Source organism: Panthera pardus, unplaced genomic scaffold, assembly GCF_024362965.1.
Source record: "Panthera pardus isolate Hobbes unplaced genomic scaffold, ASM2436296v1 HiC_scaffold_10, whole genome shotgun sequence".
Taxonomy (NCBI): domain Eukaryota; kingdom Metazoa; phylum Chordata; class Mammalia; order Carnivora; family Felidae; genus Panthera; species Panthera pardus.
The window spans coordinates 31957410-32029498 of NW_026526655.1; the positions used below are offsets into that span (position 1 = coordinate 31957410).

Here is a 72089-nt window from a genome sequence, read left to right on the forward strand (position 1 = left end):
GCGTTACATTGATAGATTTTTGTATGTTGAACCAACTTTGTATTCTTGGTACAAATCCCATTTCATTCTGGTGTATAACCCTTCTTACATGCTGGTGGATTCTCTTTGCCAGTATTTTGTTGATCTCCTGTATTTATAGGACAAATTGGTCTGTAGTTTTCTGTAATATCTTTATCTGGTTTTGGTATTAGGGTAATACTGGCATCATAAAATGAATTAAGAAGTGTTATTTAGAAAGATACTGATGTAGGAAACAATGGACAGAAGTAACAGAAAGATCTCAAGATACTATAGAAAAATAGAGAAGTCCTGCCTTATTAAATAACTATCAGCAGGAATTTTGTAGACTATACTCTAAACAAATGTATTTTCAGAAACTAAGAATTTTATATAATAGGTAGATACACAATGCAAGCTAAACCCAAGGAATAACTGTCGTAGCACAGAAAATGAGCATCATGACTTGATGGCTAATTCCTAATGGAGAAAACTTGAAGTTTAATATTAAAACCCCACTGTTGACTATTCATTGTTTGTTGAATATAATTATGCTGAAGTTAACTATACAGGAAAAAAGTGTTTAAAGTTTTCATTCCTAGTCACAGTTCGGTTGTTTTTCAATCAATCTTTCCCACCCAACCCCCGCTCCCACCCCCCACCCCGCCCCGGCACACACCCCTTCTTTCTTTTTCTTTTTTAGTAATAGGAAGATTTATCTAGGCACAAAACTGCACAGCTAAAGCCTACACTTCTCAGCCATCCTTGCACGTAGGCATGGCATATGACTAGATTCTGGCCAATAGGAAATTAGAAAAGGTGACGTGCAACTTACAGGTCATACCTTTAAAAAGATAGCAGTATACTCTTCTCTCTTCCCTATTCCTGCTTGTTGGAATGTGGAAATCATGGTGGAAGTTACAGCAGCCATCACAGACCACAAGATGGAAGCCACGTGTCCAGCATGGCAGAAAAAAGGGACCCCAGGTCCCTGACATCATTGAATCTTTTCACTCAGACCATTAAGTAATAGAGAAATAGGTTTCTATCTTGTTCCACTGCTATTTTGGGCTTTATTATAGCAGCCAAACTAGTATCCTAATTAATACAATCTTTGTCTACAATTCCAAGTTAAAAAACAAAAACTTTGAAATTGTTGGAGGCTAATATTTTTATCAGTTTACAGCTTTCATTTCTATCCACGATTTGGGTATTGAAAAGCAAATGAACAAAAAGACCAGATAAGAAATATCCCTTACAGAACACTGCTTTTAGAGGGCTTTCCACCTACATCCCCACCCTGGCCATTTATTTTTCTTCTCACTCTTTCTTGAACACACTCCAGTCAAGTCCCTTCTCCCCACCCTTGCACCAAAATTGCTTTTGCCAGGATCAGCAATAACCTCCATGATGAAATTCTCTGGTTATTTCTCAGCCCTCATTGTACTCAACCTGTCAGCATCTGATGCATCTGTATATTTTCTCCTCTTTGAAACATTCCACTTAGTTTGCATAATAGCTCACTCTCCTGGCTTTCCTCCATCCCACAGGCTGCTCTTTCTCAGTGTCTTCTTCATCTATCCTACCATGTGTTGCTACTATGCCTCTGTCCCTACAAATCTCTTTTCTATCTACATTCACTCCTTGGTGATCTTATCCAGTCTCATGTTTTAAATATTATACAGATACTACAACTCCCAAATTGTACTTCCAGACTACTAGAATGTAAACTCTATGAGGGTAGGAATCCTTCCCTGCTTCTTTCCTACGACATTGACAGAGCCTAGAACTGGATCTGCCCTATAGCAGTGCAGGAAAAAAATATTGAATGAATGAACAAATAACTAAAGGTGCTTTGCTTTATAAATAATCTCTTTAAAGTGCTTTACTATTTACTTTCCCCTTGAAAGTCTTAACAGAGGGCAAGGAAAACCATATCCTTGCTCGGCATGCTGAGCGCATGCAGAATAAATTTCAGCTATGAATTTCTGGTGGCACAGACAGGCTGTATTTCACTCTCACTATTCTTGGCCAGCTATGCAGAGGCTGTGAGGACGGTGTCCTCAGTTGGTTTTAAGAATTTATAGACCTGCAGAATACAGAATGCTATGCCAAAGTCAATAACGGGCTTAAAGAAAATGAACGCTTATTAGTATTCAGCTCTTCGTGTCTGTGAATTCTAATTCCCAATACAAGCTCTGTTAGGGTCATAAACAATGCTCAAAGACCAGCACTTGCAAAGGGTGTTTACAGGGTCTTCTTTGCTTCTGGGTGTATTTAACAACCTGTGCTTACCCAAAACTTAACCAGGAACTGCAATTAGCCTTTCCCTGTACAAATCACGTGCACAAGTTTAATTTCTTAAATGTTCATTTAGTGCTATCTGAGTGAGTGACTCAGGACGGGTATCTCTTCGTATGTGCATGTTTCAGTGTGTGTACATGTGTGAGTGAGTGTGTGAGAATGTATCTGGGTCTAGGTTCTTTTTTTTTTTTTTTTTTATTCTGAGGGGGAAGGGGCACAGAGAAGAGGAGAGAAAGAATCGCAAACGGGCTCTGCTCTGACAGCACAGAGGCTGATGGAGGGCTCAATCCCACAAACCGCAAGATCACCATCTGAGCCAAGACCAAGAGCCAGACGCTTAACCAGCTGAGCCACCCAGGCACCCCGTGTCTAGGTCCTGAAAATACTCTGTTCAGATCTCCACCAAGAAAAACAAGAGCTGACCATTACCTGAAAATGTGTTTATACAGAGAAAGCAGAACATGCAGGAGAGAAAATACTTCTTCCCACTTGGGAACTTAATTCTCAGAAATGGCATCTCCTGAGTTTGTATTTGACAGATCGTTGCCAGTGCTTCAGTTTGACAGTGTATACCTACCTCCCACATCTGAGAGAAGTGGAGCTGAGAAGAGGGAATATTGTGGACCCAGTTGACTGCCCACACAACCGACATCCATTTCTCCCTTCTTCTAACAGGACTCAATTTTGTTCAGATATCCAACCTCCTACTCATGCAACTCAGGGGACAACTGACCCCATTTGCAGCTCTAGAGGTAGATCTTGATTCATCTAAGCTAGGGGTTAGCAAACATGCACTTTAAATGGCCAGATAGTAAATAATTTAGGGTTTTCAGCTACATAAATCCCTCTCACACATTCTTCTTTGTTTTTGTTTTTTGTAACCCTTTTAAAATGTACAAACTCCCTTTTTTAATTTACATCCAAATTAGCATATAAAAAAAATAAAAAATAAAAAAAAATAAAATGTACAAACCCCTTTTAGACCATGGGTCATATAAAAATAGGCCACAGGCTGGATTTAACTCATAAGCTGTAGTTTGCCAATCCCTTGTCTAGCCTGTCAAATAATTTCATTCCCCTTCAGTAGCTGCTTTCGAAGACAGCATGGCCAATTCTAACCAATGAGATACAGGGGAAAATCTGTTGAGGGTTCTTGAGAGAAGTCTCATCTCTACCACCGCCAAGAAACAATTGCAGCTATCTTGCCATATGAATCAACACAGAGAAGGGAGAACCGGGGGCCAAGGGAAGTGAAATCAGATCCTAACTGCACTGTGCCTAGAGTCCATCCTGCCTCTGAACTTACTGCCATGTAGGATGATAACTTTTGTCACTGTTTAAACCAATCCAAATCATTATTTTCAATTACCTATAGCCCAAAGCCTAAATTCTAATGGATCCAGGTGGTAATGACTTCAGAGCGGATGAGAGGAGCAACAAAGAGAATACTTGACGAGGTAAGATGGAAGACGTTTCCCCAGCTCCCTAGATGTCCTGTCTTTCCCTTTATTCTCTTCAACCCTCTCTCAGATTTCAATTTATGAAGATGATCTGAATGAGTATTAATTACTTTAGTTTTGAAAACCATAGGATTTTAGAGGCGAAACAGACAGTAGGGATAATATGCTTTAATTCCTTCCTACAGTAGATGAGAAAATGGAACCCAGAGAGACTAATTTGTCCCTAATCACACGACTACTTGGTGGCAGAGATGCGATTAGAAACCAGGTCTCAAATCCAAGTCTACACACAAAAATATATGATCCAAGGTCTATATACTAGGAGATAAAGTCTCCTAACAGTGCTTATTATGAAAACCTAGAAATCAAGATTTTCTCTTTTGAACAACAAGAGATTTTGTTATACCCAGACATAAAATCACTACATCTGTGTATTGGTCAGTGTTCTACAGAGAAATACAACCAATAGGATGAGAAATTGTTGGAGGGAGGAAGATTGAGAGCGAGATTGAGAAAAAGAGAGGTTGAAAGAGAAATATTGAGATTATAATGAATTGGCTTATCCCATTACGGAGGCTGACAAGTAGTCAGGAACCTGAAGACCCAAAAAAGTCAATGTACAGTTCCAGTCCAAATGCTTGCAGGCTTGAAACCAAGGAAGAGTCAATGTTTCAGTTCAATCTGAAGGCTGGGAAAAAACCAACATTCCAGTTTGGAGGCAATCAGGCAGGAAAAGTTCCTTCTTACTGGCAGGAGGGTCAGTCTTTTTGTTCTATTCAGGTCTTAAACGGATTGAAAAGGTCTCACCTTAGGGAGGGCAATTTTCTTTTCTCAGTTTACCAATTTAAATGTTAATCGAATCTAGAAACACCCTCACATTCACACCTGGATGTTTGAGCAAATTTTCTGGGCACGCTATGGCCCAATCAATGTAACATAAAATAAACCATCACAATCTGTCGTCGCTGACTTTCTGAGATTTCTGGGTCTGGGTAAAAGGGAGGCAAAGGTGCCCATATAGCTCTCAACACATCTATATTTGACAACTGTCCCTGGCCCAGAAGCTATGGAGGATTGTGGTGCCAGGGGAAGAGGACGTACCAAGGCCTCCTTTCTGAGCCCATTCATTTGGAGCTGGGTAAGACGGTGGATAAACTAGAGCTAAAATAATAACCTCATTTACAGCAGAATTTGAAATGTAAATCCTGACATTTAAGAATGAAATGGAGAAAAAGAATAAAAAGGTAAGATATGGCTTAGAGAAATTTACTCTTAAATCATAAGGAGGATTTTAGAAAGACAGAGAGTTTTATGAGAATAGCATTATATCTTTGTGGTCTTTCTTGAAAGCAAGAGCCGCCAAGTTTTGATGAAAAGGAGCCATTTTCATTCCCCCAAAGTCCTGTGCTCACAAGTGTAGTGGAATGAGGAGGGAAAAAAGCCATAATAGAAAATACAATGGAAGAGGAGCTTTTACTTACTGATTGGAATTTTGGCAAACCACAGAGCTCTCTGTTAATGGCTATAAAGATCTCAGAGTCCCACTATGAAAAGACTAAAGGCCTCTAGTTGGTGGTAATGGGTGTTCACACCAAATACCTTGTAAATGTTCAAAAATCAAAATAATAGGAAGAAAAAAATGAGGAGCCCTACATAAGTCACACAGAGTAATAAGTTTGCAAAAGAGTAGAAGCAATGTCAGCACTTTCTAATGGGAAGTGAAAGACCGATGAGGAACTCACTATTTAAAGAAATCAAGAGTGGCCCCCTGAAAATGAAGGTTCTACTTCACGACCTTAAGTACAATTTCCTCTGAAACTTTTGGGTGATGAACAGGGATTATTTTTAGGAAAAGTACATTTTGCAGTTCCACTGCGTGGACTGCATCTTTACTGAATTTTTAGGCCATCAAATGGCTTACATAGCCTAGAGTCCAACCAGAGGCAGGAAGGAGGTTTAGCCATTATTTCTATGGCTTGTGCCAGTACTGATACTAGGGAGAACGCCCAATAAGACCACAAATGTAACACACCTGAGCAACAATATCCTGTTTTTAAAAAATTAAAGAGAGGTTGGTTAATTACCACACTTTGGAGATCAAATCTGGTTACACCCTTCCAGGCTGAAAACCTTCCTACCAAATAATGTACCTGGAAACCTCCCCAAAGGGTGCATGTGATCCCCCACCCCACACCTAAGAATTCATCTCTCTACCTTCTGACAGATCCGGAAAAGGGAGAAAGGGTATTTGATTCTTGAGGCCCCAGAAATGGCATGTTGTTTTCCTGACCTCCTTCAGAATTGTGGCAAGGGGTAAAAGACTAGAAGCAACATATTTAGAACTGGGCTATAAATTAAATGAAAGAGACAGAAGTAGAAATGCCCAGTATTTGTTTACTGTCTAGGCCGTTGTCCAGGAACTGAATTATTCTCAGCAGAGTTAGCCTCTCTAGGTTCACCCTTCTGGAGCAGTCTCTCCACCACTGTAACTGTCACACAGCTTGGGGACCAGCAGGAGCAAACTGCAGGCCCTAAGCAAGGGAAATAGTAAGGCAGGGTGGGGGTGGGGTTAGGAATTTTGGCTAATGGCTTTCCAGACAATATTACTGATATATATATATAGTATATCTATTTTAACCTCAGGGAATAAGGGTTTTGTAGGGTTTTTAAATAAGAATTAAATGCTCTGATATTTGGAGACATGATTGCTCAAATTATATATGAGAAAAAAATCGCTTGTATTGTGATTGCTTAAAACTCTTAGAACTACTGATGAGGCCAAAGATATTACTACATTGAAACCTCACAATAACATTGGTTGGTAGGCATAATTATCTTCTCTTTTATATAAGAAAAGCAAATGAGACTCATAATTAAATCAAAATGTCTTTAACTTACAAGCCTGGCTGGGAGATAAGGCTGTCTGAGTTTAGAGGCTTTGTCCCTTCCAGGTACCATCATACGTTTCTTCAAAATTGGGAAAGGGGAGAGGAGAGGATGCAAAATACAGGAAACTTAAAAAGACATTTGTTTCATTTTTTTCCTATAATTTTTTAAATCTCCTGGAGAGTAGGAAAGTGCCAGACACTAGGAAAGTATTGTAAGTATTATTAGCAGTTGCTATGAACATATGTAAGCAATCTAATGCTAATGATATTCTACATTTTAAAACAATCCTCAAAATAGCTGCTAATCTATTAATTTTTTTTTCTTTTTTCCAAGTAAAAGGTACAGAGAAGAATTAAGCTATAGCTCTCTTTTGCTCCATTAAGGACAACTTTGAAAGAAATGTCTCTCCCAAATCCCATTGGTTTTCATGATATCCAGTGACTGATATTCCCATAAGAAAAGATTTGTGAGAGAGGCTAAATTAATAACCCTTAGCAGGAAAGGATGTATGTCCTGCCTCTGTTTTGGATGGTCTAAGTCTAGTATGTTTGGTGCCGTGAGCCAGCACCAGCTGTTAAAGGGACAAGATGAAGTATGTGATTCTTGGTCAGCAAGTTTCAGATGATGGGTGAAGGGATGAGGTCCTCACCAGAAAGACAAGCTAATGGTAATTGACAAAGGATGGCCAAGTAGGTCACGGCCTCAGTAGGCATTTGGAGGGGTAGGCAAAGGCTGTTCAGGAAAAGGAGACTGAAGTAAATCTCTCTGTACACATGAGACAGGTAATGGCGCTTCATAAAGCCAATGTCACCATGTCTCATGCTTCAGAAGACAATGAAATTTAGGTGTTAGAGAGTATCTAACCATTGTACTCTGGTTCATCCTCTTAGCAAACCACTTCCATCTTAAGGAACTGGCTTATACTAAAAAGATGGTCTTTCTGACCACATTCCTTGGGAATGGTGTCAGAAAGGCCAGTCACATCCTCAGCTAAGCTAAGCTCTACTCAGAAAAGAGGTGGTCCCTGGAGTGAAGAAACACGAATGATGTACTGAGAGTCTATGTCCTCAGTGACCCAGAGCAGAGACACAAGGCCTCAGAAGGTTTACATGGCTCCAAAGTAACTTATGGTGGCCATCCCATATAATGCTGGGTAATCTTTAAGCAGGTCTTCCTTCCTAGTTCACAGTCCTCAGTCTTTTCCTAACCACATTTTCTTTTTTGCTGGGCTTCCTCTGGTCTAAGTGCCCATTCCTTAGTTCTCAGCATCCTTCTTTATCAGTGATAAAGCCTAGTAACCCAGAACTGTGATGCCCAACTTGACCACATCACATCATAACAGACAACCCAAAGAATGTCTTATATTCAGTTTCTGGTGCTGTAAAATGAGATTAGCTTCTTCCTCAGTTCTCCAAGTTCACATTTTAAAATGAATTCCTTTACAAGAAGTCTGGAAACAGGAAGAAATACAGAACTATTTCCCTGTCCTAGTTTTATTCCACAGTTAGCCATGACAAGAAATGTTCAATTTCACAGAGCAACTTGTTCTAATGAACACTTTATCTATGGTTCTGAACCCTGGCTACACATCAGAATCACCTGGGAAGCTTTTAAAACATAATGCCTGCATCCCAGCCCTGGTGTTTCTGATTCAATTGGTCTGAGTTGGAACCCAAGCAACAATAGTTTTTTTACAAGATCTCCCAAGTGGTTGTAGTGAACACCTTGGGTCCAAGAACCACTGCTAACTTCATAAACAGTGCCTTACTGTATCCATTTTTATGAGTCAGAACTCTATGTTCATCTGAGGAAAGTGGCTCAGAGGAGATGTTTCCTTGATTCATGGGCTGCTCTTGCTGGTCACATATGTTTTCATCATAATTGACTTAAATGTCCTATGACTCATTTCAAAAGTCAAAAGAGCCCAAATTCTATTTTAGCTGTATCTGAGCAAGTACAACAATTTTCATCCTCTTGCACTTGAAAAGTGCATCCTACTTTACAGATCATTTTCTTGGTGTAGTATCTCATTTCATCCTTACCACAATCCTCAGGTAAACAAATCAGATGTTATTCTTCCATTTTAAAGAAAAGGAAATCAATGCCTACAGAAAGGGAGTGATTTCCCCCAGGATCACACTAAGGGAAAGTGGCAGAATAGGGTCTAGAACCAGGTCTCATCTTTCAATCTGGTCTTCTTTACATCCCTCAATGCTGTCCACAGCCAGATTTGCAACCCAATCCTATTGACCCAGTCCTACAACTTGACTCTGTCTGCCTTCAGTGCTCTTAACCTTAAGGTGCATGCAAATCTCCAGGGGATCTTGTTGAAAATGTAGAATCTGAGTCACTGGGTTTGGAGTGGAGCCCAACATTCTACATTTCTAATGCCAAGTGACACCAATGCTGCTGGTCCGTGAACTATACTTTGGGTAGCAAACTCACAAAATCACAAAATATATCCCTTAGAATAACACTGAAGAAAAAAATCCAACTGAGTTTCACTCATCTTCTGGGTACTCGTGACACAAGACATTTATTGAAGCAAATCATCAGATCCTTGGCAGTTGTCTTTCTGACCAGAACACGTGTTATTCTTTTGGCAACCAGATCATCATTGTGCTCATGTCTGGAGTCACATCAACAGCTGGAGTTGCAGCAGCCACTGACTATAATTTCTCTTTCTCTCCATCTCTCTCTCTCTCTCTCTCTCTCTCTCTCTCTCTCTCTGTTCTGCTTCTAGTTCTCAGGCCAGAAGGATAGGCCCACTGGGACCGGTGAGCCATCTGGCCATGCAGCTGGCCTGGACTTCCGAGCCTGAGAATATAATGGTGATTCACTGTGTGCACGCCAAGTCCTTAGATGACATCTTCAGTTCCTGGAAATAAACTGCCAGGAATGGTTATATTGGCAAAGGGTTTTGTCTTGAAACCCACTAAAATAGTGTTGCATTGGCATTGATGAAAATGTGCTTTTTCAGTTTGTTCTTATCCTTAGAATAACCTAATTGTTGAATAGCTTTGTAATATAGAAGAATGTTCTAGAGAACACAAAGGACCCAATGGCTTGAGTTTAGTTCCATTCTTGCCATGGAACTAAATATGGACTAGACAATTGGGGGCAAATTTTATGAGTTTTCCATCCTTTAGAGAATTAAATGATACAACTATATGATCTCCAACAATCTTTCTATGAACCACTGACTCAGAGTATTAGTGCTATCTTCACAAAGTAGGAGGAAATATGACTTCAGAGAAATGTTACCTCCCCTCTTTCTATTTGTCCATTTCCCCTCAAAAAGTATCCTACATTCCAGTTGCCCCACAGGCCATTTAATCATTGCTCACTATTCTATTGGAGCCATCCAATCCTAAACAATTAGAATGTGTCAGAGAAAAAGGCAGAACTATTCCCATTAGTGTCTCTCCCTTTTTCCAACGAAAGTCCCCAGGGAAAGAGAAGCTATCAAAGGAGCCTGAACAGAGGATTTTCCTCCCTCCCAAAGAGACTCCCCCAGGGATCTGGGGGAGAAAGAGGTAGAGCAGAAAGCAGAGAGTACCTATATTTCACTCTCTTTTGCCAGTACCTGGAAAACAGCAAGACCTCAGAGAAGGAAGGGATGGCTATAGGATGCACACATGCCAAAGGGACTGGAGACAGCCTCATCCAAGGCACCCCTGCCCCCAAGCTGAGCCTGAGAGTGGCTTAGAGCCACTATCCCTAAAGGTTCAAGAAGACAGAAATAATGGAATTGGAGAGGTGTGGGAGGATCTGACGACAGCTTAACCCCATGTCTTAACACTGCAAGATACAAAAGTATGACACAATCCTGGGGAGAGATGGGGAAACCCCAGAAAGGGCTGAGGTTAATAGTTCTTTCCACTAGCCTAGCAGAATGAAGCTTGCAGTCAAAAATCAAAATCTGAAATTGAGTTACTAAAATGAATAAAATGAACTGAAATATACATTATCTTGGCTCTACATCCATAGAATGTTACATTACATTGCCTTGTATGAGTACCTCCAGTAGGAATTAACCAAAATATTGGGGAGTCCAATTATTATTAATTATTTCTTGCAAACTAGGCATCCTTTAAAGCACCTGGAGCAGTTCATGTCATACAGGAGCCTCTATGAATATTTCTTGCTGGCTATCTGGTTATCTAAATAACCAGCATACATAATGAAGCACTAATACATCTCCTTTCCTTTATTTTCTTGTGCTAGTTTGAATACAGAAAGGAGACTATTCAAATTAGTAAAATGTGACCTAAGATTAGGCCCTGAATAATAGCTTTTTCCAGATCCATTTCCTCTGATTACTCCAAAGATCTAGCCTGCAAGAATTCAATCATTTTCACCAGGGAACTGACCTGGGAAGCAATAGTTGCTATGTGGGGTCTTACAGGAACTAAAGGCATTAACAGCTTTGAAGCTCTAGGACCACTGTGAAATCTGAGATGCTGTGTTTTGAAGTGAGAAGTTCACCCTTGGCAGCTGTGCTATAACCGAGCATGGCCAGGTGCTAACTGAAATTGAAAATAGCCTTTCAAGAGCCTTAGGTCTTCATTATTTTTAACATTATAGTTCACATTGCCAAAAGTATTCTTCAACCTCTCCCTTCTGATAATGTGGAAGGGGAGTTATGTATTTTGAGAAATAAATAGCTGAATAATAACCACCTCCCTACTGGAAGTTCAGGATAAAATCTAGCAAAGGCATCAGACATCTTCTGAATGGCAGCCATATTGGATTCTGTCTTGCTGCAGAAGATTCTCCCCCCCTGGCTAAGACATACTTCCAAACAACAGCTTCTACATCTCTTCTTGTATGAAAGTGAAATGGTTTCACATTTCAAATCTCTAAAAGTCACTACTTAAAAGTACCAACTCACCACCCATGAATCCTGTTTTGTTGCTTTCTTTGTTTTAAAAAACATGTTTTTAATGGGACTTGGAATCTGAAGTATAACGCAAGAAAACAGGGGAGAGATATGATTTTAACACTCAATCAAATGGCAAGGTTGTGATACTGGGTCTTATTTCAACATCAACACTGATGTGAATGCCTTCCTTACTGAAGTTTTAAGTCCTAGCTACGTTTAGCCCCCTGCACAGATGATTTTAGTGGTATACATTAAACCCAGAGCAAAAAGAATGAGTGAGATGAACTTTGACTGTTCACTCCACTCCTAGTAGAATCCAAAGGGTGTGCAGAAACTAATGTCTAACAAGAACCTCCTGTCTCTAAGTTTCAAACCCCAACTTGAATAGGAGAAGTTATGGACCCAAGATTTTCCAACAAGTCAGAAATCTGAAAATAGGTTATGGGGCAAGGATAGGAATGCCCTCAGCCTACCTAGCCTAGATTCTCTTCCACAAGCTTAGTTAGGTCATTTGAAATTAGTTGTCCTGTCTTTGAAATACTCCCCTTTCCCTAAATGCCCACACAATCACTCAGATCTTAGCTGTCTACGTGATGCCACCTCCCCAATTCTGATTTTCCAAGTGAAAGTAATAACAGTTCCTACCTCATCTTATGAAAATAAATTAATTCAATGTTGAAGTTTCAGAACAGTTTTGGTGCATAGCCAGCACTAAATATTTGTAAATTATTATCCCGGAAGACTCTCATGGTTTTTCTTAAACATATGCAAACACAAAAATACCACTTGCCAATATTGTAGAAATGTCATTTTCAATGGCTATAATCATGATTATTCTAGAACCTGTAGGTTAATTACGTGTTCTTGGTCAGGGTCTTCTCTTAGTTTTATGAGTTCACTATCATTTTCCCTGAAGTTTCTTGGACAGGGCAGCCTTTGTAATCACCCACCTCGCTCACTGTTTCTTCATCCACCAACAGGAAATTCATAGCTATAACAATTGAATCTAAGCATACCCCATTGATCCAGAAGCCATCCCTCCATTCTCAGTCTGTGAAAGTCCTCTCTGCCAACCTACCAGCAATGGGAGAAAATGCTGACTCTGCAGGTGGACATAGACAGCTTGGGGCTCTTCAACTAGATGATTATCAGTGAGGAGGTGGCTAAAGAAGATTTTTCGGGTATAGCTTTGCTGACAGAAGCTGTTCCAGGGGGCCTGAAAGTATAGCTAAATCTCAACAGAACTGACCCCATGGTCGTCTCCTCTCTTCTGTCTATGCCCTCTTCCCTTCTACTAGGACTTGAGGCCAAACAGACAACCAAGGGTTATGACTGCAGTAGATTTCTATAGCAAGAATGCCGTAATTCCCAGTTAGAAATTATTTTTAGGGCAGACTCCCACTATACTACGTTGTAAGAAAAAAATGACTAGTAAATTCCATGTGTGGAGAATGATATTATGGCATAATATGGTGACAACAAGAGGTACTAAACAAATTCCTCATTTTCCCACCCCCAGCCTAGCAAAAGCATTAGGTATCTCCAATTATACATGGGTCTCTGAATGAGAAAAGCCATAAAATCATATGATGGGATCATCAAAAGCATGTGTATACACAAATGAATTCATGGCTCTTCTCTGAATCACAAATCTGAAGTCTTTTCATTAATTCTTAACAAATGTGCCAAGTTCAGGCTATGCATCCCTGTAAGAAAAAAAAAAAAAAAAAACAGCTCACATCTGTTTCTTGTAATTCATTAAGTGGCAAAATGCCACTCTACTGGTTCTGTGCACCTATTGTTTAACTTGGCTCTGTTTTCAGCAGTCTGAATGGTGTTCTCTTAGATGGACAATGTGTTTATTCATTTAGCTGTAGCTGTTCTGTTATTAGAAGTGTGTCTTTGAAACAGACTTATAATGTCTGGAAGGAAGGAAAACACCCAGACGAAAAAAAAGTAAGCATATAACATTTTTTTCTGAATGCTCTTTGCCCCTTACACAAATATTAAACACATCATACTCCTCAGAACATCTTTAGGAAAGGTGTAGTTACCAAAAGAGTAGAAGATCATTACCCCAAGGCTGGGGCAAAGGGGATGAGCTCCTATTCTTTATTCCTCAAACATTGATAGACCTTCACACGATGCCTCACCTTTTATAGAAGTCAGAATCATGCTTCTGTTCATCTCCATTATGCTAAAAATGATAAGCAAAATCCTCCTGTTCAGAGGAAATGAATATTTTTGTTATCATAGTTTTAAGTACACCTTCTCATTTAAGTTAAGGCATCATTTTGTGGTGCTGGAGGGCTAAGATTTGGAATGGTACTATGGAAAGACTTCGAAGAGCACTTCCTGATGGGGTCTTTCAACATAAACAGAGGATTGTTGGGTTCACCTGATAAGAGTTCAACATGGGAAAACAGAATGAGAGAAGGGACTTTAGCTAAATGATTTGAGTCTCTTCAAGCACTGGTGTTGAATGATTCCATAATAGTAATGTGACTGTATTTTTAAAAATCTACCGGTGACTAGATTTGCTAAGGAGATAACATGAAGGAAAATCTGAGTAATGAGTAAAGCTGCCTGTCAATCATAAAGGAATTCAATAGGGTGAAACAGAAAGAGGTCTCTTGAGAAATGGTTGGCCACACGGTACAACACCTCATCAAATTTCTTGCTGGCGAAACCCTCTTGCTTTGCTGAGAAGGGCTCATTTGCTGAGCTTTCACAGATGTAGAAATATAAACTCAGCAGGTTGCAAAGCCAATTGGCAGTTTCAATGGTGTCACTTACAAGAAGAATTTGATAACCAATTCAGAAATGAATTGTGCTTCTTTCCTCTCTTGATGAGCACACCTCACCAAACCCATTCTTACTGTTCTAAGTGTGTGGTCTAATTTGTTGAGAGTCTAATGGGTTGTGGAGCTTATGTATTGAGTTCTTTCCAAAAAGCAGAGCTCTGAGGTTTAGGGGCAGGGAAGGAGGAGGAGAGAAGGGCATTATTTTAAAAATCACATGACTTTCCTTTCGTTCAATAATAAAAATTAACATTCTAGTAAGAAGGTGCTAGGAAAACAGCCTGTGTTGAATACGTTTTACTTGCTTGTTTTCAATCGTACAGGACAATAATTATATTAACATTTATGTTCTTTTACTAATATATCCAGAAGTAGTGCCATAATAAAATAAAGCTGAAAAGAGACTGAACAGTAAAAACATTCTGTAAGAAGTTCTGGGCCTAATATGACTCTGTCGCTAAACTAAGCTAATTAACATCTCTAAGCCTTGACTTTCTCATCTAAATAAGTCAAGCAGCCTGGCACCACCTACTTAGGGCAGTAATGATGGTCCAAAGAACTGCCATTTCCTCTCACTGCTACATTTCAGCAATGTACATGAAAATGCTTTTAAAACAGAAATGTATTCCTCAAATGGAAGGTATTGAGAAAATTCACACTCAGAGAAGTTAAATGACTTGCATGAAACGGCAACCAAATAGTACTGTCTCTGGGACTCAGGGCTAGTCATCTTTATTGTCTAGCAGTATTTCCTCCCTAGACCCTGTTACCTTTTCAATTTCTCCTTGTGAACCCATCGTGAAACCAAGATGACAATTTTTATTTTTTTTAATTTATTTTTTTAATAGGAAATTTATTGGCAAATTGGCTTCCATACAACACCCAGTGCTCATCCCAACGGGTGCCCTCCTCAATACCCATCCAAGATGACCATTTTAAAAGAACATGCTTTAGAAATAAGCACTATACTCAGGCCTTTACCACCCAAAAGGAACTGAAAGAGTGTAACATCAAAATGCAGAACAGACCTACTTAAAGGGTTCTCCTCTAAAATAACTGAATATTCTGCTTTGAAACGACATTTGGGAAACACCCAGACATGGCGCTAAGTTGTCCCTCTATGGATGACATACTCCTCCTCCCCAAGTCATCCACCAAGGAGGCCTGTGGGCTTCTGCCTACTCCCATGTACCTCGACACAGGTCTGCTTCCAGCCACTTGAGGAATGTGTTAATGGAATTTTGTGCTTGAGGTTTGTTCTTAAAATATGCAGAATTCCAGAATACAATTTGCTCTTCTATCACTCCCTGGGAAGTAGATGACAGCTTCTTACCTAGCAAGCAAATGCCCTCCAACCTCTTGAGGGTTTCTCTTTATATTGATCTTAAGTTTCTTCAATGCTTAGCCCCTTTTTCATATTCAATCAGGTACTCATTCCACTGGAGATATTCATTGAAAATCTACTCTTTGCCAGTCACTGTTCAATGTCCAACCTGTTACGGTTGAAAAAATGGGCAGAGTGGAAAGAAAATATTTCAAGACCCTGACACCAGCACTGAGAAACCCACAAATGACCTCAAATCCCTGACAATTGTAATTTATGTCTGGGATTATACTCATAATTAGCCAAGATGCAACTTGCTCAACATAGTTCACGTCCAGGACACAGGGACTTGATATGAATGAGGACTGCTCCTTAATTCTACCCTTAGGCTCTTAACAAAGGGAGGAAAGAAGAAAGAAAAAAAGCAATTGATCTTTGTATGAGCCAGTTTCCATTTCCAATCTAACTTTGCGTCTCTCTTAAGTTCCTATCTTTTAAGTTATTGAGCCAAATCAAATCACATCACCCAAGTCTGATTTGTGCAGTGGCAAGCTACTCTCACGGATTGCCTTGCACTTCCTACAGATCACGCTCTGTGAATATCCCCCAGATTTACTCAATTTGAGCCACATCATGTACTACTTACTCATCCCTGAGTCTTTTTGCTCATGTACTCTCACACAGCCAGGCATTAATCACCTGGCATTTCCACCATTTATTTTTCCCCCAAGCGTGCTTCTCTACACTTGTTCTTAATTGAAATTCATCTTGTTTGTATCTGAAAACCTCTGCAGTTTATCAAGATTACTCTGGATTCTAATGATAGTTCTGTAGGCTTTCAGACCGAAGGGACCTTGGACATAGCAAGTCCGCCCAACCCCCTTATGCTATAAGGGAGGAAACAGAGATCTGGATGCAAGGAGACATTTCCAAGGATATGTGATGTATTAGTTAGGATCTCAGCACTAAACAGAATTCACCTCTGATAGCTCACCTAAAGAAACTGGAATAAAGGGACTATTTACAGAGTTGTGGACAGGGTTAAGGGAAAACAGCAGATACTGAGATCCCAGCAACAGCAAAAATTCTTTACTTTCCCTAGGGCTTAAGGAAAAGGGAAAAACAGAGGAAGACAGGTGATGTGGTCCATTCAGGTCAGCTTCTCCCCACATAGCAGGGCAGGAAGCATAGAGAATAGATTTGGAGAAGAATAACCAGTGGATGTAGTGAATTCGATCACCCAACATCTACATTAAAAAGAGCATCTCCATTTGAAGCAGTATGTGTTTTATTGCCAAGGCTCCATTTGCCTAATATTTGCTGAAGGGGAAATGAAAGATAAAAGAAAACAAACTGGAAAAATAGAACTTTCCTGTGCCAGGCACTCTACCAAGTATTTTGGGGGGTCACGAAGAGATAATAAAAGTATTCTGTAGCAATACACTTGCTATGTATATTAGTACATAACATAGTGTTTAGCGTATGCCAAGTCCATTCTAAGCCCTTTATATATACCAACATTTTTCATCTGCAACCTCCTTCTATAGATGAGGGAACAGAGACATATGGTATTGAACAGAACTATCCCCAATTGCCTGACAGCAGAGCTCATGCTTTAACCTCTCCTGCACACGGCCTCTAGAAAGTGAAAGAAGTCCCTGAGGGAATTCATTATGTATTTGGAGAGAAAGTAATATTAATGTATGAAAACTTAATTTTGAGAGTCAAACAACAATTACATCAAAAATTATATAGATACAAAACAGCACAAGAATAAGTTCCAGGGATGAGGGTTCAGCTGGGGCTGGAGCAATCAGCAGAGTGACCTGGTGACTATCAAACAGCACATGCCCCAGAAATGCTAACCTGCTGGGACACAGCCAACAACAGATCCCGGGTCTCCCAGCTCTCTAAACAAGGACTGCTGGTCCCCTTGCCCTTGACAATTTGCTTTTCAGGGCTCCAGAGATATTTCCTTAGGAACAGGGTTCCAAAGTACAGATGTGGTACTTCACCCCACGGGACCCCAGAGGGTCACCTTGGCCAGCCTCCTGCCCTCAGGCCAGGAAACACATGCTCTCTTCTCAAATGAAGTAATTTTTCTGCATTCGTCTTCACGGTTCTGTGGGAAAACCAGTGACCAGTATTTTTAAGGAATTGAACACAGAACTATAAATCTATGCACAGGAAAACATTCAAATAATAGAATATAAGCAAAGTAAGGCTAACCTTGTCCATTACACCTTTGTCTCTGTTATCACCACTTTTGAATTTAAGTTAGACTCACGGTGGGTGATTATATTTCCTTTCTTAACTATCTCAGGATTTTTATTAAATACTGCATTTTTCTAACAGAGCGGTCTTTTGTTCAAGGGCAAAGCAAATTATTTTCTTTAATTGCGCGTTCATTTTGACCTTGAAGGGAATAGACATCACATTCGGTTTTACGATGTTGCTGTGTGGTTTTCAATTAGGTTTCTGTTAGGTTCTGCAAACAGAAAAACCAGTGTGTATCTAATTTAATACCTATGAATTTCCACAGATGGTCGTAGTCTAGTGGATAAAGATTTTGCCACATGTTTTCCAATTCATGACTTAAATTGTGCTTCTACCGCATTCTTTTTTATTAAAAATTTCCATTGACTCTTTTTTTTCCAGAGAGTATGATTATAAAATAATTCAGTTTCACTAGGCATAAATACATCTAATTTGCACAAATTTGTATGTTAGACAGCCAAGTAAGAGATAGCTCAGCTGCGACTGAATAAAGGTGCTAGGGTGGTTGTCAAAAGTCAAATTCATCCACACTACTTTGATCCCAGTGTATATAGTGCACCAAAGAAGATGCATTTCTTAAGGGGGGAATTGGGGACTCTGCTTCCAGGGTAGCCAGGGAATTCTTCGTATGTCTCTCTATGCTCAAAAAGGCAGCCTTGTTCCCCTCCTACCTAAGCCGGTGCCAAGGTGCTGAAAGGCACACCTTGAACTGACTTGAACTCAAATCCCTCTGCCACTTACTGTGATGAGATCTTGGGCAAGTTATTTAACAAAACTTGAAGTCATATCTTCCTATCTAAAGTCTAGGTAGACAAATGTAAGAGGGACTCTCCCATTGCCCACAAGTGAGCTCAATCTAGAGAAGACCCAAACGATACTGCAGAGGGGTGAAAGCTAAATGGGGGAAGGACTAGTATGGTGAGGGTAACCAGTGTGAGGGTTTAGGAAGGCTCTTAGAGGAAGGAACACTGGAGCTGTGTCTTGGAAAAGGCAGAAGAGGAGGCTACAATCCCTGGGGTTATCAATAACATCTTGAATGCCATCTGTCATGAATATAATTTCCCAGAGAACTGTACTGAAAAGGATTCTGAGATGGTACCTGGGATCAATGGCCTACAGGTTAATCCCAGAGCTAGTCTATGGCCATACCTCTAGGCAAGATCTCCAGGAAAATAGGGTCCTCCTTGACTAATGAAGTTCAACTGGACTCTGGCCTCCATTTAATTGCCCAGCATGCCAATTCTTCCTGACACCCTTCCTAGCCCCCACCCCGAGCATGGTATCCTAATCTCTGTACCCCCAAATAGCTGGAGGCGTCTTAATGTGAAGCAACTGACCCTCCAGAAGAGCAATGACCATCTGGCTTTGGGTATTTCCTACCATATCACTTCGTGCCATGGCGCTCACCTACCAAGTTAGCGTCTATGGACAGTGACGCCTGCCTGAATGAAGCCTGAACCCATCTCAGGTCTCAGATGCAGCCCATAGGAGAGCTGCCTGCCCAGCAGGGGCTAGTTCCTCAACCGCGTCTATTTCCTCAATGCCCTGCCCCACCCAATCTCCTGGCATTCCCCTTCCCCACCAGCTGATGTTGATGAGGACTCGGCGGGCCTGCCTTGAGCCAATCTGCAATATGACCCAATAAAATGTACTCTCCCTGGGCTGAACCCATGTCTACATATAGGAAGAAAAATCATGCTGATCCCCTATTCTACCATGTGCCCCTGTGGAACACTGGGGCTGAGTGCTCTAGGAAGCCCACAAAGCAAATTTAATTCTATCTACATATGATAGCCCTTCACATCTTGAAAACATTTCTCACGCCTTCCTTGAACCGTCTTCTCAAGCACAGATTACAAACACTATAAACGCTCAAATTGGCACAACTACAATCCGTGCTACTTAGCTTTGTGCAGGCTCAAAGTACTTAGCAGTTCCTTTGTGATAGTCCTTGCTGCTCTCTCACAACGAGCTTTTACCCCTGTGCAGTACTTACTCCCACACCACACACCTCTGCCTCCACCACCGTCCATCCAAAGTGGAACCATTGCCTTTAATGCCCATTCTTGGCAGGGAAAGCCTTTTTCTGTTTCTGGGCCCAGGTGCTCCCACACATCAACTTCTGGTAGAAATTACGCACCTACCTCTGTCACGACCTTGCCTGGATAGTGCCCTTGTTCTGACATGGGTTTCTCTCACTCTTCCATGTGGCCTGTGGCCTTGGGCCATGCTCTATAATTTTGATCCCAGAATACTGGTCCACTTTGTTTGCCCTCTGGAGGGGATCCTCAGGCCCCTGTCTTCTGCCTTTGTTCTCTTTTTTTTTTTTTTTACCTCAAAGGGACTTGTTGCTATTTTCCAGCACCCCTCACCTTCAACTCAGAGGCTCTCGCTTCTCTTTACTCTCACCCCCAACCTTCCCTTCTGCTCCGGACTGATTACTATTCTTTCACAAACCAGCCCCATTCCACGGGTCATAGAGATACATGCAGGGTGGGTCCTACTGACTTCCACTGGTCATTGCCTTCTGTTATCAGCCCGTTTTCAACGCGGAATGATCCCATTTTCAGGGAGCACACCACAGTTACATGAAGATCAACCCTCCCCACTGGTTGTCAAAAATGGTTTCCGTTTTCCCTCATCTCCGAGTGAGAAGCTGTAACACCTGCGATCAGCCAGCAATGTTGTCATACTTAACTTCAGTGCCAGTGAACGGGCAATCAGCTACTGCTACAACTGTGGATTCGAACCAGAGGTCCACTGTTAAATGTCTTCGATTTCCTGTTTTCCTCTCTCTGGTTACAACTTAGCTGCTAGAGCTAATCTTATAATTGAGCACCTTCAAAAAATCTTTTCAAACATTTGTCCAGAATATTTACTTATTCTGACACCCATTTGTAGACCCCATGATACACGCTTTATACTTCCCTAGCACTCCAATCCCCATTTACGTTCCGTGTTGCCGTCTTCCTTTCACAGGTAACCCGCAGAATTAAGATAACGGTTGTTGGAAAAGAAAGTGGGCTTTGGAATTCACCATCGTTTCTAATCCTGACTCTGCTGCTTACTAGTTATGTGCCTTTGGTAAAAACAGCATGAAGTAATAAAACCTTTGTGCACCTCAGTTTTCTCATCTGGAAAATGAGAATGCTGGCAGTCCCTCCTCTGCAGAGATGTCATGAGAATTACTTAGGCCAGTGTATACCCACGTGGTGTTAATGGCTTCACAAGTTGGTTTCTTTTCCCTCTTCATTCAGAATAAGGACCTCGTGAAGTATAGCCACCATGGCAGCTTCCTCTACAGGAGAGCAATACTAGAGAATGCTGCTCTTTCTTCACAAACCCAAGTTTCCTGTCTTCAATGTCCAGTCTTGGTTAGAGGTCACTTCGATGTGCCAGGGACAGAAAAAGATGTTCATAGGAAACTCGAGACCTTGTCTGAGTTGCAAGTTAACTACAAAGAAGGAAAGCAAGATTTATTTTCAACAAGTTGAAAAAAAAAAAAAAGCTAACAGTGGGATGACTGCAGCACAGGCTAAAATATCGTCAAGGTGAAGCACTAAGAGGAAGGAAACATCCTCAGAAAAGTGCTGTTCATGAGAAATCATTTGTGTTGCTTTCTAAAATGCGAAATTGCCTCCTGAAATATGTTTCCTACAATTCCTCCCGGAGAGAGCCTCCTCTTGTTGTTTGACTAGGTAAGATTCTTTTGTAGGACTAATATTGTGTTTTTAAAACACTGTTGGTTGCTATGGCGACCTGATTGCGTGTGATAAAAAGAGCACGTATCCTTTCACTGGGCTGTTACATGACTTCCCGCAGAATTTGGAAGCTTTCTCAGCATACTGTTGGCTTTGCTGGCAGAATCTTGGCAGTGGTGTGCTTTCTGTTTGCCTCTGCTGCATTCTTCTGTAGCTTTGCTGAGGACAGGCTGCATCACCTGAGACTCTGTTGCTACTGCCCTGGGAAGTTAAGGGAGAGCTAGAAAAGATACAGCCAAGATGGGAAACAGCAGTAACGATCACAAAGAGGCTTACCAGAGCAGCTGGGGTGGAGGTGGGAGGAAAAGCAGGTTTTCTGGGGGCAGGCTGGAATGGTGATAGTGACACTCCAAGGCAGCCTGAAAAACACAGCCCCTGGGCAGAAAGGTTCATAGTGTCACCCAATGCACAGCCTTGATGTGAAAATCTAGAGACCTGATTCTCAGCCTGGTTCAAACCCTGTCTTCCCCTGGGGACTTGGAGGACAAGGTTGCTAATGTCTCTGAGCCTCATTTTCTTCTGAAACGTAAAGATAATTCCCCAAGTCCCTTCTCCAATCTTAATCATCTGCTATGGTAGGATCCTGAGTTAGACCAGGACTGCTGAAAGTATGATGCCAAGACGTGCTGGATAACTAAAATCCCTAGGTCTTGTCTCCAATCTTATAAATGAGAAGCTCTGGGTCTGAGGCACCTCAATCATCATTTTTTTCTAAATCCTCCAAATAATTACCAAACACAATAAATACAAGAATACCTATAATAGAGTGTACCCAGGAAAGCAAAGATTTCCAAGAAGGGTCTGAATGTTGGACTTCTGACCATATAGACCAGAGTGGGTTGAATTCTTCCAAGAAAAACATTTGGAAAACTAATAGCTGCCCCCTCTTTGTTGCCCCCAACAACACTAAGTAGCAGTCCCACACTACTAGTAGTAGTCCCACGCTACTAGTAGTAGCCCAGGAATGGGAACAGGAGAGGCAGAGTGTTAGAATTGAAAAAGCAGTCATTCTCAGGTTGTTCCTGCCCAGAAACTTCTGCGGAAGGTCTCCAGCACGTTTTATTCACACCACATTAGAGGTATTAACTTTCCTGCTGATAGGGTTGTCAGATCAAACATAAAGCATCCTGTTTTTGGGGTTTGTGGCTTTTTGTTTGGTGGGGGGTTGGCTGAATCTGGCAAATCTACCTATAAACTCCTATCCCAGCCTGCAGCCAAAGTCACATCAAGGAAAAAGGAAAAAACCTTTCCTCTCTCTCCATTAATAGAATGTGTCATCCTTCTGGTGTGAACAGAAAAAGTTGGCCTAAGATAAGACAAAATAAAGAATAAATAAAACAAGGACCCCAGGGCAGCAGGTGCAAAAGAGAAGTGAGGCAACGGGAATAACTTTCCAGAGAAAGCCATTTTCTCTTTTGCTTTGAGACCTGCCAAAACAACAACTTAAATGTATAACTTCTTAAGCTTTTTAGCTGGCTTTGCTCCAATTAACAGCACAGTGACATCAACATTTTGCAAGTTCTGTCCCAAGTAAGTTGTGTATCAACTGTGAGGGTGGAAGAAGGCTCAGACACAGTATAAAAATACAGTCTGTTCTAGCAACAACCTACAGTTGAAAAAAGAAAGGCAGTAACAACGAGACTCATCTCCTTTCCCCTCTCAAAAGAAAAAAAAAAAAGAAGAAATTATTGGAAGGCTGGATTGAGATAAAAGTGAAATTTTTGAAGCAGGGCAGCCAGCTGGAGTTCACACTCCAGAGTCTTCAAGGTTGAAGCCAAGTGATAGACTGACCCACACACAATTCTTCTGGTCAAATGGGAAAGAGATTAGACTGAGACCAAGAAAACATGGAAGGCAGTTGTCCTTTCATAGTCCCAGATGTCCTAGCTTCCCAACTTTTCAATATGTCGACTTGAGCGTCTTCTGGATGCCTGAAGCTGTGTTGTTTCCTATTTTGGAGACGTTGCCACTGAAGCTATGGAGAAAAGACATCCACACTTGAAATTATTAGAGATGAAACCAAGTATAGCTGTGAAACAGAAGGGGAGAGATCAACGTGGGCTTGACGTGTCAGCAAATCTGATGCTGGATGAAGAATTTGAAATGAATCTTTTTGGGTGTGAAAATGAGGGCTAAAGATATTTGGGGGTGAGAAATAGGGAAATAAGAAGTAGCAGAAAGGAGAGTGTCATGTTGGAAGAAGGGAGGGGAGCAGAGGTATGTTCCGGGAAATGCTGGAGGAGGGGCTGATCCAGGCAGTGCTGGATGTTCCCTTCGTCATCCACATTCCTACCTGGGAGCAGTGGTTCAAGGGAAAAGTGTTATGGTACCCAGCCTTCCTCTCCATAGTGAACCAAGCCCTATTGAGATGAGTGGCGTCTTTGGGCTTCCCCAGGACCCTGATGCCAGAGTTGGAAATAAATAATGATGACGTTTGACATGCCATGAAAAAGTTGGTCCTCTGATTTGGGGGCAATGAATCTCTCTGATTATTGCAGGTAAAGGATCTATCCTCAGAAAAAAAAATGGGGATCAGAAGAGGCTTTCATCTGATGCCCAAAAACCTCTATATTTTCTATCTCCCCTTCCAGTGGAAGCCCAGGTCCCAGTCTTTCTTGCCCTTTTCCTCTGCCTCAAAGGAAACTTTTTTGAGTTAAGGAAGATTTTTTTTAAGCTAATACTGAATAGAGAGGGCGATACTTAACTCAATAGCTAATGGCAGAATTTCAGGTATTAAGCTTATATAAAGTAGTCCATGGTCTAATGTTGTCTGAAAGATACCTGAGAGGTCCTTCATCTAAGGCCCTTTGTCATTTAAATTTGCCATCAAAGATGGAAAAGAATCTTCTCTCTAAAGACATTTAAAGAAGTAGAAATAGTATCACTCTGTCCACTGGGGCTTCTAAATTGTGTGTTTCTCCATGGCTTCCAATCAAAGCCTAAGAGGGCAAGAAGTACAGTCTTTGACCTAGTAGGAGCTCTTTCTAGGTAATTGTGACTACATATTTTGAAAGACAAATTCATTTTTATTTTTAAAATCTTTGTGAAATTCTCATATGTGCTGTCCCATTTGTTTGTTAGCACCTGCTGAAAAAAGAGAGAGAGATAGAGCGCGCTATGGGTAGCAAGAGGGTGAGGGGGCTGCCTGCACAGTGATTGTCAAAATTTGATGAGTATAAGCAGCACTGGGGAGCTTGCTGGGAGAGCACACTCCTGGTCCTATCACCCAAAGCTTCTGATTCAATGCATCTGAGGTTAAGCACTTGAATTAACATTTTTACTAAGTGACCCAGTTGATTCAGTTACAGGTGGTCCCTGGCCACACTGACAATCATTTCACAAGACAATAACAGGATATAGAGGTCAAGAATAAGAAACCTTGAGAGGAAACCAAGCAGACTGAGGCCACACATTGGTTAACCAAGAATCACAGAGTGCTCAGTGGGTCAGGCCCCCGTCTGCCAGCTGAGAGCAAAACACAGGACCACAGGTATGTTTTCCCCACATTTGTGAAATAGTCCATTTGGAAGCCACAAGAAAAAGCTCCATTTACTTTGGAAGCAGATCAAAATGGCTGCAAGGAACACAATAGACAACAGAGGAGTTGCCATGGCAACCGTAGGAGCCACGCTGAGGAAGTAGTGTGTAGGCAAGAAAGGGGAGATGGAGAACTTATGCTAAAGAGAATGCTGTGTGACTTATAAATGCTGCTGTATCTGCACTAACCCCTTTGTATCTCAAATAGTTGTAAAGAAACCAAAAGGACAGAGGAGGAGTTCCTTCCAAAAATGGCTTGCAGATAATGGCTGATGGACAGCGGACTCATGAAGCATTATTTGCCTTTTTATCAATTTGTTCCCAATATTCCTAATAATGGAGACTTCACTGACAGCTGAATGGATCAATTAAAAACAAACTCAAACAGGGCATCTGGGTGGCTCAGTTTGTTGGGCGTCTGACTTCGGCTCTGGTCATGATCTCACAGTTCGTGAGTTCCAGCCCCATGTCGAGCTCTGTGCTGACGGCTCAGAGCCTGGAGCCTGCTTCAGATTCTATGTCTCCCTCTCTCTCTGCTCCTCCCATGCTCATGCTTGCGCGCGCTCTCTCTCTCTCTCTCAAAAATAAAAACATTAAAAAAAACCTGAAACACAATATTCAAATATAAGGAAGATAAAGACAACTCTGGAAAATGACCACCACAGATTTTTATTTAATTAAAAATATTATACATGTTGTTGCATTTTCATGGAAAATAATGAGTTAAAAAACACCAACAGTGTTAGTTTTTAGAAACTTTCATCACCCCGTTCTGCCACCTGCTGCTTTTTTCTGTCCATGGCATGAACCATGTGTTAGGAATTGGGGCCCTTGTGAAACTAGAGCTTCCTTGAAGTTCATACCTACAAGACCCCTGGAGTGAGCCATTTTCTTGAGGTTGGTGTTCTATTGAGTTACATCAGATACACCAGTCTGGACTCCCTTGCAAACCTTTGAAAGGAGCTAACATAAAAGCCCAAAGCACATGTCAACACCAATTCAGCTCAACGTGTCTATAAGAATCAGTTATGACCTCATCCAGTTTCCAAGCCAGTTACCAAGTGACTTTGTATTCTACCTGGTGTATTAGTGTCCTGAGCCCCTCCATAAAACTTCCCCTGAACCCATGGTGGGAAGACACTGCCATATAGTGTTTATATTAAAACCATCAGCAAATACACAAAAGCACATGTGGCCCCCATGCACAATACTATCAAATAAAAAAAATACATATTGGTACAATACAACCTTTGGAATCACTGGCTAAAATATAGCCATGTGAGTATTTTTAAAGTCTTCATGTAATTCCACATTTAAGAAAAATAACAGCACAAAACTTTAACTTGAAAACATCACTTCAGCTATAAACTTCTCATGTGTAAATACAAAGTGTGTACAATATCATCCTCTCCCTAACTCTCTTCCTTTGTATTCTTTGGACAGCACCACCCCCTAACCCATATCCTTCACCTACAACATAAGACTGCATCCCTATATTGCTCCCGAGTGATGCTTTTACTAAAATTGGATCTGATGTGACAGAAACATCCTGGCTCTGTTTTCCTGCACCTTTGCTTCAAATTGTAGTACACTTCATCTGGATTTTGCATCCAGCTTTATATTAAAGAGAGATGAATCCCCCCCCAAAATACACAAATATGCAACATAGCTGGATAGCAAAAAGTTAGAATTGCCTCAGCTCTTAGAAATTGGACAATGTTCTTCCTTCTTCATAACGGTGTGTCAATTGATGGGAATAAAATAAGGCTGAAATTGCTTTTCACATTCTGGCTCTGTTGGGGGCATTTTCACATAGACCCCTGTAGTAAGAGGGCTTCTTTTCTTTAGCTGCCAAATGCAAAAAAGGAAACAGTAATTATTATTGAGAAATACAGAAGCCATTTCTAGACATAATAGGACTCATCAAATACTGGGTCCCTATCCTGTTGAAAAATGAATGTTCACCACATACAGAATTATAAGCCCCAGAAGATTTTCTTGATTCAGCTATTACAACTCACTTTAGGTAAATAACTCTGTGCTATTGATGTAAAATGGCAATCATTTTCCCTGACTGCAAGAGAGGAGTAAGAGACTTTGAGAAAGCTTTAAAAAGGACACCCAAAATGCCTATGGTGATCGACCACATCTTATCTGTGAGGGGAGGAGCTTGATAAGATAATAAACTTCAGTTACTCTGTTCAAGAGCTGTATTTCTCATATCCACTCCTCATATACTCTTTATAACTTTTTGCCTCACAATAGTGCCCATTTTTTATCACCTCCGTAAATTGAGATTCTGTGTCCATGTGGCAGTTTCTAGAAAATGAGGTAAGAAGAATCTACAGCAATTGAACAGGTTGAGTAGAGGATCTTGGAATCCAGTGAGGGGTAAGGGGAGGGAGAGAAGGAGAGGGAGGGGAAGACAGGAAGCCAGGGAGAGAAAGAGAAGCAGGGAAGAGGTTTGTGTTGACAAAAGCAAGCCATAGACAGAGGTAGATGAAAGGAACCACCAAAAAGAAATCCCGATAGGAGGCCTGAATCCATATTTCCATCTCTTCCACCAACACTGCAATAAATAAAACCTTGTATTCTCATTCACTGGTCTAGAGGGGAGAGCAAGACTCTCCATTTGAGCAGACTGGATAACAGGGAGCCCTGGACAGGTATTGGGTGGACAGCTACAGCTTGGACAAGGAAGGCACAAGCAGGGTGGCACCAAGAGATGGCTTCCAGGTGAAGTGGAGTGACATGAAGGGGGAGACTAAAATCCATCCAGTGGTCTTCTATAGCAGCATTTTGTCCAACTTAATCTTACATTTCAGGGTTATGAAGTACAATTGTCTTGAAGATAAAGTGCAAAACAGCTGCCCCGTGTTGTTCAAATGGTTACTCAAACTGAAACCCTGTTCAGAAGCACACAAACATTCAATGTCAAACACACTCATCTGAAATGTTAGTCATCCTGAAACCTCAAAGGCCAATGCCAAGGGTTCTAGCGTGTTCTTTACCACTGCCCTTCCTTTACCACTGTTCTGCATTTATTGCTTCATCTCCAGAAAACCAAACTCAACAGCATCATTCGGTCAGTTGCTATCACTGGAGGCATCCCCACCAGAAGTGTTGTGTTGTCAGCATTGCACTCACCATTTTGCTCAAAGAAACAGCTGTGATAAGGAAGCTATAAAAAAACAATCCTGAACTGACTGCTGCGAGAATCCAGAGGAGGAAGTCAGAATCTGGGCAAGGTTCAGGATCTGCAACAGAAGACAAAGCACAGCTTCCTTGAGACTCTCTTTAAACTTAAGGGCCCTACTCCCCCCCCCCCCCACCCATTAGTGAAAAAAAAGAGCTTCCAGACCTTGGTGTCCACCCCTAAGTAAGTCTGACTGCTGGGGGCCACTTCTACAGGAATGTCCTATCAAAGGCCCAAAGTCAAATTTTACAATGCTTATCACTCCAGAGTAAGTGCCCCCAACCTCCAGTAGAGAAAAACACTATCCCCAACCCATTTTAGTTTTAGTCAGAACGCTGTTTGGGTCACCACCCATTAACCAGACTCCCATGCAGTATGCCAAAGAACTCTTAAAGAGAATTTCCATAATCCTAAAAATGAACCACCTGAAGTTGAGGAACAAAACTGTTTTCATGCAAAGAAGACAGCAATGCAAAAGGTGTAAGCTTAGTGATAAGGTTTTGCTCACCGATGACATAAATCTGGGTTCCATTGCCCATGCCTGCATAGTAGGGTGGTGGGTACATGAGCTCCACCTTGCAGATGTAGAGTCCTGTGTCCATGGCCCTCAACCCTTGGATGGTGAGGTTCACTTTGTTTCCGCTGGAGATGCCAGTGCAGGTGGAATCATCTAGGAAGGCCAACTCATTCTCCACTGTGTATGTCGCAGCACAGACTTCAGTCATCTGGCTGCCAGTCTGCCTCAGCACAGTCACTCGGACTTCGGCGGCATTGCCTGAAGACCCATATTCACACACGAAGCTGGCGACACCTCGGCTGCTGGCCAGCACCACTGCAGGCTGGGCCACATGCATCCCTAACAAGGGAAAATTAGAGGGAACTCAGTGAACTCCTGCTCACCGGCGACCAGGCTCAGGCAAAATCTCTGGCTGAGGGAAGTGGATCTTTGATGGACACTCTCCAGCTTCACCTTCCAGTCCTTCCCTCCCTTCAGCCAATACTCTTCATCCCTTCCCTTCTCTCCCCATCCATCCCCTCCATCACTCAGCTGACTTCCAGCCCATCTCCATGATGGTGTTTCCTTACAGAACAGAGTTTCTTGAAGGCAGTTGGTTGTAGCAGGAAGAACATTGATGTGACAAACTGAAGGCCAGGCCCTACCATGAAATATACTTGATTTGGGGTGAGTCATGCCTCCCCTATAGCCTTCATTTTCCTTCACATGTACTAAGAGAGGATTAGGTCAGATGAGAACAGAGTGCCTTCCACCTCTGATATTCTATGGTTATCACAGAACTACAGGAACTTTAATGAGCAGCAGGGGAAATTTTGGAGGTTGAGGTACAGAATTTCACCTTACCTCTCAATGCATACGTCACAAACCTCTGCCTATATTTACCTGGCCAGAGAGGCTGAGCCCCAGGTCACTGCACCGGACGTCACCTTTCCTAGCGTTATTATCAGAAGGAGGGACGCTGCTAGATGAAGGAAGCCACAGAGCAGAGGGCACCGGGTCGTTTCCTCTCTAGGTTGAGGCAACCCTGCTATTAACTTCTGTGGGCTTCCCCTGACGCCACCACCACCTCTTCCGCCACTCTCTCCTCCACTTGAACACTCTCGTGCTCCTTTGTTCTTTCTCCCTCTGGCTTCTACAGGATAAAGGAAGCCAGCTCTCCATTCAAAAAGGCTTGCATCATCTAAAAAAAACTTTAGCTTCATGTCAAACTACCTTCCTGCAACTAACTCAGCCCCTCTCCAGTCGATCATACAAGTGACACTCAACACTTGGATGAACCATGCCACTAATTAATTCTGCTCAAACACTTTGATGCCTTGCATACCATTGACTGCAAAAACAAATGAAATAAGTGGCATTTATGTCCTCTATGATCTAATCCCAACCTATCACTCCAGTCTGAGTTTCCAGGACACCTCTTCCTATGTATAAATGACTCTATAGAAATCGCTCTATCACTAGTCCTTTCTCCCAAGTACCTGAACTGGACAACGTCTGTCCTTACAAGAGAGAACAACATGGTAGCAGCCCTTGCCAGAATTAATCCAGCAGCCCTGGCTGGCTAGATAACAGTCTTCTTCCCCAACCCTCATCTCAGTCTGTCAGAGCATCCCCTGAACATCCTCTGAGCATCTTTTGCACTGTTATAAATCCGTCACAGTATTTAATCAAGTTCTATCCTGTATTAAAGGTTTTTTGCGCACTAATTTGCAGCTTCCGCCTTTGGCTTATAACTCCTAGGAGCGGCCATTATAATCTGCCCATATGAGCACCCAATAATCTCTGTTGTATTGATGCTAAGCCTAAAGACCAAGTTTCCTGCCCTCCCCCCAACCCCCAGGCCAATTCCCAATTATCACCAGTAAATCTGGTCACACTCGATTTTTCAGTGGGAGAATCTCAGTAACAGGTAGAGATAAATTTTCTACAAAGTAAAGGTAATTACTTCTAAGAGTATTTAATCTTTACATGTTCAAAACATGTAGAATAAGATAATGTATATAAATATTTCTTATAATATTATTGGTAATAATTTAATTATGGAATACCCTTGAGCATCCAAGATATACCGTACAAACCACATGGTTTCTTAACTGATATGGTCTAGAGAGAGAGAAGGTTGAAATTCAGTGAGAATGCTCATCATTTTATATGTAGCAAACCTAGAATCAACCTGTAAAGAGCTTTATTTCATCTGAAAACTGGGGAATCTGCATCTGAAATCCACAGATAGGTCAGGTGGCAATTAAGTATCTTAGGTTAAACAGACTGATGGTGTTCTTTCTTCTCTTCTTCCTTTTCTTTCTTTCTTTCTCTTTGTGTGTGTGTGTGTGTGTGTGTGTGTGTGTGTGTGTGTGTGTGTGTGTTATGGTTTCAAACTGCTTTCATTTTTTAAATAATTAGCTAACTAGTTTATAGAATTGACTGAAGACCTTAAGACTTTGAATTGAGTAAAGAAGGCTTAAATTTTAAATAAGCCGATTCATTTATAGAAGTGAATTCGAGGATCTTAAAATCTCAAATTGGGTAGGAAAGAAACTTGATATGTTTTGCTTAAATCAATGTTTTTGAAAAAGGAAAATCTTGAGCTCACCCTGATTCCAAGCTCAAATATATTAAGGCCTGTGGAGATCTTTCCTCTTAACTCACTTAACTTTACAGTAATTTCTTCCAATCATATAGAAGTGTATGAAATTGCTTGTCTCTCAAACCAACTCAGATGTATCTATTAAGCTCCTAGTCAGTGCCTGGGACTCTGCTATGAGCTGTATCTCTGCTCATTTGCTGCTGCCAGCTGTCCCCTTTGCTGTCTTGGAATACAGAGTTATCCAAGCCAGGAGTTTGGAGTTTTACCTTTAGCTTCTGGCTTTGTTATAAATCACTGCCCTTGACTGCTGAAAGAAATGAAACCCAGGTGGGAGAAACACCTCCTCCACCTTCATGCTCCAAAAGCCTCACTCACCTTTGGAGAAGACGGGGATAAAGAGAAGAGAAAACAGAGCAGTGCAGGGCCAGGTCCTAGAAGCCAGGTCCAGCTGAGCCCCATGCCTCCGGAATCCAAAGCAAGCCATGGCTTTATGGGAGCAGTGTTCAGGTCTTCAGGAAGCAGAGTGAAACCTTTCAGGATCCTGAAGCTTTGAAATGTGTTTGAACCCACACAGAATCAAGGACTTTATATAGTTGGCTTTGATCCCAGGTATGTACTATACATGTGCACACACAAGAGGCACCTGAATAGAAAGCCTTTTTGTTTTGGTTTTACGAGAAAGGAAGTCGTGGGTTTAGCTGTTACGTCGAAAAGATAACCTCAAACACTCAAAGTAAAACTGAACAAAACAAGCCAATCCATGGATGGAAAATGCACTCAATTTGAAACTGAAGCTTCTTGCTCACTTTGAGGATAAGTGGAGACTTGGAGAATTTCCTGGAGTGCAGGAGTCTCCCTAAGTCCCAATTATGTCCAATTATCTAGGCATCTTCTACCACCCAAGTCACTTCGTTCACATCTCCAAAACTATGAAGCTGCTGGTTCTGAGCCCTTGACCCAATGACAGCAGTAGTCTGTAGACATTATTAATAAAAGCTCTGTATTCACCATCTCTGGCAAGCTTACAAAGAAGAGTTTATTTCTCCAAGCTCCATTGAGCATTTTGTTGAGAGAAAATACCAAAATCACAAGAAATGAATGATTTTGCTTCTGGTTTGCAAATTAGGAAAGAATTCGGGTACTCTCGAAAGCCTTCACAAAGACAAAATAGAGTTGGAGACATTCCAGCAAACATCAGCCAAAATGATCCAAGAGATTCTTCCTTAAGAAGATGGACATTTTTTTTCTGAAGAGAATTTTTCAAGTATAAAATCCAAGAACTAAGGTTAAATATGACTGAAGTTCCTAAATGTATGAAAGCTGTAAACAGTACAAGTGTTCATTCTATAAGAGAATACTAAACATTGGGGCCACCTACCGTAAAACTGATGAGTTTTCATATACTTCAATAACAAAAGAGACATTTATTGAAAACCTATGCCAGTTCCATGGTATGTGCACTTAGATTGAATGGGGACCAGACAAAACACAATTAATGCCTTAAGGGACTTCTAGGAGATTGACATGCAAACAGACAGTTACAGCATGAATAGATGTTTGCCTATTCCAGCCCTTCACGGTTTCCCATTGTCCATATAGCTCAGCACAGCAGAGGAGGCTCTATAGAATATGGACCTAATGCCTCTCTTGTGAGCCTGTCTTCCAGCATTCCCACACATGACCCCTTCTTCCGTTTGTCCTTTCTCCAAAACACCTCTTTTGGGTCTCATCAACTTTATGCGGTTCCAATGCCTATTTTCTCCCAATATCTAATCCTCCTTCTCATCGTCCAGGAGTTAACCAACATGACAGCCTCTCCTGAGGCCTTTTTATGTACTCGCCTACCACCTTATATAAGCCTTCCAACCCAGCTGAGATGCCAACAGGCAAGAGCAACCTAATGGGCTTTTACTAGGGGCCAGATCCCAGATAGGTCACTGAAGATACAAAAGTGAAAATTGTATGTTCCTGCCCTTGAGAGGAGACACAGCAGAAGGAGTGGGAGATAGTTACACCCGTGATCATGACAGAATAGAGAAATGCTGGAATTGAAGTATCTTGCACAGCCATAGAGGAGCAGAAGCCGTTGGTTCAGCCTGTGGAAGTCAGAAAGGGCTTCTCAGAGACAGTAAAACCTGAGCTTATTATTGAGGACAAGAGCAAGGGCTGGGTATTGAAACAAAAAGAACAATATGTGCCAAGATTGAGAAGGGCATAAAGCACTCATTATGGCCAGAGGACAAGTATGGGAATCCACAGTAGGTGGAAGCTGATGCTCTTAGCACTGAGGGTGAATGCACCAAAAAGGAGCAAATTGGCATGGCTGAGTTCACATTTTAGGGAAATTCCTGCTTGCACGGGAGAAAGGATGGGGAGGATAAGTTCAAGAAGAAGTAAGATGTAACCAGGAAAACCAAGAAGGAGGCTATTGCTATACCCCAGGCAACCAGGAATTGACAAACTTCTTCTGTAAAAAGACTGACAGTAAATATATTAGGCTTTGCAAGTCATATGGTCCCTGTTGCCACTACTCAACTCCACTGTTATAGGGTGAAAATAGCCACAGAGAATACATAAATGAAAGGGCATGGCTATGTTCCAATAAAACATTATTCACAATATCAATTATACCCTAATTTAAAAAAAAAAAAAAAGAACATTATTTACAAAAACAGGTGGAGGCTGGATTTGGCCTGCAGACCGTGGTTTGCCAATTCCTGGTGTAAAGTAAGGCAGTGACAGCAGTGGTGACAGGTTCCTAAGAGGACTATTCCAAAGGCAGTGAATGCATAGAGAACACCAAATTTATGGCTTAAGAGGTACTGTCGTACTGTGACAGTTCAAATGTTTGTCAATTTTACCTCATCCAAGTCTCAAAACAAGGAAGGGATCATAGGTTTTCTCAATTTATAAAAGGTAAAACCAAGGCACTAAGACTTGAATTTATCCAATCCCCCATTGTCAGTGGTAGAGCCAGGATCTGAAGTGGGAAATGCTGTTCACCACTGCACTAAAGGTTTTAATGTCCAAGAGAACTAGATTTGAATCCTAGTATGAAGACTTGCTAGCTGTTGATCTGGGGCTCAGAGCCCAAAGTCTTCCAGAAAATAGTGACTACAGCTCAAGGCTGTTGTAAGGATTAAATGAGATCATGCATATAGCATGTATAAAAGAACTACTATGGTATCTGGATATTCAAGAAAGCTCATTGAGAAAACAGAGGTACAATTTCCAGGAATAGGGAAGGAACATAAGCAGATCAGGAAGTGAAGATGATGAGTTCCATTTGGGTACATTGAGTTTATCTACAGAATGCAAGGGGGAAAGACTCCAAAACGATTGCTAATATGGTCTGGAGCACAGGAGAATGATCTGAGTTAAGACATTAGTTTAGGCAACCATGAAGCCACTGATGAAAATTTCACAGGCAAGTTTTCAGGTGAACGCTCTATAAACATTTGTTAAATGAATAGATAAAGGAGTGAAAACAGTTTAATATAAGAAGACATGAAGGTTGTAATAGGAACTTTCAAAGAAGCTTACCAGGTTCCCTAATTATACTTTCATGAAACTATTTCTGCAATAGCAAGAGAATTCGATTGTTTTGAAAAACACTAGATAAAAAGAATGTTGGTGAAAAAGATATATTCTTTTCCCGTGTATCATCCCATAGATTATTTGATAATTACAAAGGGGAAAAGATAATGGATAAATCTAGCAGATACTGCTTTAACCAAGTGATCAAACTAAAGATCACCCATGATGAGACATTTTGACATCATGTGACTTCAGATATAACGCACTGAGAAGAACACGACACATCTGTAGTAGTATTGCCAAAATAGGTTAAATTGAATCTAATCGTGAGAAAACAATTAGGCAAATCCATATTGGGATCATTCTGCAAAACAACTGGCCTTCAAAATGGGCCTTTGCTTCTTCAAAAATGTCAATATCGTGAAAGATTTTAAGAAGAAAAAACCTTGAAAATTGTTCTAGATTAAAGGAGACTAAGGAGACATGATAAAATCCAATGTGTGATCCTTGATTTAAAAATAATAACTACATAGCACCTTATAGAGACACTTGGGGAAATTTGAATTTAGACTATATTTGACAATAGGATTGTATTAATGTTAAATTTGCTGAGTGTGATCATTTAACTGGGGTTTTGTAGGGAAACATTCTGTTTTTATATGATGTTTGCTTAAGCATTCAGGGATAAAGTCTCAGGATGTCAGTAAATAACCCTCAAATGGCTCAACAAAAATACGGGTGTATGTTTGTGTTAGCCCAGAGAGAAAAAGAATAAAACAACAGAGACAAAATATTAACAATTGGTGAAGCTAAGTGAAGAGTATATCTGTGTGTTCATGATACTATTCTTAAAAATTCTTTGCAAGATTGAAGTTTTTCAAAATAAAAGCCTGAACGCAAAAATTGTAGAACCACTATTACTATGGAAGGCACTATACCACAGATAAGCAGACTGAAATTTAGAGAAAGGAAGTGACTTGCCCAAGGTTGTTATTCACCCCCCCTTCCTTACATCCATTTTCCACCTGGGAGGCAGACCCACAGGGACAACTGGGTTCCCTGGCAGATTGGCTTCTGGGAGGGACCAGCGGATGGGAAGCACCTGAAGAAGATCCAAAGGAAGGAGGGCAGAGATCAGGATATTTCTTCTCTCTCCCAGATTCAGGACCTTATCTCTGGCAGTAACAGTAGCTCTGCACAGCTACAGCTTTTGTTGAGTACCGCCTGCCCCTTCTATGAGCCAATTCTCACTATTTCTTCCCCCGGTCCTTTCAGTATTGGGAGTGGACCACCTTCCAGGGTTGCTAGCATCTGTGTGCATTAACATCTTCTATTCCTGACCCTCCTAATACCTCTTAAAATAGTCCTTTTGCTGAATCTCTCATTTGAACCGCCTGTTTGCTGTAGAGTCCCTGGTTGATTTAGTCCCACAGCTGATAAGCAGCAAAAACTGGATTTAAATTCTGGTCTCATTCCCATCCAGCACTTACTTTTTCCCTATTATCTCATGTACAATAATAACATATTTATTACAGTCAATTCTGTGCAATTCTTCTATCTCACCTATATCAAATTCTATTTCCATGGCACTCACACATTCACCCTAGCATCTAACTAGGGCCTCCTTTGTACATAATAGGTGATAGAGAATTTCTGCATTTCGATTTAGGTCTCAACCCATTTTATGTTTCTGGCATCTCATTTCCAGCTCTGGGAAAAGGGCTAGTAAGTAAGGATTCAATCAGGGGACTGACAGATACTAACAAGCCCAGCACAGTGGTGAAGAGTATGACTGGAGTTCAAATCCTAACTCTACTGCATGATGTGTGATCTTAGGTACAGTTTTTGAACTTCTTTGATCCTGAGCTTCCTCATCTGTAAGATAAATATAGCTAATTATGGTAGCTATCTTATAGGGTTATTGTGATGATTCAGTGAGACTATGCCAATAAAATGTTGAAAACTCTGCCTATAGTACATGCTCAGTAAATGTTAGCTTATATGTTAAATACGGAGAAAACTATGGGTTTCAAACTTCAGCTGTTATATAAACCCTTTCATTATCATCTCTAATGGATGAGTGGTACATCAGACTTAAGCCAGGGACTGACTATTCTAATACTCACACACTTACTAAATTTCTGCTATCGGTGTTCCCATCAGTATCTGAAACCAAATAGCTTATTGTAACTCACATTAGACATAACCTAAGGATATTGTAAGCTCTCAGTTATTCAGTGGTTGAATACTCAAATGTCTGGGGGTACTACATCCTTGGATATTTTCATTTCAGGGTAGAAAGGGGAGAGTCGGTTTTGTTATTTACTTTTACCACCCCAACAACAGCAACAAAAAATGTTGGTGGTAGAGGAAATGAAAATAATTGGCTAAAATTAGGGCTCGGGGATTCACTGTGATTTCATTTCCTCACTATCTTCCTGTATCCTACTAGTTTGAGTAAACCCCAGACTGGTTTTGTAGTACTCTTAGTGGTTACTGGATTTGAAAGATCTCTCAAGATTTGCATAATTTCAAGTGATGCCTACAGTGGGTGTCTTCAGAATTCCAGATGAGATATAGTTTGGGTAGGGTAACTGCATTATTTTACTTAATTATAAAACTCCTCTGAATTTATAAAGCTCATTCTGAGATTAATTGGACTTTTCAGTTTTATTAAGCTTTTTTTTTTCCCTAACCCTCCTCCTATTATCCTTTCCCCAACTAGCTTACCCCAAAACCAACCTTTTGTTGAAAGATGTGCACCTGGCATTGACTGCGGTACATACTGCAAAACATCCTTTGCTTGATGGTTTCAGATGTAATGGGAGGAATGAAAAGTCTAATATTTGCATAGCCTGCAGTTTCAGGACATCCCATTACGTTGAGCCTATTATCATGCCTAATTAAGGTTATATACTCTGTTTTTGTGCTAATTAGCTCATCACAGTACAACTCCTTTCAAAATTGACTTCAAAGGAAAAAGAAAATCATCTACTCAAGTGATTGCTAAAGAAGGACCTATCAATCATCTCACTTCGAAAGAGAGCTAAGAGAAAGGAAACGATATGCAAAGTGACTGGAAAGAAATTTTAGCTTCATTACCATTAAAGGGTGAAAATATGGGCTGGGCAAGAACTCACTTAAATAAATGTGGTAGATTAATTTTCAGTCCCTAGGGAGCTGTAATCTACATCATAAAGTCAGGTAAAAATGGATGCTTCTGAGCTGTGGACCTTCTGACAGCCCCTCTGTGGGGAAAATAGAATAGATTACTGCTGTCCTTTCAGTCTACATTGTCACCTTGCTGAGGGTAAAGTGAAAAGGGTTGTCAGGGAAGCTAAGTTTTATTTGCTGATCTTAATGACAAAATGAAATGCTGAAACCACTTCAGTTGAAGGCTAATCCTATCTGTCAGAGCTTCACTTACGTAGAAATGAAAACAAATATTTTTGAATGAATAAATGACAAAGTCGTTTGTAGGAAGAATCTACGTTCCAATTGCCTAAGCTCCTTACTTTATATGATTAAATCTTTTTGAATATCTTATCTCCATTTATATATAATGGTCTCTCATTATATTTCTGATTTAGCCATTATCATCTCTGATTTTCCCTCAATCTCCTTAACTTCTCACACCTAAAAATAAGATTAAATTTGGATTGGGTTTTAGTCTTAATCCTTCACCCCTGTTGCAACATAGCCAACCATGAATAATTTGGGTGAGGGACTTTATCAAAAGCCAGGAATAGACATTTTCAAAATAGGTAACCTCTTTATTTTACAGATCAGAGAACTGATGTTGAAAGTTAATTGACTTGCCCAATATCACACATTTAGGGTTTATCCCTGTGCATGTAGATCTTATTTCTTTATCATCAAGAAGAAATAAAAAGAAAAAAGAAAAAGGGAAGGGTAAATAGTCTTGTATTTGACCTATAATGCACCCCAGCTCACCCCACCTGAATGATAAACCCAGAGTACACCTGATTCCCATTTGGAACAAGTTGAGATAGCCCAGGATTATTTCCATTTTACAAAAGCAGAAATGTCACAAGTCACTAATGTTTTCTTGTCCTAGTGCAAGCTCAGAGTGTGACTGAAAATTGTCTTTAATGCTGAATAACCACCCAACCTCAAAGAGTTACAAGCTCTCTCTAAAGAGTAACATTGGAAGTACCAAACATTTGATGGAATCCATTTCTCTAACGATAGTTGTGGCCTGTATAATCTGAGCTTCAAGAACTTATTTCAGTTTCTTGGTTACAGAGGCAATCACTGTTTTCACATTTTGAGCTGTGTTATTTCTAGCCCTACTGCCATTGTAGCATTTGAATGATTTCAGGCCATGACCTCCTTCACACCTCCAGTTCATAGGAAACTTTTATGTTCACACCTTAAGCATAGAAAAGGAGTGTCTTTGCTCCTTTGCAGTGTGAGCATTAGCAGCTATGATGGTGGAGAAATGTGTATTAGATAATAAGGAGCACAGTGTATTTGCACAGCCTATTGCAGGCATTGAATCCTAGAAGAAACGTTAGTTTTGCTCTCCCATTTTACAGAGGACAAAAGAAAGACCCGGGGAGGTGAAGTGATCTACCCCAAATTACATGCATAGCCTATTGGTGGCAGAACCGAAATGAGGCCCCAAAGTCCTTAACTTAAAGTCTCTTCTCACTATGCCTTCACTATCATCCACCATCTTCCCAAGACCTCTTAAACTAACATGTCTTCTGGTTTTAATTTCCTGCAAGTTTACAACTTGAAGCCCAGCCCCAACAAACTTCCTCATAGGTTTTTGGTACCGACAAACACAGATCAGCAAGTCAGATTTTGAGTAAAAATTAAAAATTACGGTCTTACAGCAATACCAAAAACAACAGGCAAAAGATGGAAGCAACCCAAGTGACCATCAACTGACAAATGGATAAAGAAAATGTGCTACATCCACTCAATAGAATATTATACAGCCATAAAAATAAATGAAGTACTGATGCATGCCTGACTACGGATAAACCTTGAAAACATCATGCTGTGTGAAAGAAGCCAGACACAAAAGGCCACAAATTGTATGGTCCATTTATATGAAATACCAAGAATAGGCAAGTCCTTAGAGACAGAAAGCAGACCATTGACTGCCAGGTATTGTGGGGAGGGGGGAATGGAAAGTGGCTATTTGATGGTACAGGATTTCTTTTGGGTGTGATGAAAACATTCTTGAATTAGATAATGGTGATGGTTGCACAACATAATGAATGTATTAAATACCACTGAATTATATACTTTTAAATGTTTAAAATGGTAATTTTATGTGTCCTTTACCACACATACATACATATACAATATGGTTATGATGATGGATTCAATTGGCATTAACCATCTTAGAAAGCATACCACTGGTCTTACGATATGTGTTGACCATACGTTTTGCTCTTCTCTGAATGTAATCTGGACAAAATCTATAGCCAAGTTGACTACACTCCAAGCGTAAAAAGAATGAACTGGTAAATGCATCATTAACTGGCTGAGGCAAGGGAGAAATGTTCTTGTTTTTCCTCATCATCTACAATTCTGACCACACATCACACTGAATCATAACCAGCAAGAATCTGAGATATGGATCATTTGGCTTTGCCTTTCCCTGGGCACAGTTTTCTAACAGGTTACTCAGTTGTGGAATAACTAAATGAGATGGAGAGAGGCCATGTAGGAAATTTTGGCTCAGTGAACTATATGATTCAAGCATGTTTTAGGAGAATATAATTTGAGAGCAGCTGGTTGCATTTAGCAGCTTTCCTTAGCAGGCCCCATACCATGGATTATGCTCTAAGAGGAAAATCTCTGTCCCAGAGCTTCATCCATGAGCAGGAAACTGAATAATTGCACTTACATGAGCACACCAGAGCCTGCTGAAGGCAGTAAGAGTAATGCACTGAAATGAAAACCCAGGGTCTGCAGTCTTTGTCTGGCACATACATAGAGCCCAGCTTCCATGCCCATCTAAGAGAATCCTGTTACAGAAATGACACTGACTTTAAAATCCTGAGGAATCCATTGCTTATCGTTTTTGTCATTTCTCAACATTATTTGAGTTCATTCTGATCACATACAGTTCTTACCCTACATGCAAACTTTGCAGTTCTGGTCATTTGTGTTATCTGGTTAAAAAATACTGACAAGTAGAATATACCACAAACATTTGTTTCCTGTCCTCCCAAAACATAAGCAGGTCAAGAAACATCAGTCAACTGTATCCCCTGCATTTTACCTTTTGGATATGATAGACAATGTGTACTGAAGAACATATGAGGTTGTTAGAAATTTTTAATGCATGATGATACAAGAAAGTTAAAGGAAGTTATGATTTTTCAAAATTAAATCTTTGCTACTGGAATTTATTATCCTGATTTATAAGACAAATTCAGGAACCAAGTTTGTGGTGATAAATATATCGAGCAAATGCAATTTTTTTTCTTATCACTTGGAACCACTGTTTGTATTTGAGAAAACAAATTACTTGCAAATCCTCTGACTCTGTCTAGATATGCAGGCCTTCTTTTAATTAGCATCATAAACTGTCTGTGTAAGTCAATGGCCTTTGTAAATCTGAATATATTCAAGGACTTCAATATCTCCTATATCAAAAAAATAAACTGGAAGGGAAATCCACAAGATTTTTTAATTTAAGAGAATGGAAGTAAAGAGGAAAATGAGAAGAAAGAATAAGAGAAATGAGAAGCAAATGGAGCAGAGAAAAAAAAAGACAAAGCAGAAACTTTAAATGAAGGATAATTTGCATATATTCAAAGAAATATCAATTCCGACCCATCTGACAGAATTAATCAACCATAAGAGAACATTGGTTTTGATTGTGGGTGGAACTTTCATAAAATCCCAAAAACCTCTTGAAATCACAAAGCCCCTAAAAAGATGCTCTGCTAGATGTTTTTATACAAAGAATGTGCAGATAATGTCATTCTAGTACTAAATTTAGCAAATAAAATGATTGTGATTGATAAGACTCATAGAACCAGTTTTAAAAGTCTTTAACTCAAATTACTGCAGCATAAATGTTTTTTTTTTTTTAAGTCACCAACTTAAAAGTCAGGAAACTCTTACTTAGATTTAGCCACATTTCTATGACACTGGTTAGACAATAATTTTTTATAGACTTCTAGCAGTTTGGGATGTCACCTAGATTGACTGCCTCAAGCCCTGTTGTTCTGGTACCCGGATTTCAATTTGAAGCTTTAAAGATTGAAAACTAATTAGTAAAATCTACAAATTGTTTTCTATAAGATATTTTCAATAAATTCTGAGACAATTGACCTTTACCACTGTGTTTTCCAGCAAACATTTAGCCCAGCTAAAACATATCAGGGGAAGATAAGATTTTCTCACACTCTAACTCTGATTTATTGTTTCAGGGTTGGTTGTAGCAAATAAGGTGTAAAATGCATAAAATGGTGACATGGGATTTAAGAGTTTTGAATTATAGATGTGGTTCTAATGCTACCTAAATGGAAATCAGTTTAATTATATAATCTCGCTAGTTTAATTTTCTCATCTGTGAAAATGAGGAGGCTCAATTAGAAAGAAACTCTAACTTTCAGCCCTAAATAATTTTTAATTAAAAGCATATTTTCCCTTCATGATATGTAAATGGAAAAAGCAGGTTAGAAAACTGTATTTAGAATATGATTCATTTTGTAAAAATAAAGTGAAAATACATGCAGAATTATATACAGCAACATGCTACCAGTGATTATAGAATTTTTATTCTCTTATCTTACCTCTATTTTCCATCTTTCTGAATGTATATGTATTATTTGTGACTAGAAAAATAAGATATTACAAGCCATATAAATTAAAGTCTTTATTGTTTATAGAACACTAAGTATATACCCGTTCATCAGAACTTGAACATTCCTATTTTGGGGGAAAAAAAATGAAAGAAGATTCATGCAGAGATTTGAAATATAAGATGAGTTTATACAAGAACTCTGGTTTCTGAAATATCAACCAAAGAAGGAATTTCACCAGCACAACGTATTGTAGCATCAACTTCTCTACTTTTGTGACCGCATTGGCATCACAATACTCTGAAAGCACTTCTTGTGTTAATTTTCCTAGAACATGGTGAAAAACATCGTATACATTCAGAAACACACTCCTTTTCCCAAATATAAGTAATGTGTTGGATATGGTTAATTGGACATGCAAATAAATGGATTATGTGACTAGTATAGGAGAAAGACATTAGTGCGGTAAATTTTAGAAGAGGAAGTAGTCTAAGTTATCCAGGCCCTAATATACTGAGATCTTGAATATGGGAATCAGAACTTTAAGGTCCATCTCTTGCCCTCTGATTGTTTGTGAAAAAGAGAAAGTGATCCTCACAGGCAGATGGTTAGGCCTGGCTTCATATCATCTGCAGACTTTGCATTCTCTAAGTGTATGTCCTTGGTTTCCAACTTGACAGAAATCATTCAAGACATACCATGCAGGTCATTCAAACAGATCACTCTCAGTTGAACATGGACTTCAGGTGTCGTGGGGAAAATCTGTCAGAATCAGATATTCAGTAATATAAATTAGACACGATACTTAGCATACAAAGACAGAAAATTCAAGAACTAACCCTAAGCATTTTTAAAATTATCTGGCCAATTCCTCTATGTCAGAATTCCTACTTAAAAGTATCTTTTGATGTGCTATGGGAGTCCAGTTGAAGGCTCCTAACCACGCCAGCCTCTTCCCTGGCAGAAGGAAGCAAGAGAAAGAGAAGTTCTTCTTGGGGCCCTACATTCAAGGCGATGCTCCACTATTTCACAAAGAGAATTCCAAGGAAATGTAAGGCTGACTGGCTTCCCACAACTCATTATAGTTAAAAAGCAAAACAAAACAAAAACTTTCAGTCATAAAAGGTTCAATCGCTTTATCTAAAATTGCAAATTCAAATGACTGCAGCCCTTCAAATATGTCGTCTTGGAAGGTTATATTTTTCCAGTGATACTGTCATTGTTCAGAAAATCCCCGGGATGCCACTTTTGGAATTATTCTCATTTTTATGGAGGGGGAAAAAATGCAGTGTCTTATTACTGTATGGTCATATCTTGGTGTTTTAACCACCAAATCCCTCAGATAATGAGGAAATTGTTGTCGGTGGGAGGGAATATCAAATTATTATTCATATAAATAAGTGTTACCTTTGAAGATGTTAGAAGGATTGTGCTATATACAGGCCTTCAAATACCAAGAACATTTTCAGTAATGGTGGCAGCACTAGAACAGGGATGAACATCTTAGATTCGAGTGGGAGTCATGACCCTACTCCATGGCCACACAAAGCAAGTGTAACATGGGGAGGAAGGCTGATTCTCTCATTAGCCATCACTACTGCAGAACTGCAGCTGATGGGGCGCCTGGGTGGCTCAGTCAGTTAAGCGTCCGACTTCGGCTCAGGTCATGATCTCGCAGTCCGTGAGTTCGAGCCCCGCATCGGGCTCTGTGCTGACCACTCGGAGCCTGGTGCCTGTTTCAGATTCTGTGTCTCCCTCTCTCTGACCCTCCCCCGTTCATGCTCTGTCTCTCTCTGTCTCAAAAATAAATAAGCGCTAAAAAAAAAAAAATTAAAAAAAAAAAAAAAAACTGCTGCTGAACTTCAGGCCCCTGGGGGACTAGATGGTGAGTTATGCCAAACCTTCGCACCAAACCTTCGCAGGGCACAACTTAAGTAACAGCACTGGAGCCCACAGAAAAGAGATTGTACACAGTGAGTAGAGCACAAAAAGTAGGACTCCAGGCAGATAGTAGCCTGATACTTCTTTATTCAGAAAGCCTGTCCACATACTGATGAGCCCCAGGCCCCAAGATACAAAGATGGAGATCAGGTCAGGGTTTCTGGCCCCAGGGGAAGGGCAAGACAGAGCAAGACACTCAAAAGTCTCAAAGCAGAAACTCAGTCCTCTGAGATGCAGACAAAGGGACTTAGAGGAAATCTAAGCCTTACCTGAGTATGGCAGGAGCCCAGTGGCCATTTTCCAAAGTGACAGTCCCATGGTCAGAACTTCATTGGATCTAAGTCTTGGATAGTGACTAATGCAAGCCTCATTCAGTGAAGGACTGAGAATTTTAAAACCCTTAAAACTTCAGTTAGGAAAAACAGGGCCTGCAGGTGAGGCAAGACATTTGGGGACACAGATGAAGAAAACTGATCAATACAGAGATATGAGACATAAATAGGGCTGATTGGATACCCAAGATCACTTTCTGAAGAGGCTATCACTCATAAATTCTGAAACATTATTTTAGAATATCTATCACTTTATTGGCAAACCTAACAAGAAAACTTCCATGCTTCCTTTTCTTCTGGGTTTAGTGTCCTTAGAAGAGTGCTATTGTGCTCCATGGATTGATGGGATTTTCTAGTCACTATTTGTTTTAAATTAAACTATCCAAGTTTAGTTGGGTTGAAACCAGACCGTGGTTTTCAAAGAGCAGACGAATTGAGACCAGACTATATTCTAAACTCCCCCACATTCTGGTTTCATTATGTTCTTGAAACCCAGACCAATTTTATGAAAAGAATTGACAAAAGTGGGCTTGATTCTTAGCAAACCTGACCCAGTTAGAACCTGACGTTGGACTAAAATCGGCTTTAATTTGGGGGTGCAGTGCTAACCGTAGAAGTGAAACTGAATATGTGCAAATGCGTAAGAACTGAAGAGGAGGAAAAAATTATTAAGTGATAAATTTATTAACCCAAATCTCCTAGCAATCAGTGGACAATAACTGGTAAGAAAATATTTCCAGATCTAAAAGCCCAGCAATTACCCTAAGATCATAATTCTAAAATAACTTTTCTGATTAAGTTCAAACTTTCCAAGAACATTCACCTTTTATCCGAAACCAAACCATGAGAAATTTCAAACTAAAAGTCATTGTAAACTGCTTGCATGAGAATTGTGTTTTCATGATGGAACTATTGAGTAATCATTGTCATTTACTAACTATACAATATTAAGGCAAGAGACAAAAAGTCACTGGGGCCAGAAAAGAGAGAAGGAGAGAAAAGGAAAGAGAAGAGAGAAGGGGTATGGGGATTAAGGAATGAAACAACGAAAGAAGAAAGGGAGGAAGGAAGGAGGGAAGACAGAGTGGACAAGGGTTGTTAAGACCATGGTTTCTCAGAGAAAGTCAGTTCTGACCAAACCCCTTGGAAGCAGAATACTGTTAATCTTAGTCCAACTGCTTCTCAGAAATATCATTTTTCTTGGTGCAGCATCTGCCATCTGGCGCAATCCTCAGGAGCTCTATCTCCAGGGAATCACAAAGTAGTTGAGCTAATATTGATACTCAGCTCCTGCTGTTATTATCTCTGTAAGCCAAAGTTTCTCAACTTCAGAACTATTGACATTTTTTACCAAAATGGGATTAAGCATGCAAAGGTCTTATTAGGAGAAGTATCTATGAAAGAAAATGGGGAGGGAGATGGGGAAAGCTGGAAGAACCATCAGATATTTATGCAAAGCTGGCCCCTAAGGGAAGGAGAGTGGGAGGGAAGGTTGGGTGGAAGCATGCTAGACCCCTATACAGTCTAGGAGAGGTTTGGCAAGAGTGTCAGTGGTCCTTGAGCCAAGGTGAACCATCTGGAACAGGCTTGCTTTAGAATTTTTGCCACTCAGAGTTATTGGCTAGGAGCAGCCCATGGGAGGCAATGCCTCAGTATAAACAGGGCTATGGATGTCAGAGTGCCCCAGCTTGGGTCTTTGGTCCATAACCCTCCTTACAGTAGGGGATTTGTGAGGTTTATTTTCATAATCCACCACTTGTGCCACATGGATCCACTTTTCCACTTAGGTTCAGGCAGCTTCTCTTCCACTTTTCCTATGAGCCTTTCTTCCTGAGGGAAAACTCAAAAGAGGGAAGTTAGTGGATGAACAACAACCCTCATCATTGCAATTGACCTCAAGCCCATAACGAGTCTTCCTCCTCTCCCTCCCCCAGTCTTCATTCTAAATTCCTTCCCCACATTCTTAGCTATCCCTTCAGTAGACCTAGGTGAGTTACCTCCTGATGTGACCCAAACCTTCATTTCTGATTATCTGACCCCTTGAAAATCATATCCTTCACAGTTCTGGGTAGCTACACATGTTTGTTCATAGTTAAAATAGGTCAAGAGTACCAGGAAACATCCAAGTAGATCATCTGTGTGCCACATGTAATCCTCCCTGTCCCATTGTGTAGAAGCAGCCTTATCTCCTCCTGTGATCATTGTCAATTACCTCTACCAGTGTGGTGAAACTGCTTTTTGCCTGCTGATCCAGGGACAGAGGACTCCGAGGCATCCTCATGGCAGCCATAATCTGTAGTTCTTGGGGAGTCTTTCTGTGTCTTCTAGCAAGAAAGTGTTCCTCATCAGTAGCAGAGACCGAAAGCACAAAATCTTCTAATGGGTCAATGGGAGTGGTGGTAAATGGGCTCACTTCCTCTTCCACCCCTTCATTCTTTGACTCATGTTCCCTTTCTACTGGGTACACAGCACAAAATAGGAGTCTCTGATTTAGTAAATGCATTGCATACTAAAGGAAGTCACTCCATCCTCCCAGAGTGTTTTTTCCAAGCTGGCACTTCTGTTGCTTTCAAAGGACATTACCGCAGTCTATGAGGCTGACAGCGTCTGGGTACAATATGTGATACAACCAATGGACCTGAGTACATTCCAACACCTCCTTCGATGTGAAGTGGATCCCCTGGTCACATGATATTCAGAATGAATACTCTGCATGTAGATCAGGCATGCTAGAAGTCCCTGGATAGTAGTGTTGATAGGAAGCTTTACAGGCAGATAAAGCAAGTCTTCCTAAGAACAGGCATCTGTTCCTGTGAGAATGAACCACTGGCCTGTCTGGGATGGAACAGTTTCAATGTGGTCAACTTGCCCCCAAGTAGCCAGTTGGTCTTCTAAAGGAATAGTGCCATATGGGAGGCATGGTGTTGCTAATAATTTGGACATTCATAGATAGCATTAGCTATCTGCACTGGTAAGAAGTCCATACTACTGGACGAATATGTTGCCTCCATTTCTTCCACCAATGATGAAGGCTGGCTAATGTCAACTGCCCAAATAATTGTATCCTCTTAGTTGTTCAGTGCCTCTTCTTCCATGGTGAATGCTTTCTGATGGGCATTAATGTATGAAACAAAAGTTTTGTGCTTTGTGCCCGCTTCCAAATGTTTAGCCTCAAGACTCTACCCCAGACTTCCTTTTCTCCAATCTCCCAATCCTTTTTTTCTAAGTCCTTTATCAGATGTCCAGGCCATCGGCCACCTCCCAGGATCCATATTCTCACTTTAGGCCACTTTACTTTCCACAAGATGAAGGAAAGCTCACAGATCGGTCCACTGGAAAGATTCTTTCCCCCCACTGTCTTCCAGGGCCATACTAAATGAAGCTATAAAGCAGCCACTGTCAACATTCAGCTTGTACGCAAGTACAGGCAGAGCCACCCATAAGCAACTCATTTGGCAATAGGTACAAGCTGGGAGAGAGGCACTGGTATGAACGTGGTGGATGACATGGGATCTGAGCCATCTGATCATTCAGCTTACTCATGGCCTCCAGCTCTTCTTAGGCTCAATCCCAGATATACCATTTCCATCTTGTAATAGACTGATTTGGGGCCATGTGACTTTATAATCTGGTGGCTCTAGTAGAACCCTGCTCATTGTTGGCCGTTCCAGATGCACAGTCACTTAGAGTCCCACGGTAAACTGTCCTATGTCTATTTGGGTCCAGTAACAAGCCAAGAACTATTTCTCTATTTTTCAAAAGGTAATGGTGCAAATGCCATGGCCTTACTTCAGAATCCCAGAGGTCTGCATTATGGTTCTCCTGCTAGAGTGTGGAATAAACTCCATACTGCATCTTTTTCCACCAGTGATCCCTTCTCCACCACAGGGTCTCCTGAGTGATATGACACAAGTGGCAGGGCCGATTGCACCACATTCTAGATGTGATATAGTATACTTCTCTGCACTGAACTGCACTCAAAGCTAGCAGCCTTCCATATCCCTGATACAGGGATAAGAGCAATATCCCTAGATGTGGGGTGAGTTGTTGCCTCTAGAACTCAGAGTCCTACCAAATGCTGTTTCTTTCTTTCTTTCTTTTTTTCATTTTCTTTTGTGTTCGTGTGATAGAAAATACAAGATACAGCAATTTGTCGTTCACTTTCAAGGAGCTATTCCAGCATGCCCCTGAGTACTGGACCCCTAAAATCTTCACTGAAGTGCCTGACCCTGAATCTTCATACCCACTAGAGCATACATGGTTTACCAAAGCCCTGCATACTAGTCACCTCTTGTTCAACCTGTCATGATGTCATCATGATATCATGATGTCATCTATGAAATAAATCAGTGTGATGTTTTGTGGGATGCCCAGGTAGTCAAGGCCTCTTCAGACTATACCATATCAGAGGGTGAGAAAAACATAGAACTGAGGCTAAATTGCAAGTGAATATTATTTTCCACCCCATGAGAATGCAAACTGTTTCCGACCCCCTTTTCTAATTACAATGAAAAAGAATGTGTTTATCAAAACAATGGCTGCCTACCTTGAGCCTCAGCCCTTACAGTCTGCTCTAGGAATGACTCCTTATCTGGTACTGCAGCTGTACTTGGGGCTGCTACTGCCATAGTAGTCTATAGAACTATTGGAATCCATCCAGTTTCTGAAGGGGCTAGACTGGTGAATTAAATGGAGACATTTAGATCTGCATTCTTTATATCTTTCATGATGGCACTAATATCTACCATTCCTTCACCCCAAGATATAATGTTTTGGGGGTCTACTATCTTGGATGGGGAAGAAGAAGGTTGGGAAATTTTAAGATTTCTACATGGCCTTCCAAAGATAACTCATTCCACAGACCATAAATCCCCTATAGAGGGTTTCTCCAATTTCCAAGTATATCAACTCCAATTTTGCAATCCTCCAGGATTCTATTTATCCCTTGGCTTCCATAGGCTCTCACTCTAACAAAGGATGCCATGATGACACTTTGGGACTCCAAATATTGATGTCATCTCAGACTCTGTGCCTATTAATTCTCAATATGTCTGGTTATTCCCCTTCCCCCATTTGAGTAAGTGGTCCTAGTCTCTCAAGGAAAGAACTGAAGGAATTGTCCTAGTGTATTCTTGCCATGGTGCTAATGGGTCCATCTTCCTAAGCACCTGGTCACCTCTTCAGTCAGCAGGTTCCAGATCTGAAAATTAGATCATTTGAGGAATTGAGCAAGGGATTGTGACCTTTTATGGCGGTAATTTTCCTCAGTTTACTGATCCTCCGCTGTTGCCTTTGTTTTTCTTGCAGTTGCATAGCTTACCAGGGCTCCATCACCCCTAAGAATGTCAATAAGCCCAGCACTGTGACTCCCTCTTTTACCATAATCTCTGGTATACAGAGGAGGCAACCACTGAGATGTTGATGCCCCTCTCCCAGCATATCATAGCCTTGACTATTCTCTGGTCTCTCTGATGGAATAGCATCCTCTGATGGTTCTTCTGGTCTCATAGAATATATCCATTCCAGCATGCCGACCTCCTGTTTTTTTTTTTTTTATTCCTTCCTTTCCATGTGCCAGGGCAACTCAGGTATTTCTACTTCATGAGTTTGGGGCACTGTGTTATCCAGTCTTCTAAGAGGCACCCCAGCAGTGAGTTTGCCACATCCCTTAACAACTTCAGTAGGGTATTAAATCCCCTGCCTCAAGAAAGTGCTCTTAAGTCAATTAATTCTCTTTTATCCCACCTTATATTCCAGCCCCTTTATCAAGGCTCCTCAAAATCCAATCCCAGGAGAATTCTCCTGACTCCTGCAAATATATGGTGACTAATTATTGCAGTTCTTTGGCTATTGAGTCTCTTTACTTACCAGGCCCAGCATAACCTCAGCCATAGTACACTGGGGCTTAATCCTAGTTAATGGCTTAACCCAAAGGAGAGGAGATGAGGATGGTCCTGAAGGTGGCATCTGTAATGGAGGTGATGTTTCTACAGCATATTCCAGCGCCATAGAACTACTAGCCCTTATTAGGGAAGGTGGGCCACCTCTGCAAGCCCAGAGGTTTGGGAAAGTTGCAGAGTCAACATCCTTGAGGCATCATCCAGATATCTTTATCCCACATTTCAGTATTGTACATTTCCGCACCAGATCCCTGAATAGACCTGCCTTGGCTGAACATTCAAATGTCTCTGGCTCTAGACTCTAATGATTAGGTCTCAGTCTGCCTCTTAGCTATATCTGTTCCTCTACTGCAAGGGATAAAGGCCTCTTTGAGAGCTACCACAGAAATTCTCTGACTCTCACACTTAGCAATACTGCTTCCTAACAGTCCTCAGTCTGCCTATATCTTCCTGCAGGCCATTAATACAACTTAGGAGCTTGAGAATGCTGGGAGAACCATCAGACTATTATGCAACCTTAACCATGAGTAAAGAAGAGAGGGAAGGAAGGCTGAATGGAAGCTTTCCCAATGGTTCCATAGTCTGAAGGGGGGTGGGGGTTCAGAAAAACCTCTGGGAAATCTGCACTCTAAAGAGAGCTATCAAAGGTCCTGTGTCTTTCAAGAAGTGGCCTGCCCCAGTGTCTCTGCCACACTCAGTCATTGGCTGGGAGTTGCCCTTGGGAAGCATGGCTTTAGGAAGACTGATAGATTCAGAGTACAGAATGTAAGAACCTTCATCAATTATGCTCCTTGTAGTTGAAGGTCTTGAAGCCTAGAATTGTGTGATTTTTTGTTTGTTTGTTTTACATGAGCTCATCTTCACTGAAATTTTTTGCTGTCAGCATCCCAGGGTTTTCAGGTGCGAAGACGTCCCCAACAAGCAGTTTCTCATTTGCTTCTGCTGAATCTTAAGTGTTTTACCAGAGAAAGACTACTTTTAATGTTATTTCCTTGGTCTGGGTTACTTATTTCCACGCAGGTAGTTCTGATTCAAACTGCATGCACTCACGTGTAGGCTTCCTTGAAACTTCCCACAAATAGCAAGGCATAATTTTTATGATCTCCACTTCAAGGGTGATGTAACAGTCATTCATGTTCCTAAACTTAAGCAAAAAAACTAAATCCTAGATTTTGTCTTAAAATTACAGGTTAGTTTTATTCTTTAAGATTAATTGCCAGGAACGGGATCTTGAGTCAACAAACTTTATGGCGTTTGATATACGTATATAAAGTACTAACCAAATGTATTGCTTTGTATTCCCATCATAAAGATACAAATCCTGCAGCTTTTCTGGCACTTCTAGCTTTTTTTTGCTATATCTGCTAATTTCATAAATGTGAACATTTTTGCATTATTTTAGTCTGTTTTTTTAGTTAGTTTTTGGTCATAAAACTGAGCATTCACTGATTAAAGAGCAACAGCAACCTGGGGTGCTGGTGTCTGGGAAATGTTCAATCATTTTGCCCAGAATGGCCAGGAGGATGGAGATCCAACTTCTCTGAAGTTGCTGCCTGCTCTTGAATCTTCTTTCCTTTGCACCCTGCTCTTTGGTCTGAAGAATCCACTGAACCTACCAGAATCTTTGAAACTTTGATTTTCCTTATGTAACCCCCTTCTGCCTGGGCTGCCCTACCTTTTCATGAGCCTGGCAAGTGCCTACTTTTCCCATGAATACATTTTCCCTCCTCCCTTATTTCTACCCCAATAGATTTACAATTGCTTTTGCCACTGCTGTACCTTATAGATACTTCTATCAACATTCACAATGCTCCACTGGCTTTCATAATTTTCAGGTCTTCTCCCCATATTCTATTCCTTAAAGGCAGAGATCATATCACTTTTGTCTTAATGTCATCAGCATTTTGAATGATGAGTGTGTATGTAATGAACACATAAAATGCTTCAAGATTATCTCTGAGAGGAGAGGGGAGTAAAGTAACATATCTTTATATTCTTTTTTTTTTATCCTTTTATGTCCTCTTTGCATTTCTTTTCTTTGATCAATCAGCACATTCAGGTGTCCATCCACCCTATCAGGCTGACTTCCATTATGGTGGCTTTTCAATGGCAACAATCAAACCTTTCCAAAAGAGTAATTAGTCTGAGTTCACATGATTTAGAGGTTCCATACAGGTATCAAAAATCACAAGTATTCTAACAGTCATGCACCTAGACTTCTTAAAAATCTAGATCTGGAATGTCAATTTGAAAAAGCATGTGGATGCCAAATCAGAACTTTCCATCTTGGTCTGGACACAGCCCTACTTTCACTAGGAAGCTGGAAGGAATGTTATTAAGGATCACAGCTGCTCTCATGAATTTGCAGTTTCCAAAGTGCATTAGAGTTGACAGCACTTGCTGAGCCTCCAATATGCATAAGGAGAAGATCCCAAATGGGTTCCAGATGTCTACGGAAAGGGACTTTCAATAGTTTGGACTAAGAAATGAATTCAACAATAATAGAACGATATTCTTAAGATGCCTGCATCACAACCTTTTTACAGGTGAAAGCAACCCTGAAGTGAAGTTGTAACTCCCGTAAACACATACATGCACACAACCTGGTCACACAGAAAACATCTCAGTAATGTTCTCTCTCATTCCCAGAACAGTGAGCATGGAGTATGGGAGGGAGGCTCCAAGAAGAAACACCACCCCCTTTCCACCTACATTCTCCCACAGTTTTAAGCCCTCACACGGGTCCAGAAGAAACCTAAAACTTATTATATGCTTGACTTAGCATTAGAAATGCAGGAGGAACTGGGTCTACTGGAAGAAAAGCAATCAAAGGCATTTATTTGTGAGCTGAAAATATGTTGAAAACATATTACAACATGGTAACCTAGAATTTCAGTGGTTTTGCTAAGCCAGAAAGAAGGAAAAAGGAAAGAAAATGTGTTTTTCATTTCTTGATTTGTATCATCTGGAGTAACTGAATTTTTGTCCAATAGGCTTCCTCAGGTTTCAGGCTCCAATAAAGTTTAATTGAAAAGAAATGCACCTATTCAGTCTTTCTATAGCTTGTAAAATTCAGGATTTTTGATACTATGTCTATGAAACAAAAGAGAATCTTTAAACCAAGTCATGTCAGGTGGGAAGGGGAAGGAAGAAGGTCTGCCTGACATAATTCCTCTTTCTCCCCTTTTCTCTATGGCCCCTCCCAGCCAGGACAGTTGAGTTGAAGGTGTTTCCCTGCTAAAGTCACTTGATTACTGTTAGTTCCTGTCCAGCCTTGTTTAGTCCTAGAAGAGGGTCTAGTTCAAGTTGAACATAAAACTGGAGGGAGTGCTCACATTCTACAGACCTACCTGAAATACACTGAGATGTATCGCCCCTGACTCCTACCCTCTTTATCAAGAATTATTACTCATTTGTGTAGCAGGTAGTCTGAGCTAGAAAAAAAAAAAAAAAAGCACCGTAGAGGAGAAGAGACTATAGGAAAGATGTCATAAATAATACTTATGCAACCAGATATTTATATGCACATACATAGTATGTGGGCGATAAATGAAATGAACTTGATTTTTCTTCACATAAAGCTGCTGGAATATGGCTGATAAGTCAGATATAGAAAAGAAAGAGTAGATCATGATTGAAAAAAAGAAGAAGAAAAAACTGAAAGAATATGAGGGCAGAAAAACACTCTGTTAAAAATTTATGTACCAGCCTAGAACATGATTTATAAAATCAAGGCAATGTATATTCATTTTTATTATAAAAACAATGCATGATAACCACATATAAACTAGAAATTCCTATATCCCAATAAATAGTATGCTAACACTATGATAGATGTATACATACTAGACTGTGGACAAAGGACTCTATTAGTCTTGCTCACCACTGTTAACTCAATATTCTTAAGGTGATTGGATTTGAGATATTTTTCTATGCATTTATACATATTAAATGGAATTAACCCATGCATACTATTTTGCATTTGACATATTTTTGTGTCAACATATATTCATCTACAGCATTATTTGATGTATTTTATGATGGTCATTTATGTCGTAGACTCTAAGTCTAAAGTTCTCTTTTGTCTAGCAAAAGAGCGGACACAGGATTAAAAAGGGAGATGGCTAATGTCTGGGGGAAAAGACAAGAGCCCCGAATAAGGGTCCTTGCCCTGTATTTATTCAGATCAGAAGGCTTGCAAACGTGATGGACATGTACAAAGAGACAAACTAGGGACATTAACTTGTGGATGTGAGGGGGAAAAGGGGATTTTGAAGATATACAGTGTTTGGGGTTTGGGTCAATATAAAACAAATTCCAGGTGCTGGGCAGATGGGTAGATGGCTGTTAACAGCAGACAGGAGGCGCCGTGCCTGTTTATCTTTGCCAGCCTAGGGGATGAGACAGACAGGGGGAATAACCTCAGGGTTAACAAGACACCTTTTCTTTTGTTAACTATCTCTGCTCTGGGCTGCTTTCCCTACAGTGCAGTGGTCCAAAGTCCAGTTCACCAATTTACCTGCCCTGGCCCTATTCTCCTATGAAAGCAGCTTTCTGCTGTAGTACTAAACTTGGGGTGCTTTCACCCTAAATATCTAATCTTGTTATTCCTATGTATTGGGCACCTTTGCGCCTATTCTATTTCAGGCCTTTGCCTCTCTATATATATTTTTGGGGGTTCAGCACCCCCTCCCTATTTTGGGGTGCCTTTGCACTTCCCTATTCTTGGCACCTTGGTGCCTCCCTATTCTTGGAGTGCCAATCTGGTTACCCAAACTCGGGTGTGAGCATTTTAGGACTTTGTGTTTCTTTGTGCCTTGCTAACCCATTGGTGTAGGCCCGGGGGATTCCTAAGCTTATCCCCCACACATTTATACTAAAATTTACATAATGGATTCCTTTTCTGTCTGAGCTCATGGACAGGTGGCCTTTCCTCCCTCCTTCTTCATCAGGACTATTGCTCATTCCTTTGTTTCTCCTTTTCCTTGAGCTTTCATAGAGGTGTTCTCAAACTTTTATGAGCATTATACTTTCCTGAAGACCTTGTTAAAAATTCACACTTCTGAGCCCTGCCCCTAGAAATCTGAATTCATTTGACTGAAGTGAGTCATGAGAATCTGCACACTTAAAAATGATCCAAGGTGATTTGTCTGCAATGGAGTGAAGAGATCCCAGTATGAGAATCACCATTTTGCCAAACTACAGCATATTACAAGCATATTTTCACTTTTTCTCAATATTTGTAACCTCCACCCTATGGAAACCCTGCCCTATTTTGAGAGGAATATATAAAGGTCTGCTTCTAGGTCCAAGAGATCCAAAGTAAAGAATTTGGTACTTATGGATTCTTAGCCATAAGACGGGCCAATGTATATAATCCAACAGAAACACCCAGGCTTAACACCTCTACTGGTTTTGAGAACAACCAAGCATTTGAGACAGACTTGTGACAGAAGGATCCTTCCCAAGGTCCTCTAATAAAATTTTAACCTAACTCCAATTTTACATATGCCTTTGAGTGAGTGAGTGAGTGAGTGTGTGTGTGTGTGTGTGTTCACTTAGACCATACTTCCGATTAAAAAGGGCAGAAAACATATTGGGAAGTTCCTATTTTGTTTGTCTCATTGAGTAGCCTTCTCTCCACCCCTGCTTCTCACCCCTGTCTTTGGTATGATGCTGGCAAGGGGCTGACATAGACATAGAGAAGTGTCATTTATGGAATCTTTGAGTAAGCTTCTCTTCTACAGTTAAGCTTAGAATCCCATGGCTTTTTGGAAACCAAATAATAGTGGACTGTCTTAGTATTCTGTGACCCTGTCACTTCACCTCTTTCAAGGATGAGTAGGAACCACAACAACAGTGGTAAATGAGGTCTGATTTCTGAACAAGGATTGTGGTGCATCTGGAATCATGATAGAAGGGGCAGCAATGTCTGTGGCAGCATCTGTTCATGCCACTCACCTGTCCTCCAGAGGCTGGTACAAATATGATCATGTGAGAAGACTTCTTAAACCCCTTCTAGGATCTCCATTACATTAACAAAATCCAAAAACTTAAGCACGGCCATCAAGGCCCCTCTACCGAGTGTTTTTATGTCTCCAGACTCCCCTATTACCCCTCCTCTCTCCAGCCTTCCTCCAAATATGCATGCACACCTACTGTGTTCTCCAGTTATAACTACACTCCACTCACATTCTCAGAATCACCATCCCCTGTCACTTCTAGGCCTTTACCACACAGTTTCTTCTTTGTGGAACCTTTTGGAACACTCTTGGCATCTCTCCATCTGAAGAACTTCTACTTATCTTTTATGTCTTGGTTTAGACATTGCTTTATTCTAAGAAGCCTTCCTTCATCCTTACTCCTCCATAGTAGGTTGAATAACGGCCACCCAAAGATATTATGTCCTAATCCCTGGAATTTCCTTATTTGGAAAAAGGGTCTTTGCAGATGTAATTAAGGATCTTATGATGATAAGAATATTACCTTAGATTGTCCATGTGGGCATACAAGTGTCCTTATAAGAGAGACAAAGGGAGATAACACAGAGGACCCAGCCACATGACGATGAAGGAAGGTGTTGGAGTGATGTAGCCACAAACCCAGGAATGCCAGGGCAGTTGCCAGAAGCTGGAAGACACAAAGAACCGATTCTCCCTTATGATCCCTAGAAGGAGAGCAGCCCAGCTGGATTTCTAGCTTCCAGAACTATGAAAGAATCCGTTTCTGTTGTTTTAAGCCACAAAGTTTATGTGGTAATTTGTTAAAACCTTAAAAAATTAATACACTCTCCAACCTGGAAAAGTTCTTCCTTCCTTCTCCATGACACACCTGATACAGAACTTACAGCACTCAATTAATATCACTTATTTGCCTGTCTTAAGACGCCCATGAGACGAGGATAAGGAGGAGCACTGTCTGTTCTGCTCCCCACTGTACCTTCAGTGCCTACATTGGGGCTTTCATAAAGTAGCTGTTCAACAAATATTTGTAAAATGAACACATGAATGAATGAATGAATGAATGAATGGGTAAATGAATAAACAAGGAAATATTTTATTATAGAGAGAAAACATGGACACCTAATAATGACTATTTGAAAGTCGATTATGTCCATAGAGGGAGAAGAAACTAAAATATATTGAATGTCTACTATACCAGCTACCATGCCAGATGAATAATGTATATTATCTCATTACTCCTCACAGAGTAACCAGAATAACCAGAGTAGTTATTACTGCCCTGGTTTTGTAGAAGTAAGGCTCAAAAAATGAAGTAATTCCCCATAGCATATAAGACATCCATGAAGGCTCTGAGGGTGTAATGAGGCCCAACGGGTAAAAGATAGGGTGGAAGAATTCAACTTAGAAAGCGTTCTTTGTATTAATAACCAGAGCTATCCAACAATGAGATGAGCTGCCTCCTCAAAAAACAGACAATAGCACTGGGTACATTAAGCAAAGGCAGGATGATCATTCATCAGGATATAAAACAATATCTGAATTAAAGGGACATTGGTGTAGATTCTTAGATGACGTCTGAGAATCATCCCAACCCAGGCTCTTTGGTTCTAGGGTAAGCTGGGAAGTCATTGAGCAGCTTTGATGAAGGCTTAATAACCATGTGAATTTATTCTTATGGGCTGTAAAATCTAGTAGAGAATTAGCAACCTGCAGTCCATGTCCCAAAACGGAGCTGAAGTTGGCATGAGAGCCTAGTGCCTCTTGAGACCATTCTCTCCCACCTTTGGGTCAGTGACCCACTTTCCCTTTCCCTTCCTCTGGTGAAGATCAATCCTCAGCATTAGCCCAAACCTCTTCTCTATTTCCTGATACCAGGATCAAAATGTTCAGAAAACTACTTTTGAAAGTTGTCTGAGCCTTAATTTCCCAAAATTTCCCTAAGTGTTTTAGACCCACTAGATATTCCATAAAAAATAATCTTCCCTGGAGATAGGGTTTACTCCATAATGACTCAAAGATACCGTATGAATAATTCTTTTTTATTTTTTTAATAAAATCTCTGACATGAACTTATTGTTTACCTCTTTCTCCCAAGGGTGGACTACAGAAAATAAGATCAGTAAATCAACAGTTCAGTTGGACTTCTGATCCCCAATCTGATACGACCTCTTCTTTCAACATCCAGGGATACTTTGTATTTTGTGCTTCTCTTAGCATCCTTATTTCATTGAGTTCCTAAACTGCCTTGTATTGCTGTTATTTGTCTTTTTGTCATCTCCCTATGAGATCACAAGCTACTTGGGAGCCAAGATAAATCTTACTTGTTTTTTATTCCTTGAAGTACCTTTACTTAACACCGTATAGCATGTGCTAGTCAATTGAACTGGTCCAAGTTTGACTCTGTTGTAATTTTTTAATTTATGTGAATCTGATTATATTTCATTAATAGATAAAAATTTTTTGGCTGCAGGGTAAATAGTACTTTCTGAATTCACATCAATGTGATGACCTTTCAGCTTGGAAAGATTAACAACTTACTATATGCAGAAATGATTACAACCAAGATTTTAAGATTTTTCTCTGTTGCCTATCAATTAAAAGATTTGTGCTTTCTTTCTCAGACACACCAACATACTTAATGATTGTTGCTTAGGTTTTTATTTTAATCTGATTTTCTAAATTAACACACAATAAAATCTACTCTTTTTCTACTTTGTATTCAATTCTATGAGTTTTTACACATATATAGACCACCACTATCATCAGAGTACAGAACAATTCCACCACCCCAAAAAACTCTCTTATGCTATCCTTTATTTTCATGCCTTTCTTCAGCCCTGATCACTGGCACCCACTTGCTCTAGGACTATAGTTCTGTCTTTTGGAGAATGGCAAATAAATGGCATCATACACTATGTAACTTTTTAAGACTGGCCTCTTTCACTTAACATAATGCTTTTTAATTTTTTTTTTTAATGTTTATTTTTGAGAGAGAGCGAGCATGAGCAGGGGAAGAGCAGAGAGAGAGAGGGAGACACAGAATCGGAAACTGGCTCCAGGCTCTGAGCTGTCAGCACAGAGCCCGACGCGGGGCTCGAACCCACAAACCATGAGATCATGACCCGAGCTGAAGCCGGACGCTCAACCGACTGAGCCACCCAGGCACCCCAACATAATGCTTTTTAGATTCATCCAGGTTGTGTGTATGAACATTTGTTCCTTTTTATTGCTAAGTGGTATTCCATTGGATGGATGTATCATAATTTACCCATTTACCCACTGAAGGATATTTAGGTTGTTTCTATTTTTAAGTGGCTATGAATAGAGCTGCTATGAATATTTAAGTACAGATTTTTGTGTGAACATAAGTTTTCATTTCTCTATGGTAAATGCCCAGGTGTAGGATTTGCTGGGTCATATGGAAAGTGTATGTTCTCTTCATAAGGTGCTGTCAAACTGGCTGAACCATTTGGCTTTCCCACCAGCAATGTACGAAAGTTCCGGTTGCTTTGCCTCTTCACCACCACTTGGTATCATTTGCACTTTTTTTTAATCATTGTAAAAGACATATAGTTATATCTCATTGTTATTTAGGTTTTTATAACGTTTATAAATGAAGTAATTCTATTAAAGTTGGGCAAGGGGGGGGCGGGTATTGAGCAGAATACGTGGTCCCATAGCTAGTTTTAATCTTATTTTCCAATATCCCAAGTGTATAATGTAGTAGCTACCTTACAAAATATTTCAAGATTGAGCTTAGAACTGTATTATCATTTTCTGAAAATATATTTGAAGTTTAACTGACAGTGTATAGTAGTAAAGCAACTGGATGATCCAGCTGAACCTAAGCAGAAATCATGACTGGACATAACAGAAAATGCAATAACTCCAGCACAGGGTAAAGGCAAAGTGATACAGAGTGTAGAAGAGAGAAGTCACCTTTCTGCCATAATCTCTGGGTTGGGTTCTTCTTCCCAGGACTCCCACTCCCTACGCTGTATGCATGCTGAGCCATATTCATTCCCACATGAGGGTTTTAGCACATTCTGTCCCCTCTGCCTGAAGGACTCTTCCCCCATATCTTGGTAAGATTGGTTCCTTCTTATCATTCAGATTTCCTCTTAAGTATTGGTGTCATTAATGATATCAACGGCACCTATCTTAATGAAGGGCCACAAATCACTCTATTTTCAGCATGGTTCTCATCATTACCTGACATTATCTTATTTATTTATGATCTTCTCTCCTTATCAACTCAATAGTTTCTGTGCCCAAAACAATGCCTCATACATAGTAAACACTCAGTAAATGGGTGTTGAATGAGTGGATGACTGAATGGATAAATGTGCTTGTAAGAAACTTTCTTTCTGCAGAGACTGGGGGGGGGGGGGATGTGTTACTCATGATTCTTTAAACCTAAGCCCTGACCGTAACTTAGTCTTCACATCTTTGAGGCATTGATGGGAAGGGTAAACAAACTGGAACCACCATTTCAAGGTTGTAAGCACTTTTCTGTCTTGCGAGGTGGAGACTCAAATCTTTGATACAGACCATAAAATTGTTCAAGTAGGCTTTTCATTTATAGAGCAAAGACCCTAATCATAAATACACATATCTGAGATAATGTCACACCAGATAATGTCACACACTGCTCTTCTGAGAATGTGAAAGGTTGTCTGTAGGGTAAGCAGACCATGTTTCCTTTGAAGAAATGTTTCTTTTCTAAGAATGAACTTGGATGATGCTGGGTCTGCACACTTGCCCTTATTCTCATGGAGCAGTGTTTTGTATGAAGAGAGGCATGCAGAAAATCTGTTGCTGGGACCTTGAAAATGAAGGGTATACAGACCCAGTTTCATTTCATGTTAAAGTAAACTGCCCTGGGCCTGGTGGCATGCAATCAGAACTCTAAGATTACAATCCAACTTGTGTGTTTCTAAAGCCTGAGTGACCTAAACTCTGAGAAAGATTTAAATTAACTAAGTAAACAAGCAAGCAAGCAATCTGCCCTTTAATTTTGGGATTCAGAAAGGAATAATAAATACACAAACACACACTTACCCACATACATATACCACTGTTCATTATCTATAACAATGTGCATTATCTATAACAATACTGTCCTATTATGTTCTGTTGTCTGTAATCAATCCCGTGGATAAAGGTGACCTCATTTAGAAATAGGCCAATCTAGGAAATAAAAAAGCCCTGGGAAACTGGACCTTGGAATGAGCTGCAAAAGAAAAGTCTTCCACTATTTGGGACTCACTGCCTTGAACCTGGACCCTGAAAAACCAACATGTTTTCAGAGTGCTCCTTACCAACAGTTTTTCTTTATAATAAAATGACAGTAACTATGACAATGGCATCCTCAAGTGTGAACATAAATCCTTCATCTTCACAAAAGAATTTCATTCAGCCACTCAGTCATGCGATAAATATTTGTCGAATACCTACTATATGCCAGACACCTTGTAGACACTGAGAAAATAGTGGTCAGCAAAACAGACATTATCCCTAACTTGTGTTGCTCACAATATAGTAAGGAAACAAACATTAGTTAAATACAACAATGCCATTTAAAATCATGAAAAAGCAAGGAAGCCCTGGAAGCATTTAACAGAGAAGCATCATCTAGTTTAGGGAGCAAAGGAGTCTCTCCTAAAGAGAGTAATTATTCCTGAGCTGAGATCTCAACATTGAACAGGACTAAACTCCACAAAGAGGAAGGGAGGAACATTCCAGGTACAGGGAGTAGTATGGACAAAAGCCCAGGAGGGGGAAAGAACATGGCACATTCTAGGACTGGAAGGGAGACCAACAAGGCAACAAAGAGGTCTAGGAGTCAACTGATGCAGAGTTTACGGGTCATAGTAGAAATCTTTGCCTTTATTTTGAGATGGTAAGAAACTTTGAAGAGCTTTGGAAAGATCACACTCCAGTGCAGGACAGAGCTCCCATTGGAAAAAGCAAGAGGTGATTCGAGAGAAGCATTTAAGAGGCATGCTGGCCATTAAGTTATGGTCTCTCATCTCACATCGACTCTTCTATACTACCCAACGTGATGCTGAGGCTGAGAGTCTGCAAACATTTCTACATTCAACAATGGGATCCGTGCTAGGCTCTGTCAATAGAAGGTGTTAAAGGAGATTGCAAGGCTGAAGCAGGAAGAAGGGACTTGGTTTTTCCTGTCTGCTCCATGTTTGTGTGAACATCACCCAAGATTCACTTTGCTTTTGCAGCTGCAGTTTCTTCCATTAGCATCAGCTGGATCCACTTTGAATTTTTTTCCAACACTTGCAGAGCCAGCTCCACTGCTCTCACCCCTACTCCTCAGAGATACCAGCACTAACCAACTGGAGACCCCTCCTCAGAGGTCTGGGTCCCAGACAAATAAGGGTCCTTCTATAAGTACCTAAACTTTAGTGATTCTAACCTCTTCATCTTGTTCACCCTGCCCTGGGTGGTAGTTGCAGTTGCTATCTCCTTGGCACATTGGAGTTCTCTTTTTGCTTCTCATTTACCTAGTTCACATCACTAGGCCTGGTAAACTCCTTATGTTAAATTCTCTCTGCTCAAATAGGGTGTTTTTTTCAGAGTGGCCAAAATGAACAAATCGGGAGACTATAGATGCTGGAGAGGATGTGGAGAAACGGGAACCCTCTTGCACTGTTGGTGGGAATGCAAACTGGTGCAGCCACTCTGGAAAACAGTGTGGAGGTTCCTCAAAAAATTAAAAGATAGATCTACCCTATGAGCCAGCAATAGCACTGCTAGGAATTTACCCAAGCGGTACAGGAGTGCTGATGCATAAGGGGCACTTGTACCCCAATGTTTATAACAGCACTCTCAACAATAGCCAAATGATGGAAAGAGCCTAAATGTCCATCCACTGATGAATGGATAAAGAAACTGTGGTTTATATACACAATGGAGTACTACGTGGCAATAAGAAAGAATGAAATATGGCCCTTTGTAACAACATGGATGGAACTGGAGAGTGTTATGCTAAGTGAAATAAGCCATACAGAGAAACACAGATACCATATGTTTTCACTCTTATGTGGATCCTGAGAAACTTAACAGGAACCCATGGGGGAGGGGAAGGAAGAAAAAAAAAGAGAGAGAGAGAGAGAGGTTAGAGTGGGAGAGAGCCAAAGCATAAGAGACTCTTAAAAACAGAACAAACTGAGGGCTGATGGGGGGTGGGAGGGAGGGGAGGGTGGGTGATGGGTAATGAAGAGGGCATCTTTTGGGATGAGCACTGGGTGTTGTATGGAAACCAATTTGACAATAAATTTCATATATTAAAAAAAAATAGTGTGGTTTCTGTCCCCTAACTGGACCCTGGCAGATACAGGTGGCTACTGCAGCACCACAGCAGACAGGGGTAGGGGTAACAGACAAAAGAGAAACAAGGCTTTTTTTCTGAGGCTTCTGTTCCAAGTTAGTTACTCCATAATTTATTTTTTCTTTAAGACAAAGAGGATCTGTCTTCCTCATAATTGGTAGAAACTAAGTCCACAGAAGGTACCCAATAAATATTTATTGAAAAATGTCAATGGACTTTACAAGAGTGTAAAGGGTCTCAAGGGACATCTTTATAATTTCTGATTTATTCTACCATCTTGAAATAGGATATATGCCTATTTATGTTTAATAATAGGTATATCTAGAAATTGAAGGCTTAAAATATAGAATGGCCCAGTTTACTGTGCTAAAATAACATGAGAATATTGTTTAATAGTTTTGATGTAGGATTTTGTAAAACACCCTTTAATCCTACTGGTGGATATGAGACACAAGTTATTTTGCCCAGCTTGATAACAGATTCATTTCAAAGGCTCAGCAGAACTGAAACACACAGCTGTTGTTTGATTTAGGGTACAACTTTAAATGCCTTGGGAGAATAAGATCCATGAGCTTTCATTTATCTGGGTTATGAAAAAGCAGACTTATATCCCCAATGCTATTAATAAAATATTTAAACTGTGTGACACATCTACGAAAATGTTAATTATTCTTCAAAGACTATAACTTTTATTAAATTTTTAATTCAACTTAAAGTTGCAATAATGTCTTTTAATGTTTGTGTCACTGTACTAATCAAGGCTATCAATTTGCAGAATCACTATTTTATGTCAAGTTGGCCAATTCTCTTTCCTTAAAATATCTGAATATTCTATAAGAAAATTAGTCTTTTGGATCCTGGCTCATCTTTCCACATTATAGTATTGCAAGCCACATCAATCTTTCCTTTCCAGTTCTTTCACATCCATACCCTTCTATCAGCTTCTTTTTGCACTGCCCAAATTAGCCTTTGTTATTTCTTACTTGGACTATTATAATAGCCTCCTAAATAGGGTTGCCAGATTTAGCAAACAAAAAATATAGGGTACCCAATTAAGTATGAAGTTCAGGTAAAGTACATATACTTTTTTAGTATTTCCCAAACATTGCCTGGGACATACCTATACTTAAAAAATATTCATTGCTCCTCTGAAATTTAAATTTAACTGGGCTTCCTGTACTTTTTCTGATGATCCCAGTTCTAAATCATGTTTTTATCCTCCCTTTGTCCCAATACCCCCTTTATATATTTCCATATATATCTACAAAATATACTTCTGATCATATCACACCATCATTACCTTTAATTTTTCAGGCAAAATAAATTCACTGATGATTTTAAAATACAAGCACCCTACTCTAGCATTCAAGGCTATCACCATATCCTCATAAAATCACATTTTGGCATTTTAACTTAATGTTTCTCAGTTGAATTTACACTATTCATTGACCTCATAACTCCATGTTTTCCTGTTCCCAGATCTTGTCAGCACAGGCCAACTTCTAGAATGCCTTGTTATCCTTAAAGTTTCATAACAGAAACAAAAAGTAATAATATCTATACAGAAAGCACTCAATAAATGTTTGCCCTCATATTGTAATTGTATAATACTTCAAAAAAAGAAAGTGGGTGAAATATTTTTAAATAGAGCAAAATATTGATCCAGTTCTTATTCACACATTTGCTATATTGAACCCAAACGCTGCAACCTGGAAGAAGATATTTTATTCTATAATAAATGTAAAAGTTCTTCTGTAAACTAACAATGCTAATTCCTCGACACGTGAGTAATGAATTAGAGTTGTCTAGAATGGAAAAACTTAAAAATGAACCACCTGGCACCTATGCGTTAGTGAAATGAAAGCACCCCCACCCATACCCATGCTGCTCCAAAAATAAACTGCAGTTGTTTTTCTCCTTTGTACCATATTTGAGTCTTACTTTGTTCTTTTTATTTATATTGTAGAGCCATTCTGAAATTCTGACGGTTTGTTCTTTACTCTAAAACTTGGGTATTCGGCATGAATACATATTTTAATTTTCCAGGTCTGCTAAAAACAATGAATAAATAAAATCTCAAATATCCGAAGTACACTTTGTTGTAAGTTGATACACACACCAAAGAAAACCGTCATGATCTCAGCTTTTATATTACCTTTCAGTTGGTTGTAGTATTAAGCAGGGCAGATGTTAACCTTATTTTTAATGGCCCCTTTTAAAACACTAGTAACAACAGTGCTTGCATTGTGCTTTTGCCCCCCCTAATATCATCACCTTACATGGAAACTTAACCTGAGAAAAGAGATTGGCTTCTGAGAAATTGTATAATGCAACTTACAGTATATGAGTTCAGTGACTCAAGATGGTGAGGTAGAGACAACCTACTTCTCCTTGGTCTCTCGTTTTACCAGTTTACACATTTCCAAGTACTCCACATAGACATTTTTCAAACTGCTTCCTTCTACAACCTTCAGAAAATATCTTTCCCACTTTGAAACAGTTACATTGCTTTCCTATTAAGACTACCAGATGCTAATCATAATGGAATTCCTGGCATCCTTGAAGTGCCCCAGGAGAATGAAGCATGGGCATGGCTAGCGGGTATGACACCATACAACTGGGAAATGACTCCAGTTCTCACAGGGGCATTCAGTCCCCACAACAATGAATGGATGAGCCAGCACCTTCCCCTCCTAGTGTTGCTGAGTGGGCCTCCAGGAAATGAAACGTCTCCACCAAACCCCAAACCCCAAACCAATGAGAGGAGCAGCATTTCTGGCCTTAATCATACCCCACTCAGCTCTATGGAAACAAGACTGATGGCTTGCAAAGAAGCCAGAAATAACACTTCCTCTACTGGTTCAGCCAAGAACTGAGAGACACCTTGAGAGGTTACTGGGTTCATGCTTCTCTACCTAGAACTACTTATTTACAAAGTATTTTGGAGGACTGTACTTTTGGTTGGGAAAGGGGAAGAGAACAAAGAAGAAAACTATGAGCTCCATCATTTCCATCACTGACTGTCTCCAGCATGAACACTGTGCCTGGCACACAATAAGAGCCCAACCGATGGGTGCTAGAGCTGGCTCCCACGTTCCCAGGCGACTCAACTATTAGCATCACTTCACAACTCCCTGATGAGTGACACCATGTTGGTAGTGCAAAATTAGCCATCGTGGGAGTATGTGCACCATGGAAATTGACAAATGTTTCAAGTCCTCCTCCTCTCCTCCCCCAGAGAGCCAGTTGTTAAACATTTGTCAGCCTACCACTAGGCTCAGTTAATGTTTGTTGTTGAAAGTTATGGAATGCTTATTGTATTCCAAGTGTTTTTACAAATGCCATCTCCCTTGATCATCACAATGTTAGTGGTGGAAATAAGCAGATAGGAGTGTAAAGCAGCTATGATATCTATCATTCCTTTGTGTGCCAATGTTCACTATAATTGCTTTCATGTTACTATACAGGTGAAAAGACTATGACTCATGGGATTAAGTATCTTGTCCAAGGTCATCCAGCCAATATGGAGTATATCTGGAATTTGAACCAAGGCTGGCTGAAATGAAAACCTCTGTGTTGTCACACGCCACTGCCTAATCAGGGAAAACCCCGACAGGGCATTGAACTACACTCTACTGAGATATTACATGAAGGCTAAGACCAAAGCTAAGCTTTGGTCAGGTTAGTTGCTGGAAGCAGTGCTGCCTTGCCCTTTGAACCTGACCCGTCTCAAAGGATCCCTATATTTTGGGATGCCTTCTTTGAGTTCCTCCTTTGAGTTCCCTTCCAATGCCTCCTTTGAGTTCCCTTCCAATGTCTGGGAACAACCAGAATCAAGTACCATCCAGGCAGGAGCCCAAACAGGGAACTTTGTTGGCCCTCGTTTCTGTTGCATCCCCTTTGGGGATGTTCACCAACATACTAACTCTCTACCCCAATCCCCCTACCCATGTGGGAAGTGGACCACATGACACAAAGAGCTCTTGGCCCCATGGCCAGGCCTCATTCCAAGAGGGTAGCCTGACAAATGGATTGCTCCTGCTGGTGGAGTATTTCTTTCATGGGTTCATGCAACACTGGGCCCCCCAGAATGGTGCTAAGATGCTGATTTGGGGTGAAGCTCACTCATATCAGATACAGGATGAGCTCAGTGTTTTAGGACTACCAGCAATCCTTGTGGTAAGGCAGAATGATGGCCTGCAGAGATATTCACACTCCAGTCCTTGGATCCTCTGAATTTGTTGTGTTACATGGCAGAAGGGACTTTGCAGATAGAATTAAAGTACAGACCTTAAATAGGGAGATTAGCCTGTATTATCTAGCCACATAAGCCCTTAAAGGCAGAGAACTTTCTCCATCTGAAAGTAGAAGAGAATGAGGCAGAAGGTGAAAATCAGAGAGATTAAAAGCATGAGAGGGACTCAACCTGATGCGATCAGCTTTGAAAATGGATGAAAGGAGGCCATGAGCCAAGGAATGTGGGTAGGCTCTAGAGGCGAAGAATGATACCTGGCCAACAGCCAGCAAGCAAATAGAACTTCATTCCTATAGTCACATGGAATGAATTTTGTAAACAACCTAAATGAGCTTATAAGCAGATTCATCCCCAGAGCCTCCAGAAAGAAATACCAGCCTGCCCACACCTTGATTTTGGCCTCATGAAATCTAGAACACAACCAGCTGAGCCATGTGTGCCTGGACCCCTGACCCATAGGATTGTAAAATAATAGATGAGTATTAAGTTGCTAAATATGTGTTAATTTGTTATGGCAGCAATAGAAAAAGACTATAGACCACCAACAATTGACTCTAGGGTTTAAGCCACATATGCAGGCCCACACACAGGCTTTAACCTGTCGATGTTCTGACCAAAGGCCTGCCTCTAGTTACAGCACTGAAGGAAGTGGGAGTGGAGGCAGTTGTGTGCTTTGTTTGTACAACCCTCTCCCCCGCCACTAATGCTCCCACCACCAAGGGGTCCTTCCAAGCAATATCTTCCCCTGCCTCCAATTTTATTTATTTACTCATTTATTTTTTTATTAGAGAGAGAGAGAGACTCTTAAGCAGGCTCCATGCCCAGCACAGAGCCCAATGCAGGGCTCAACCCCCCAGCCCTGGGATCATGACCTGAGTCCAGAGTCGATGCTTAGCCCACTGAGCCACAAAGGTGCCCCTACCCTGCTTCCAATTTGTGTGGCGATGTCATGCTTTCCCAGGGCAGTGTTTAGCTGTGCCTGACATGGGACACAAATTCCTTACGTGAATGAGACCACTTTTCTCAATCTGCCCATGAGAACTTTCCCTCGCCTCCCAGTTTGTGCAGTGTATGAGACAGAGATACACTCACCATGAAAGAAGATCTCATTCTAGGAATGCAGTGATGATGACCTAAAAAGTTCAAAAGTTCAAAAGAATGCATGACTGGAAGATGTGCTGTTCTGCCTTATTCTATAAAATTCTGACCAAATTCAAAAGCCTTTTAAGCTCTTTGAGCCTCAATTTTCTTATCTCTGAAATAGGGGAAGGAATTAGATCTACTTTATAAAACAGGGCTGTCACAGGGACTATTAAATGAAGTAATAAATGTAAATCAGTTAGTACAGCACTTAGTATGTAATAAGGTCTTAGTAAATGGTTACAGAGTGAATTAACTAATTGGCTAATTAAACAATGATGTAAGTTAAGTACATGCATAATTTTCTTCTACCTCATTGACCTACTCTCTATTTGCCCTTGATCAAGACTTGCTATTGCCAATGGGAAGGTGGAAATCATATTAGAACAATTCCCGATTCATTTGTTGTAGCAATGTTGACTATTTTGAACTGTCTGAAATAATTGGACCAAGGTCAGCAGGGTCTGGGCAGAGAGGGTGCTCTCTGGAAAATAAAATGGCTTGTCCAACACGATTCAGGAAACTCCATTGCCTGGCTTCTCACTCTTCCCACCACATCACTCTCTCCTTTTCTCACCATTATGCCACATGCCCTGTACTCTGAGACTGTACCTCTATGTAAGAGTGACTGTAAATGAACTGGAAACCTTCAGTGCCAAAGTGACACAGTACAAATCAAATGAGATATGACAGCTTTTGTTTTGTTTTGTTTTCTAAGTAGAAGTGGCCCATTTGGCTCTAATTCTGATTTCTTACAAAATCCGAGGAGATGTTGGCTAAATTGAGTTACAGAGAACCCAATTATTCCCACAGGGGTTTTAAGGACTGAAGCTCTCTGGTTTGGAAGTTTCTAGAAACATAACTCCTACATACAAATTAGAGCTCTCCATGAATGGAAAATATTTGTAACCCACTCCAATCCAATATCATAGCATACCAAAAATGTAGAGTTCTAAAAAGAGAAAAAGAAAAACAAAACTCCCTTAAAGAAAATATTTAGATGAAACTGAAAGTTCCCAGTGAACTTTAAACAATTACATTTGAAATAATTTTCACTGTAGTGAAGATTTTCAAAGGTAAGGACAAACCACTCTCTCCTTGCTATCATGGTCACTTTTGGCAGGTTTTGTCTTGGATTGTTTTTTAAGAATCTGTGTATAGCAAGGTTTTTATCTTCCCTGGGGCTGGGGGTGGGGCGGGGGGGTGGGTAGTGTATTTTAATTTAGTTCCTATCACGGATAGTTGTCACTTCTTCTGGCTGCCTACCATTTGAATGTCCCCTCTGTATTTGAGGACTTTCTTATGAGTTTTTCAGGGGAGGCAGAGCCCGCTTGCTACTATAAAAACGGACACGCCAGATACTGCCTTTCCAGGCATCTCTTCCAGCATCCCTTGCAGGTAGTTAGGGGCGCAGGATCAGCATCCACCAATCAGAAGCACCCACTCCAGAGTGTGAATCAGGTGCTAGTGATACAGAGAAGCAGCCACGCCGAGACCCTCTCTGGAGGTGGCCCAGCGGCAGTAAGATGGTGTTTCCGTGGCAGCAGTGGTCGCATGCACCTGGAGCAGAAGTGCTATCGCGTCTGCGACAGAGTTCAGCACCTGGCAGGGGCAGGGGCGATGGCATCCCCTCCCCCCCCCACCCCTCCCCGCCCAGCGCACTGTGTGGCGTGATGGCAGGTATTGCGCTCTGCTACTGCAGCTCCATGCCCGGCTAGTTCTCCAACTCCTCCAGGAACCCTCCCAGCCACCCAATGTCATTTTAATGGGGTAAAATCCGCTGGAGTCTGTGCTGCCTACAGCTGAGACAGAATCTCCGACAGATTCTGAGCACCGAAGGGGAAAATAAAAAGGTTCAGAAAGCTGGAGCGGGGCTGTTCCCACCTCTAGGGAGTCTTAGGCCAGTAATAGTATCTCCTTCTCTTCAGACCCACCACCAGAGAGCTGGCCACCTGCGGGGGGCTTTTAATACCTCAGCTCACATAGCTGCATGTTTAGTGGAGTGTAAAAGAAAACAGATCAAAGCAATGAACTGCACTGTACTGAATGCGGAACAGTCCAGAGAGAGGAAGCAATAGGCACCCAGGAACTGTGAATACTTAAAACCACAAATTATAAATCTGTGCTCCCTTCGGTCGTCTTGGGTCTGTTTTAAATAAGCCTCCCAATTCTGTTAGGGTAATTCCAGGGATATTCAAATAAATGGTTCAGCCTACTTTCTTTTAAAGAAACATATCCAACAAAATTTTAGCAAGGATGTATCCTGTATAGAGTACCAATAATGTAGGGTTCTAAAAAGGGAAAAAGAAAAACAAAACTCTCTTAAAACATTTAGA

The 72089-nt window shown here is 40.6% G+C and overlaps 1 protein-coding gene across 8 annotated transcripts; it reads right to left on the bottom strand.

Annotated features, from left to right (window-relative positions):
- Positions 1–25881: 25881 nt before the first annotated feature.
- CTLA4 (cytotoxic T-lymphocyte associated protein 4) lies at positions 25882–47662 on the bottom strand. Of its 8 annotated transcripts, none has more exons than XM_019446290.2 (9): positions 47357–47456; positions 43570–43633; positions 40960–41080; positions 36085–36174; positions 31911–32044; positions 30997–31051; positions 28940–29287; positions 28383–28492; positions 25882–27083 (listed from the first exon to the last, which is right to left on the bottom strand). In XM_019446290.2, exons 2-9 carry the CDS (start codon positions 43579–43581, stop codon positions 26979–26981), a joined length of 975 nt encoding a protein of 324 aa, XP_019301835.1. In that variant the 5' UTR covers positions 43582–43633; positions 47357–47456; the 3' UTR covers positions 25882–26978. The 8 variants fall into 8 exon arrangements, with proteins under 8 accessions (XP_019301835.1, XP_053761743.1, XP_019301832.2 ...); XM_053905768.1 differs by having other exon boundaries at positions 43470–43633; positions 47357–47415; XM_019446287.2 differs by lacking the exon at positions 43570–43633 and having other exon boundaries at positions 47357–47662.
- Positions 47663–72089: the final 24427 nt, after the last annotated feature.

Bases quoted from the DNA above. Each gene is read 5' to 3' on its own strand.
- CTLA4 (XM_019446287.2), bottom strand. From the start codon at position 47,647: ATGCATTTACTAAATCAGAGACTCCTATTTTGTGCTGTGTACCCAGTA. The intron at 31,052-31,910 runs GTGAGTGAGGCT...CTCTCTCTCTAG, and splicing joins TATCCCCGTCTTCTCCAAAG to ACCATATCAGTTAAGAAACC. The intron at 27,084-28,382 runs GTGAGTGCAATG...TGCATTTGGCAG, and splicing joins CTGTTTCTTTGAGCAAAATG to CTAAAGAAAAGAAGCCCTCT.